Raw genomic sequence first — 72,089 nt, 5'->3', positions numbered from 1 at the left:
GACAAAATGCTATTCAAGGGCTTTTCATAAACGGAGTATGGGTGCATAACCCTAGAAGTGTAAAATCTGCAGCTCTTCATTACTTCAAACAATTTCCCATAACAAATCCAGCACTATATCCCCACAATGCAAATAGTACAAGAGCAAGCAATCAATATACTTTAGCATCTCACACCCATACTCCATTTCAAGCATTATATTTTATTCATATTTAGACATAACTTGCCTTAGGTTCTAGGCCAATATTGGACTTTATTTTAAACCAGCTTATTGGACTTTAAGAATACATCCCGCAACATCAAATGACTCAAATCCATTACAACAGAATACAAATACCCAAAGGAACTACAACACAACATATTTTAATTATTAGCAACAACCATATTCTCATGTTGATAAGAAGCACAAATACAGATGCATATACTCACAGATTTTCAATTGTCGTCAGTGGTGGAGATCATTTCCTAATCAGAACTGATCACTTAGCAGCACACAGAACACAAGCAACAACGAACCTTGACAGCAACTAAAGAAGACGAACAAATCACCAGAGCAGCAAAGTAGACATCATATATACAAAGTTAAGCAATTGCTTTCGAAACATGACAACAGAGACATACCTTCAATGGCTTCCCTGGGAGTCTTAAAGCCAACAACAATGGACTTCCAAAATCGCTTCCCACCCTAATGTTAAAACGAAAGGACGAACCTCAGTCGATAAGTGGCAGACACGAACTCCACAAAGACCAACTCCACAATGTGGTTGCAGTCACGGAAACGCAACCCAGTTTGCGACAAAGACGAACTTAGGGCAGAAGGAGAAAGAAGAAGAACGCCCTGGGAGTCTTAAGGCAAACCACAATGCACTTCCAAAATCGATTCCCACCCTTTCCGGGACTTTTTCCTTTCCTAGATTTCTTCGACCTGCGAAAGCGAGCAAATGTTAAAACGAGGAACGCATAATGTTAAAACGAAAGGACGTACCTCAATCGATAAGTGGCAGAGATGAACTCCACAAACACGAACTCCACAATGTGGTTGCAGTGATGGAAGTGCAGGCCAATTTGCGACAAAGACGAACTCAGGCAAAAGGAGAAAGAAGAAGAACGATAGGGTTCGAGTGTGCGGGTTGTGCAATTTCAGATTTTTAATATATAATGACAACATCGGTTTTTTAAAAATAACCGATGTTAACATCAACTAGGTAACATCGTTTTTCTTAAAACCGATGTTAAAATCAACTCCATAACATCGGTTTTTCCCAAACCGATGTTAACAACGACACACCAACATCGGTTTTTCCAAAACCGATGTTAACTACTCGATATTAACATCGGTTAAAAACAACACACCAACATCGGTTTTTTCGAAACCAATGTTAACTATGTCTACTTATTTACAAAAATGCCACCGCGCTTTTGTTAGCATCGGTTTTGTGAATAACCGATGTTAACCGTGCGATGTTAAATCTAAAAATTGTAGTAGTGAGTTATCAACCCCTTAGTAGGGGCAAAAACCAATTACAATGGGACCAATAGAAACTCCCATTTTCCTTTAGTTTTTGTGGCCCATTTTCTCTTATATAGATGACAGAAAAAAACTTAATTAACATGCTTGAATGAGGTGCCACGTTTATATACCTTTTAGCCACCAACATGTTCTTTTGCACCTAAATTTGGGGTAGCATGATAAGTTGCATACTAGTTCATTTACTAATGTTTGTTTTGTCGTATGTTATTTTTGTCACCTAGAAGAATATGGGACTCATTTTACTCATTTCTCTCTTCACAAATGGTGGGTAGATGAGGGGGTTCCTCAATGTTAAGAAGAAAGATTCTTTTTTATCCCTACTTTCTTCTTTATTTCATGAGAGAGAAATACTCAAAGAGACCTTCAACATCCATACAAACATACATAATTTTATTTAATTACATATTCTTCTTCTTACCATTTACATAATCAATTATATTATTTCAATTGTTAGTATATATACATACACACACACACACACATTGGTTTTTTAATTACATATTCTTCTTTTTCTTCTTCTTCTTCTTTTTCTTCTTCTTAAGTTACTATAAAACAAGTTTAGTTCAACTATAAAGATTAAGCCAAGAATTAAACTAAAGCAAGAAATAAACCAATGCAAGAAGGAAGATAGCATAAGAAATCTTGAACATCAAAAGGCTTGATGGAAACATCAAAAGATTTGATTCAAACTTCAATAGAATACCACTTTATTATAGCAACAACATTTTTACAAAAGGAAAGAAAATAATTCAGCTTACACTCACGAGAGAACACTCCTAGAGAAAACACACTTTTAAGAGAAAAACTAAAATTTAAATCTAACGTACTAATCTCTACATAAGACCCCTTATTTATAAAACTCTTTTACAAATAAACACTACTAGAAAATAGGTTTTAACATCGATTATTAAGGATTTTCAACATCGATTATTAACCGATGTTGAAAGTACCGACATTGAAAGTAATACCGTTAACATCAATTTTCCAAAACCGATGTTAACATAAAAATGACAACATTGGTTTTTATAAAAAACCGATGTTATATAGTAAGAAATATAAAAAAGTCATATATCTTCATATTAACATCGGTTTTTTCAAAAATCGATGTTGGCAGTCAGCCAACAACATCGGTTTTTAAAGAAAACTAATATTGTTTTGTGATAACTGATATTGTATGTTCAACAACAACATCGATTTTATAAAAATCGATGTTGTGAGTGAAGCTTAATAAAAACCGATGCTAATATATACATACAACATCGGTTTTTACTAAGAACCGATGTTGTATTTTGGATTTTTTTTAATGTGCTGTCTGTTTTTTTGATAACCCCAAATTAACCTATAAATTTAAAAGCAGAACCACAACAAAGATAATTTTCAGTCTGTTTTCAGACAAAGTTTTGCAGAAATTCCATAAAAAAATTAAATATTTACTATGAATTAAAATAATATTTAATGTGCATATAACACGAATTAAATTGTAAAAATGTAAGTTAGTTAAACTACAATTCCAAAATTACTTAAACAGTACTAATTATTTCATTTTTAACTTTCAAATAATAGGTTGCCCACTGGATATGAAGCGTCTTCAATCTCTCTAGTTCCAATGGACTAGCATCATTGAAATACTGCATGATATAATAAAACATAAGTTAATAATATATAATACCAATCATAGCAAAATGAAATATATTTGAATTAAATAATTACTGTTTGCTAATTATTCTTGAAAATTCCTAAGATTATAGTTGACATCGAGTCCACACTCAGTGCTTCCTTTTTGTCTATTACACTTTACATTATGAAATTTTGATATTCAATGTTAAGTACAAATTAGTCTACATAGTATTAAAATATAACTAGAAGCATAGTTTAAATGACTTACTTTAACAACAATCCACCTAGCAGCAGCCTTGGACTTACTTTGTGGAGTATTGTCAAGTCCTTTCAAAGCACTGTTCAATACAAACATGGATGCGTAATGTGCAATTAAAATATTGATGTTCCCGACTAATGCTAATGCAAATGTATTGAAAAATAGAACTGACCTGTTAATTATTCCTTTGAGGTAGTTGTCTAGCCTATTATGCAACAAACAAAACCAGATGACAACATTTTCCTTTGGCAAAATGACGACCATTTGCCAATGTAAACTGCAATGGAGAACAATATAAGTTATTATACTATTATACATTATTTAAATTCATTTGTTCAGTTTAACTTACCCATTCAAGTCGGCTCCTATGTACACATCCCTCTTTGAATTTTGCATTCAGTTCTTAATATAACTTTCTGATTCAAATTGTGATTGTCCAGATCTCTGTATGGACTGTGGCTTGAGGAATCCATACACATCGGCATTCCCCGCTCGCATATTTGTCTTAGTCATATGCCTATTGTTGTTAAAATAAAGTAAATTATGTATGAATTTAAAACAATAAGTTAGGTAATAAACAATAATGTAAACTGACTTACAGAATCCACAACTGTATAACAGAGATGCTGAGACATTGACCACCATGTGCAATTTCAGATAGATCTTCATGCTTTATGTACAAGGGGAAGTTGTCATTAAACACCCCAAACACGGTAGCATCCAACATAACCAGCAACGACTTCAGAAAAAGCTGTGGGATGGTCAATGTCATCAGATATAGGGGATCATCGACATCATGATATGGCCTATCTGCAGGTTTCATCCCTGTTTATTCAACACAGTTAATTAAAATAATTTAATTACAGTGAACACTTGAATGGAAAAAAAAGCATTTAATGATAGTGAAATACCTATTCTGATAAATGCTTGACAAGATGTGTCAGCCATGCAATGAAGGTGTTAAGTGCCTGCCCCACTAACTGAACCTCTTTAGTGGGTAAAGGAATGTGAGCATCTGCATCTCTAAATTCCTCAACACCAACCTTGACTTGATCATAGCTCAAAGGGATGTTGTGAACGGTTGTCGACCCCTCATAAAGTCTTCCTAGGGCAACCAGGTGGGGAGGATTTTCTTCGATGTACAACCCATATTTCTCTGAGTCACCTGTGTCTGGATCATTCGCTAAGGATCAACACAACTCTCCTTTGTGTTGATATGAGCAGCTGAAGGATCAACCTCAGGCTCAAGAGGAAATGCAAGTCCCTGTGATTGCATCTGCGATTGAAACTAGGACTATATCTGGCTGAAGGACATCATTAGTTATTGAGACACTTTTCTGTGATCGACTCCTCCAGTTTGTCCCTGATCTTTTGCGTTAGCTGCTCCAGGTCTTCGGGAGCCATGGATGAAGACGTGCAGGAGGTCCTTGGAGCCGATCCAAAGTATCGTTTGATCGTGACACTGACTCCAGCAGCACGCATACGACTAGGGTGTTCTAGTCGCCCAATGGCAGTAGTCAGTACATCCTGACGTCCATGGGCGAAAAAGGAACCTTGTGTGGCTTGCTCCTCCAAGAATCCTATAATGAACACTTTTATTCGTTTACTCAATCAAACAATAAACATAAATAATTGCAATTCGAAATTGAAAGTGACTTACAATCTTGTCAGCAATTTCCTTAGCTTCCTCAGAAGTCATTTGCCTAGTTTTCTTAGTGCAGACCATCTTCCACTTCATGTGTCGTCTGATGGGAGATGGAGGATCAATGATAGTGTCAGTGTTTCCAGATTTAGTAGTTTCCTCCAATGTTTCTTTTTCTTCTCCTCCATCAACTTATTTTCTAGAAATTCATAACCCCTACAAGACAACACGTGAGGGGCACTATTTTGTTTCTGGATGACCTATGCCTTTTTTCGCACATCCTGTAAAAATTAAAGATTATCTAAAGTTATCATTACTGACAATAATAAGTAAATTTAAAGTTTAAAACAATGAAAATCACAAAGTTACCTCCCACGAAGGGTCTCTGCGGCTCTGACAAAATTGGGCCCACTTCTCCTTACTAATGTCGTACTTTTCACATACAGTGTCATCAACACTATTCTTGTCGGCTGCAAGTGCCCATTTTGACATCAAATCAGACTTAAACTGTCTCCACCACTCCCCCACAGTATGAAGTATTTTCTTTTTTGTCCTCAGATCAAATGCTTCAGGGATATCAAATTTAGCCCGACAAATGAAAAATTACATTTTATTGTCACTAAATTACAATTTTATTGTTAATCAACAAAATGCAACATTTAACTAAATAAACTAAATATCCTCCCATATTAAATCCTTTGGAGCAGGAGGAACTTGTTTCCATTTCTCCTATGTAACATCCACCTTATCACCAGTAGCGATCGCCAAATATGTTCTTAACCTCTTTCTGTGAGGACCATCGGCTTTCCCGGTCGCAGGATCCACATAGACCAATGGTCTCTTTGCCCCAACTGGTCTAGTCACCAATGATCTTAAGCGTGTGGCTTTTCTTGTCTGCTTCAAGGTAGACGATGAATGTGATGCTACACCAGTAAGAAGAGGAGGAGGAGGAGGAGAGCTGGGTGGTGTAGCCATTTGCATGTAAAGAAAAAAACATTAATTTTCAACATTATCACAAAACTCAATAACTTATGTAGTTGAATGGACTGAAATGAAGTACATAATAAAAAAAATATATTGGAGGATGTTAATTAATTCTCCTTCATCATGATCATTACGATTAGCATGAACGTCGTCAGCTTCTTCTTCTTCGATGATGTTTGGTGACATTTATGTGGACAAAGGACTAACATAAGTATCAATGTATGAATCATCATCTTCAACATTAACACCAATTGTTTTCCCGTGTAGAACCACTAACCACCTTTCATCACAAGGGTATTGAACATAAAATACATGTTTAGCTTGTTCTGCCATGATGAAAAGGTCATTCTAGTAAGTGAATTTCTTTAGATCTACTAATGTAAATACTACATCATCGGTTCGTACACCGGTATTGTTGTCAACCCACTTACATTTGAAAAAATAGACAGTAAATTTGACATAGTTAAGCTCCCAAATCTCTTCAATGAAACCAAAGTAAGGGATGGAAGCTACACGGGGATTGTCATCATGTACACTAGCGAAGTGTTGAGATTTAGCCTTTAGGGTATACCCACTATTTTGCATTGTACTTTTCTCGTCTTGTGCTTTTGTGTAAAAGGAATACTTTTTTATATCGTATCCTTCCCAAGTCATAACATTTCTTTTAGGCCTATCTACTAGCTTTCTTAACATTTCAGAAGCATTATCATCAACAAAGATTGTATCTTTAAACCAATCTAGGAAAGTATTGTTATGCTCTTTCAAGACCCTATTCTTTGACATTTTTGGATTACTTTCCTTCACTAAACCTTCGTGGCGAAGTATGTATGGCTAAACTTCATTACTGTTATTCAATACATACAAATGAGCTTGTTGCAAATCTTCTACACTTCACATGTAGTTCTCTTGAACCCTTACCTCCCACTACTTCCTCATGCCAAGACTCGGGAAGCCAAACAGGTTTTGCTTTTTCAATGTACTATGAACAAAATTTAATGGCTTCTTTTGCAATGTACCTTTCCACAATAGATGCTTCCGGACGGTGTAGATTCTTGGTATACCCTTTTAAGATCTTCATGTACCGCTCAACCAGGTACATCCACCGCAAATAAACAGGACAACAACATTTGATTTCTTTGACCAAATGAACAATTAAGTGAACCATGATGTCGAAGAAAGCAGAAGGAAAATGCATCTCTAACTAACACAATATAATAGCAACCTCATTTTCCAGCTCATCTAACTTGACAGGATCAAGGACTTTGCTACATATGACATTGAAGAATAAACACAACCGAGTTATAGCAAGCTTGACTTTGTTAGGCAAAATGTCTCGTATGGCCACGACTAACAATTGTTGCATCAAGACGTTGCATTCGTGAGACTTTAAGCCTACCAACTTAAGATCTTTCAACTGCACAAGACTCTTAATATTTGAAGAGTATCCTTGTGGGACTTTGACACGGCCCAGACACTAAAAAAAACTTATCTTTTCCTTTCTGGACAAAGTATGACAAGCTAGAGGCAAGTATATTTTTTACCATCAAACTTTGGATGTAATTGTGCTCGTATACCTATCTCAGCTAAATCTTGACGAGTATTCAAACCATTTTTCATCTTGCCTTGAATGTTAAGGAGCGTCCCAATGACACTATCATATACATTTTTCTCTACATGCATAACATCAATACAATGTCTAACATCTAAATCAGACCAGTACGGAAGATCAAACAAAATCGACCTTTTCTTCCATATGCATGTCTTACTTTTTTCCTTCTTTTAGATCTTTCCAAATATATTATTCAGGTGTTGAACCCGCTGAAAGACCTGGTCACCAGTTAACGGTATCAGCGCACTTTCATGCTCTTAACTTCCATTAAATGCTTTTTTCAATCGCTGGTAAGGGTGATGAGGTTTCAGAAACCGTCGATGCCTAGTATATACTATTTTTCTACCATGTCTCAGTTGCATGTAGCTTGTGTCTTCTTCACAGATAAGGCATGCATGATGGCCCTTAACACTGTACCTGCTCAAATTCCCATATGTCAGAAAGTCATTAATGGTACAAAAAAGCATTGCACGCAAATGAAAAGTTTCATTTCGAAACCCATTAAACACTTGTCCCACAACTTTGTCAAGTCTTCAATCAAGGGACAAAGATAAACATCAATGTCATTTCCTGGCTGTCTTGGGCCTGATATCATCATAAACAACATCATGTATTTTCATTTCATTCACAACCAAGGAGGCAAATTGTAAATTACTAGCAAAACTGGCTACGAATTGTGTTGAGTGCTTAAACTGCCATATGGATTCATTCCATCAGTGGCTAGTCCAAGCCTAAGATTTCTTGCCTTTTTGCCTAAACCGGATACAAACAATCAATCTTCTTCCACTGGGTGGAATCAGCCGAATGATGAAGCATTCCATCGTAGTTTCACCCATTTGCATGCCATGTAAGGTTTTTTCCGTTAATCTCCATTAGCAAATAGATGCTTAAACCTTGGAATGATGGGAAGATGCCACAATACCTTCGTTGGGGGTCCCTTCTTTGAGTTTTCGTCACTACTACACTCGTCATCATCCTTCACTTTGTACCGTGATACCCCTCACCTAGGGCATTTGTGCATTTCTTGAAACTCATGTATGTACAATATGCAATCATTAGGGCAAACATGAATCTTCTAATACTCCATACCCATTGGACACAATATCTTCTTGGTGTGATAATAACTTTTTGGCAACGTGTTTTCCTCTGGAAGCAAATCGTGCACTACTTGAAGTAGTGAACTAAAGCTTTTGTCACTCGACCTATATCTGGCCTTCATATTAACTAGACTTAACACCGCTGACAACATCGTCAAGAAATTTTTGCACCCCAGATACAAAAGCTTCTTTGAATTAGTTTGCAAGAAATCTCCCATTTCTACATCAAATGGTTCAAACTGGGACCCACTCTACATGTCTGTCAATTCACCATTCCATATCCATGTTGTATAATTCTTCTTAATCCCATCACACAACAAATGCTCCGGTATGTCGTCCAGTATTTTTCGTCTCCCGTTCAATCAATTTATACAAAGACAAAAAAAATTTCCGTCCCCATCTAGTCGACTTCTTTCGAAAGCAAATTGCAAGAACTCTTCCACACCTTCCTCATATGCAGGGCTCTTGCGAATTTTGTTCATCCAACTTCGATCCATCTAAATAATAACTCTGTGATACTCACAAAGTTATTTGATGCATGAAAATCTCACGTTTTCATTATAGGTGTGGCCCTATCCCGTTCAGGAAGACATTTTTTTTATGGTAGCTTCATACGTCAAGGTTAAGTCTATTTTATTAAATTTGACAAAATTTCGGCAGCATTTCGCATTGATCTCCAAGTACATGAGATGAAAGAGGTGGCATTAATTCCCCGACAATCAAGTATGCACTCAGAGAATAACTAGAAATGCATTGTACCGAAATTTCATCAAATTCAACAAAATAATCTTAACCTTAATGCATGAATCTACCTTAAAAATATGAGTCTCCCCAAACTATCCAAACGAACAATTCAAGATTCAATACAATGATTAATGCAAATTGTCCACAAGAATCATTGTATTCAATCTCAAACGAGAATCTAAGGTTCAATCATGATGAACATAATTTGTATAACATATACCAATTCTCATTAATGGCAGTGAACAAGTAATAAAAACATTGGTAACAAACAACAACATCAAAAGTTTACAGAAAACATTTGTACCTGTGATGATGAGTAGCACAATCCAAAAACAAAGCAACAATCCAATAAAGAACTCAATCACCACCTACATCAATCATCATTCCCAAAAACATTAGATATAAAATTTCCCCACCAACATCAATTATCAACCATATTCCTAACATGTGACATACAAAAGTTGATTGACAAATTTACCAACAATTCAAGCAACAAACTAGTGTGAAGCTGGGTTTGAGTGGGAGCAAGGAAGTCAAGGCTCAACAGAAAACTAAGCAAGTCAAGACACCCCAAATATGCTAGAAACAGTGAAATCAACAACTTTGATTAGAAACTTAGAATTAACAATTAAAAGAACTAACAAATAGATAGTAATATCTAACGATTTCAACCATCCAAGGATTATTATTACGTTAAATTTAATTGGTATGCATGTGAAACACAACACAAATTTAAAAAATGAAATGAAAGTATGAGTCTTTATGTTTCAAAATGACTTGTAATTCAGTTGAAAATATATATTGAATTTGTGGGAGAGAATTTGAGTTTGATTATTATAAAATATACTTTTGAAAAGAGAAGATGAACTTTAAGTTATAAGCAATTCTCATAAGCACATTGTTTATATTGGCATAATCAAAATTTAAAGGTCAAGATTGAGGAAAGAAGTTGGTAGTAACCAATCCCTGGTTCAGGATCAAACAAATAATAATGTTTGTATTAAACTTTTTCTAAAGTATTTTAATGAGTTCAATAGGCTTGTGCAGCCAATGTAAAAGTTTTTAAATTGGGGGTCACGTCCTAGTGATAAATTATCATATATGATAAGTTTGTCGAATTTCTCAATTACTAAGTAATACATATCATTGAATCATATAAATATGTTAGACTTTTGCAATAAATATTAAAAGAGATACCTGGTTTTTGATTGATGGGTAGTGTAGAAATTGTTAATTGTCGTGCATGGAATTAAAGCCTTATATTATCCTGAAGTTGTACTTATAGGCACTATGGTTGTTAGAATTCTTACGATGTTACCCTATTATCCCTTTTTGCATCTTGTTTCATGTCTAATTAATGATTTTGGCATAGCTTTCATCAAGTGCAGACATGCATCAGTATGTAGAGGAGCCTGGTTTTGGGAGTGGTGCACTAGGTGCCATGAATTTAAGATCTCCTTCAAAAACGACTTAGCACATCAGCATTAGCCAGTTAGTTTTTACCTATGAAAAGGTTGCAGAGATCACAAACAAGTTGGCTAGTGAAAACATAATAGGGGAGAGGGGATTTGGGTATGTTTACAAGGCTATTATGCCTGATGGTAGAGTTGGAGCACTTAAGTTATTGAAGGCTGGAAGTGGGCAGGGAGAAAGGAAGTTTAGGGCAGAGGTGGACATCATCAGCCGAATCCATCATCACCATTTGGTGTCATTAATTGGTTATTGCATATCTGAACAACAAAGAGTGCTTATCTATGAATCCGTTCCTAATGGGAATCTCAGTCAACACTTGCATGGTAACGTGAGTTTCTTTTATTTTTAAGATATGAGTTTGTGTTTTTTTAAATGTATGAGGTGATTCTAATGTGTTTATTGTTTGTGTGTGTTCTGCTCACAGGAAGTGAATGACCAATTTTGGATTGGCAAAAGAGGATGAAGATACCAATTAGCTCTGCAAGGGGCCTGGCATATCTCCAAGATGGCTGTAAGTATATCTTGCATTTGTGCTATGACATTATCTATTCTTACATATCATACATTAAAGCAAATGATATGTGCCTTTTCACTAGAACAATTGATAGGGAAATGTTTTTTGCATATAGTGTAAAGAAAAATTTATTAAAGTTGAGAAATTAGACTTTTGCGTTATCCTTTACAAGTCGAGTTATCCTTGTAGAATTCATTTATGCAATCATACCTAGTTATGTTATGCAAACTTCCTTAATCCATTTTGAGTATGTGTGATGCCCCAGTAGGATTTTTGTATGGGGACATGAGAGTGATAGTCAGAAAATTCATATGGTGTCATGGATTACCATTTACAACCTAAACCATACGATAGTTTTGGTATTCGTAGAGCACAAGGTATGAATAGACATTTTTAGACTGTGCAAAACCATGTTGAAGCAAGGTGGATGGAAATTTGCAAAACTGGCTTGAGGTTTGCCTAAGATCATACATAGAGTTATTGAGTTTGCTAACTAGACCCTTAGTATTGGTTTTATAACCTTGAGGTAAATCCATGTAAACTTCTTCAAACAACTCTCCATTTAGGAATGCATTATTAATGTCTAACTACTGTAAACACCAATTTTTAGCAGCAGCTACAGTCAATAGGACTCTTACAAGTGTAAGTTTGGCTACTGGTGAGAAAGTATCTGAGAAGTCAATCCCAGCTTCTTGTGTGTAGCCTTTGGCTACTAGTCGAGCCTTGTATATATCCACTGAACCATATGCCTTGTATTTCAGTTTGAACACCCATCTGCAACCTATGCAGTGCTTGCCATCAGGCAAAGGAACTAAAGACCAAGTGTTACTATCCTCTAATCGACTAAATATAGTGTTTCAGGTATGCAGCTTCCAAACTTGATGGATGTTGGATTTTTCCAGTTTAAGCTTTACTTATGCTAACTAATAATTGATGGACACCCATCACCAACTATTAATCCTATCATTGGAACAAATATCGATGAATTTCTAGCCACTGCTTGTTACCATCATACCACTCAACTAAGGCTAGAATTGATTGAGGGGACAATAAAGAGTTGTGAAAAATCAAATCATTCTAAAAAGTTCACATTTATCTATGCTTAAAATGATGTGAGTGCAGATTTCAAGTACTAGTGGTAATCAAAATACATCATGCTATATAGTTGCAACATTTTAGATGCATGAAGATAGAGGAAACACACGATACAATGGAACCATGAACATAGAGGAAACACGAAAATAGCAAAACAACCCAACAACAAAAAGTGAGAACAAAGAGGAACCATGAAGACATGAAGCTTACCTTGACACCAACAGCGACAGTGGCAGCGAGACGGGCCACGAGTGGGAGTGAGAACAATGAGTCGCGACTTAGAGAGTTAGTGACGGAGAGGAACACGTACGCGGAGGCGCGACAGTCGGAGTTGCGATGAAGACGATGACACAAGTGACACCAGAGTTGCGGCAGAGACGTGAGTGAATTAGGGTGTGGAGCCAATAATATTTTAAAAAACTGAGTTCATTAACATCAATTTTCTAAAAAAAATTAATGTAAATGAAGTGATGTTAATGTTAACATTGGTGTTTTTTTTAAAGAAACTGATGTTAACTTATCATTTACTAGCTTCGGTTTGTTTAAAAAACCGATGTTAAGGAAGTAATTTTAATGTTAACATCATTTTTTTTAAAACTGATGTTAACTTATCATTTTCCAACATCGGATTTTCAAAAAATGGACGTTATCTAAGTGATGTTAGCATCAATTTTTTAAAAACCAATGTTAACCTACTGTGTTAACATCGGTTATTTGAAAAACCGATGTTAAGAAAGTCACATTATTTACCATTATGCCATCGCATTTTTGTTAACATCGGTTTTTATCAAAAATTGATGTTAACTTAGCGATGTTAAATCTACATTTTGTAGTAGAGAAAATAAACACTCATGTTGCACACTATGTAATATTTTATTTGAATAGTAACATTTTGAAATGTTTCTTGAAACTTGAAGGTAGTAGTTGCTTCCATAATGGCTTCTTGAAACTTGAAATGTTGTCATTAGGACTGCATGTGCATGATGAAGGGATAGAGAATCTTGGTTGTATGTCGACAACAAAATCTTGTGCATGGGAGATAAGCTTTTGGCCTTATGCAAGGTTGAATGCTCGTGGTGTTTAGATTTTGAAATCTGAAAATGTGTATCCTTACATGGTACCATTTTGGGTCTTCTGGTGCCACATAATTTTTTCTTAGGTGTACATTTTGTAACAATCATCTTCGTTATCTTGCGAAACATTTTTAGGGCTTGATGAGGCCTCGTCCTCAAGGTCCATTGATGGTGTTGAACTCACCTCTTCGAATCTTTCTTGCCATTCTTCTTCAGAGGTTGTGGAGGCCAAGGCTGCCATTATCTTTCATTTTTCTTGCTAAAAATGTTGATTCTTGGTTTAGAATTTTATCTCAAACCTTTGTTGGGACATTTTTACCCATTCATCAATTTTTTATTTTCTTACCAATGAGATATGAAATTTGTTCCACCATTTAATTTGTATTAATCTAGCCAGATATTGAGTGTTTGTCTTATCAAAGAGTTTTATCGAGTCTTGAATCATATCATAATCCCAGGACATAATCCATGTTATGCCTTGGTTGGCTACAAATGATATAAACCTATATCCTTGAACAAAGGTGGTTCTTTCATTAAAATATTGACAACTGTCTTTAACTTGTTGTGGGAATAAATTAACATTGGGTCCAATATCGTTGAACCACGTGACGATCCATTTTGGAAACTTTAGTGAAATTCCCTTTTTGAACCAGAAGAACCGTGAATGTTGAAAAGGCTGAAGGCAAAAAGTATTGTACCAAGCATCAATATAATCATAATAATTATATGATTACGGAGAAAATTGTCTTGAAAAGGCCTTGAATTTATAGAGTTTTTGATTCCAGTCTTGAATTGAGAGTACTTTAAGGATCTTCGCTTTTCAAAACATGATACCTTGACCCATTGGGTCGTCATGATGATGTATTCCTATTGAATCTGTATCAATTAGGATAAACTCATAAAATTTTCTTGTTTTTTCTCATTCATGAGGGATGTAATGATATTAAGGGGGAAGTTCCCTTTGAGTTACTTCTCTAGGGTGAAACTTGGACCATTCCTTTTCAATTATTATTATTGGCATAATCTTTGGTTATTTTTGTAATTTTGATCCAAATAAGATGAAGAGAGTTGGCTTCTAGTGAGGTTAGAAGGCTTAACTAAACAGTTATGGTATGAGAGATGGGTAAATTTGTTGTAATATGGGATTAAGGAATTTTGTGAGCATCTATTTTAACAGGAGGTTTTTGAAAAACTTGAGCCACAGCAGGTGACTTTTGGGAAACAAGTGTTGAGCTTGGAGAAGGAATCCGTGTTGAAGGTCTTACTAGTCGTAATGATATTGGGAGGCTACCACTTAGTGGAGGGCTATATTGATCTCTTGACATTGCTTTACTACTCATTTTGATCCATGCAAAAACTCCCTTGTTAGAAAATCTGGCAATTTTTTTTATCCCTTTTAACATGAATAATATAAAAATCAAAACATGAGAGTATAGATTGTCATTTGGCAAAAATATGTTTAGAAACCAAATTTTTTAATCATTCTTTAAAACACTCAGTGTTGCTTTACAATCAGTCCTTCCTAGAAAATGCTTGCTAAATATATCATCTTGAAATTTGGTAATGGATAAAACAATGGATAAAATTTCTTTTTAACCGTAGAGTACTTTTATTGAACTGGGTGCCAAATGCTCGAATAATATCTAACTATTTGTTCTTTAGAAGAATTTTTGGAACCTTGCTTTAGGATTCCTCCATACAATCAGTTTCTACAATCAAGGAGGCTTCTGGATCTCGAATTCCTAAACAAGGCACATGCTTTATAATTTGCAAAATTTTAATAATCACTTGGGTCATGTTAGCATTCCATAGGGATGGATTTTTCCTTAATCTTTTGTATAATGGGGCACAAATGGTTCTAATATTTGGAATTAAATCTGCTACATAATTTAAGCATCCTAAAAATCTTTGTAACTGCTTTTTTATCTTTAATTTCATTTGGAAATTTTTTGGCAAACTCTAAAGATCTTTGGATTGGGGTAATTGTTCCTTGGTATATTTCATATCCTTGAAACCTAGTCTTTGTTTGGAGTATTTTTGTCTTTTTTACTAAGACCACCAACTCATTTTTCTTTGATTATTTCTATAAATTTATTTAAATGCGAGATATATTGATTTATTCCTTTTGAAAAACTTAGTACATCGTCTAATTATACTACTGAAAATTCCATATATTGGTAGAAAATATCATTCATAATATTTTGAAATTCACTTGATGCATTTAAGCCTTGGGGCATTATAGTCCATTCCATTCATAATGTCCAAAAGGGACTACAAAAGCAGTTTTGTATTTGTCCTCCTCTACCACTAAATTTGATAATAGCTTGACTTCATGTCAAATTTAGAGAATATAGTTGCATCATGCAACCTTTTTATTAGATCAGATTTGCTAGGTAGTGGGTATCTTATCCATTTTAGTGCTTTGTTTAGAAGCTTGTAATTTATTACTAACCTTGGAGCCCCTCTTTCTTGTTCTGAAGCATTCATTACATGAAATCCGGAACAACTCCAAGGAGACTTAGACAGTCTAGTTAATCCTTTATCTAAATAATCTTGGATTTCTTTTTTACAATATTCTAAGTATTGTTGATTCATTTCTAATTGGTCTTGCTTTTGTTGGGATATCCTTCTCATTAAATTCTTCTTCATAAGGTAATGAAACTTCATATTTTTTCCAACTCCAAAAGGCTATGGGATTTGTTTCACAAATTTCTTTTTCTATTTTTTCTTCAAATTCTTTTACTATTTTTTGAATATTAGAAGTGTTTCGTTGTTCTTCTATTCTATTATATTGTATTTATTTATTTAGAATATTTATGTGTTTTTGTTTCCTTTGGATTAAATTTACTTTAGTTATAGAAGCTTCTTGTAACATATTTACTATCTAATACAAATTCTTTCTCATTTACTAAGTACAAATTATCCCACCATCCTTTTAATTGTCCAGTAAAACCTTGAATTATAGCTATTGCGACGTCTCTATCTGTATAACTTCTAGTTTTGTATGATGTAGCAGCCATTGACATTTGACAAGTTAAATCCAATATACCACATTTGCTTAGACCGTCTAAATTCCATTCACAAATGTCTGTAAAGAAAATTTAAACAAGTTCTCCTCTTTCTTCGGTTTGGATATCACGAGAAGTATGTCTAGGATAATAATTTCATAATTTGTGATAACTTCTATTTTGAAACTTTATTTTATTAACTTTTAAATTAGTTTTTCTCCAAAGTGTTAATTGACGGCTTTCCTAGACTTAATTTTTCTAAGTTTTATTTTATATCTTATATATCTACTACCATATCACTCTTAAATCTAATGGCTTCTAGATCCTTTTGAGGTACAATATTTAATTTATGAATAGGTTGGATTGAAGATTTTATTGGTCCATTAAATTTTGAGGAACTTGGCATATCCATACAATTTTTATTTTCTACTCTGGTTAAATGTTTTGACATTGTTTCTAACACGGTATTCGAGTAATTTCATTGTTGATGCTGTTTTTTTATGTCCTTCTTATATACTATTTTGTCTTCAGCAGTAACATCCTTGAAAGGAGCAATCCCTATTTCTAGGTCCCTCGTTTGGAGTTTTATTTCTTCTAAGGGAGGATACTCATATTCTATTATTTTTTTGCCTAAATTTTTCCAGGGCATTGATATCTTTGATAAAGGGTTTAGTTCTTTCTCCCTATTAAATGTGTAATTTAAATTAATTTTTTTACAATATTTTGAAAACCAATCAAAGAAATATATGTTGATTTCATTTTCTTTCATGAATTGATAAAAAAAGTTCTCTAAATTGATATGTTTTTTCTTTTGTAAAAGTTGAGGAAAACCAATCTCTTAAATTTTTATTATATGGGGCTTCAAAGTCATCTCTTATCCATTGCTTATCAATTTGAAAGGATGGCTCTCTTGTAAGGGTGTTAAGTATTTGAGATGTTGTTGGAGAATAGGTAGGTGACTCAAACCTTATTCTTTCTTCATATACATGGCTAGAAATTTTTGGTACTATCGCAATCTACCCTTCGGCGGGAGGGTGATGCGAGACTCACGGGTGCGTCTTCCAAAAAAGTAAACGCATGGGAGTCGCCACCAATGTTTATTCGAGAAAAAAACATTAGAAAAACCAAAAAGAGGTCCATGAATTTAAAGGATAAAAGGTTCGGGAGTTGTTTACGTGCGAGGAAGGTATTAGCACCCCACGCATCCGCCTCAAGGGATGACAACCTTTAATCAAATGTGCAAAATCATGACTTCAATATTTGTTTTATTTTTCCCTTTTTTATGTTTTTTTTATCTTTTTGCGGTCGACAAGAGCGTGGCTCTTGCTCCTATGTATCCTCAATTGTGATGAGGAACTCAGACCTACGTAGTTCTTTTAAGCAAGAAAGTTACATGTAGGGCTGATTTTTGACTTTTGAAAGGTTCATTTTCAACCAACAAAAGTAAAAGAGACCATTAAGGCGTTGGACCTTGAACGGTTTCATGCGATTTTCATGGATAAAAAGCTTGATTTATGTGTTGATTTTAGCTTTGGTTTCACTTGGTTACTTTCAAACTCATTAAAAGAGAACTTGCAAAGTAAATGACCAATTAAAACTTATTTTTTCAATGATTAACCGAGGTTACAACATAAATGATTGGTTGAATCTCTATTTTACGGTGATTAAGTGAGATTATGACACAATTAATCGGTGGAAACTCTCTTTACAATGATAAAAATGAGATTATGGCACAATTAATCAATCGAAACTCGCTTTACAAGGAAGATGCGAAAAGCAAGAGTGGATCCCTAAGGGTGCATAGAATGAATTCACAACTTCAAGTAAAAGCTAACCGGTCGACAAATGAAGAACGATGAAGAATGATCACGAAAATGTTACGGAAGCGCCTTGACCTTGTTTTTTCTTCTTCTTTCTCCTTCTCACTAATTTCGGTGAAAACCTCTCAATTTTAGGTGCTGGACCCTTCTCCTCAATCCTCTCACGCCTATTTATAGGAAATCAGGGGTGGAGGTTGCACAGCAGCTCACCCAGGCGAGTTGGTTACTTCAAGCCTAAGCTTCCTAGTGGGCCCAGGGGTTGAAAAATGCCCCAAAAGTGACCCTTTTGCCCTTCTTTTGAATATTTTGCAAATTTCCTTTTGAAACATCATAAAACCCTATGGATTGCATGACAATTAGTGTTAAGCAGCTCAATTTGGCTGGCAAGAATCCAAATGTTGGCAAACGATCGTCCCCAAACGAAATTAGGGTATGAAAGCTGCCCTTCTTTACTTATCTTTTATTGGAGATAAAAGGGAAGTAAAGATAAAGAAACTAATTTTGTTCAAGCGATCTCACCATCCAACCGGCCACTAGCAAAAGTCCAATCAATGAAACCTGTCTAAAGAAAGAGCATAAGAGGCATCAGGTATATCAACAAAAGACCTGGAAATCTTGCAAAGTAAGGGAGACATCGAAGTCTCAACGAAAGACTCTGATAGTCTTTTAAAAGATAAAGAGCAAAAGACATTGATAGTCTCCACAAGACAAAAGACTTTGATAGTCTTGAAAACAATGAAAGCAGATGACCATGATTATCTTCGCATGCCAACGGACTTGATTGTCTCTGGAAGGAAAAGAAGACTGTAATAGCCTTGAAAATAATGAAAGCAGATGACCATGATTGTCTCCACATGCCAACGGACTTGATTGTCTCTGGAAGGCAAAGAAGACTGTAATAGTCTTGAAAACAATGAAAGCGGATGACCATGATTGTCTCTGCATGCCAATGGACTTGATTGTCTCTGGAAGGCAATAAAGACTGTAATAGTCTTGAAAGCATCGAAAGTGGATGACCATGATTGCCTCTGTATGCCAACGGACTTGATTGTCTCTAGAAGGCAAAGAGATTGTAACACTCTTGGTCGAAAGACATTGAAGTCTTCAAAAAGAGGCAGATGACCATGATTGTCTCTGCAAAACAACATAGTATGATAGTCTTGGAAAGTCTTTCACTAAAATACGAACACACTTATAAAAGAAACAAACTTCCAGACTGATCAGAACAACATATATTTTTGAAGAAAAATAATGTGACTACTGGGGAATGAAGGCATGTTGATAGAATTTCTTATAACCACAAAATGAGATTTGGGACATTCGTATTTCATTTCTAAAAGAGCATTAGAAGAAAGCACTGGGTCCAATTGAATAGAGGAAACCGCTCAAAGTGTATAAAACCTCACACAGGCAAGTGTTTCATCCTAATTCCAAACCACAGATATGTCATGATTTGACTTTGAAAATCATTTCCCATCAAATCAAAGATAACATGCACAATCATGGATCAATAGGACTTTTAGGAAGTTGGATTTTTGGTGGGAAATTTGGGCTTTTGGGTGTTTTGACCTTTCCCTTCTCTATTTCCCTTTTTCTCTTTGGGTTTGGTGCGGAACAACAGAAGATACAAAGATTCGGTTTGTAACTAAGCAAGTGATTGCTTCGCATATCCCTCAGGTTTTAAACCAGGCTACTGTTACCATTCTTTTCTCTTTTTTGCTTTTTGACAATTCTGCACATTGTTCAGACATTGTCTGGTCCAAAGAACCTCTCTTTTTTCTTTTCTTTCTTTCTTTTCTATTTTCTTTTCTTCAATCTTTGATTGATTGATTCTTTTCTTTTTTTTTTCTTTCTCTTTTCTTTTCTCTTAACACACATTTGTAACCCAAGGTAAAGGAAGCTTTTCTTGAAAGATCCTTCGGTTCTCCCTTCCAAGGATAAGGTTGGAAATTTCCATCCTAGGTCAAGGCTTTGGCCAAAAAAATGAGCGTTTGGCTCAAAAGGCCAGCAAATGGCGAGACATGACGTATGTCGGGATGTTTGTTTAGCAGGTGGCTCGGGAATAAAGGGAATGCCCCAAATCATTTCCATGACACGCATATGACGATGATGATTAGAAATTTATGCAAAACTAATCATAGCACACATCCATGTGGACACTCAAACATAAATCTTTGTGGCCAAGTAAACACTAAGGCTTAGGGTTTGTTTTCCCCCATTCAATCAACCCAATGTTTTCAAAATTTGCTCTTTTATCAAGTCACATACACATCCGAGTCCATTTAATCATTTCGGGAAAATCTTTCAGTGCGTTCACCTTTTAGGCGCACATTCATTCTTTTTCAAAAACCTTTTTATATCCTGATCCGTTAATTTTCTAAAGAAAACTGGTGGTCATTCTCTTTCAAAAGTGTGTTGGCTTTTTAGTTTTCCCTTTTTAGTTAGTTATTTTTTTTTTAGAAAAAATTTGTAACCTAGGAAAAATTGTTACCCAAGGCTACACTTTACCAAAGAAACAAAAGGCATGTGAATGAAAAGAAACAAATACACAAAACCTCCTATTTTTTGTTTCAGAAAAACCATCGCGAAGCAAATACGGCAATATGCTAGAGGCAGTAAAGTTAATCACAATGAGATAACAAATAACTGAAAGCAATAAAATAGAGTACAATTTTATAAAAATAAGATAAAAATAAAAATTGAAAGCAATAATATGGAGTACAATTTTATCAAAATGAGATAACAGATAAAAAACTGAAAGCAATAACAAAATAATGACAAAACCACAATTTTTGGGCGATCTCAGCCATGCAACGCTGCCTCGTCAAGTGAAGAAATCCAACACATCAGCCATGTCGTCATCCTCCTGAGCTCCATCTTCGTCCCCAGGGGCCCCTGCAGGCCTTGCCCCTATCTCAAAATCGGGCTCATCTCCTGGCCAGACAATTATAGCCTCGAATTGCTCGAGGGTAGGCCAAGGGAAAGGACTAGGGTCCTGGCTTTGCTGGTGCATAGTTGTTAGTCGATGAATACGACTAACTTTTGTGTATAAAACCTATGTAATTTGTATCAAACTTCCCCAATTTATGGCTATTTTGTAGTGTTATAAGTACTTTCTGTTAAGTATAGGTAATAAATACTTAGTGCTTCCATTTTGTGTGTTTAATAATCATTTTCTCTCAATTTTAGGTTAATTAGGCGACTCTAAAAAGTGTTGTTTTTCACCTTCTTGCTAAGCTAATCTGTTGGCTTAGCGAGCATTCACTAAGCACAACACTCATTGGCTAAGCGCGAGGAAGAATTTGGAAGAAGATGAGCTGTACAGGTTCACTGAGCGCATCTCTTCATCTCACTAAGCGCACTGCTTTAGTCCATCCGCTGAGCGAGAAAAGCACGCGCTAAGCCGAAATTCACTAATATGCGCTAAGCAGTTCAGAATTGCGCTAAGCGCACGAGCATGAACAAGGCCACCTATTTAAGCCTAAAATCAGATTTTGTGAAGGGAGTTTGGGCTGAGAGCTGAAGCTTTGCATGTCTAGTGATTCTAGAGAGAGAAAGGTCCAAGTTCCAGAGAGTTTTCAGAGATTTTGTTGTGTGAAGATCTGCAGATACCAGAGCTTGAAGCGGAAGCCGTTCTGAGAGTTTGAGATGAGTTTTTGAGTGGTTGTGAGATCCTAGAGGTGAAGGAGACATCCTCACCACTTGTATTTTTGCAATCTTTCATCTTATTCTTCTCTTTGTTGTAAAGGAGGCTTCCTGGTTATGGAAAGCTAAAATCCTCTGTTGGATCTTCCTTGTAGGTACTTGATGTAAATATCTTTCTATCTATTTAATGATGTTTGGTGTGTTCTCTGTGCTATTAGCTTTTCATTCTAGTATGCCTTTACCTTGATCACGTAGATGCATGCTTTGTTAGGGTCATTCAAGAATGGAAACTGGTCTAATTTTGATGACCTTGATAGGATGTTAGTCGGTGAGAACGACTAACTTATATGTATAAAACTTGTATAAATTGTATCAAACTCTCCCAATTTATGGTTATTTTGTAAGGTTATAAGTATTTTCTATTAAGTATAGGTAATAAATACTTAGTATTTTCATTTTGTGTGTTTAATAATCATTTTCTCTCAATTTTAGGTTAATTAGACAAGCTTTGGAAAAGGCTGTTTTAACCTTCTCGCTAAGCCAATCTGCTGGCTTAGCAAGCATCCGCTAAGCGCAACATTCCTGGGCTAAGCGCGAGGAAGAATCCAGAAGAAGATGAGCTGTACAGGTTTGCTAAGCGCACCGGTTCATCTCTCTAAGCACACCACTTCAGTTCATCCGCTAAGCGAGAAAGGCGCGCTAAGCCAAAAATCACTAACGTGCGCTAAGCGGTCCATATATGCACTAAGCGCACGAGCACGAACAAGGCCACCTATTTAAGCCTGAAATCAGATTTTATGAAGAGAGTTTAGACTAGGATTCAGAGCTTTGCATGTTTAGGGTTTCTAGAGAGAGAAAGGTCCAAGTTCCAGAGAGTTTTGAGAGATTTTGCTATATAAAGATCTGTAGAGACCAGAGCTCGAAGCAAGAGCCGGTTTAAGAGCTTGAGATGAGTTTGTGAGTGATTGTGAGATCCTAGAGGTGAAGGAGACATCCTCACCACTTGTATTTTTGCAATCTTTCATCTTGTTCTTCTCTTTGTTGTTAAGAAGGCTTCCTGGTATGGAAAGCTAAATCCTCTGTTGGATCTTCCCTGTAGGTACCTGATGTAAATATATGTTTATCTATTTAATGATGTTTTGTGTGTTCTCTGTGCTATCTGCTTTTCATTCTAGTATGCCTTTACCTTGATCACGTAGATGCATGTTTTGTTAGGGTCATTCAACAATGGACACTGGTCTGACTCTAAAGTCCTTGATAGTGCAGGGCTGAGTTGTCGAGCTTTCACAAGGAATCGGGGTGCGATAAGTTAGTTGAGTATGTGTGTCTTAATACAGTCCTAGTTGAGTTAAGTCTTACAAGAGGAATCTGCGGACGATGCTTGATCAGGATTAGGCTAAGCTTTCATGAGGAATCAAGGTTTAGTATTTCAGGAGACACCATAAGAACACATGAGCATTGTTAGATAGAGAATATCTTTTTAGCATCAGGCACCTATTAGGAAGACTAACGTGTTCTCTACTTGTTTTTACACATCATTTCTCTCGTGTGATTTTCTTTCTTTTTGCATACTTTATACACTTATTCATTTTCACACTTATTTTTACACAATAAACGCCTATTTGCTGAAATAGCTTACCAAATAACACAAGTTCCCCTAGTGTTCGATACTCGGTTCTTATTGTTTTATACTACTTGTGCGATCTGGTGTACTTTCCAGAAGCCGAACAAGTTCTTGGCGCCATTGCCGGGGAACTTCTTTTTATTTGGGAAGTTAGCTCATTTTTAGGTGTATATTCTTTATTTGTTATTCTTTGATTGTTTTTGTGAATATTCATTCATAAATTCTATTTGTTTGTTCCTGTTTAACTGGATAGACCTATCATCACATGACACAATATTGGCACAGAACAAGTTGCTTTCTAAGCAACTGGAAATTTTAACAGAAACACTTGGTAAGCTGCCAACTAAGTTGTCTATGGGTCAACCTACACACTCTTCTGTTTTGCAGGTTACAGGTTGTACCATTTGTGGTGAGGCTGATGAAACAGGCCAATGTACTCCCACTGAAGAAAACACCCAAGGAATTCATTATATGGGAAATCAACAGAGACGAGGGTATACTTAAGGAGGATTTTCAGGCTTCCAGCAGGGTCCATATAATCAACAAGGATAGTGGAGGGCACACCCTGACAATCAGTTCAACAAAGACCAGAGTGGGCCTTCAAACAGGCCAATCCAACAAGGACCTAACATATTCCAAAGAACTACTAAGCTGGAGGAGACCTTGACTCAGCTAATGCAGGTAACAATGTCAAATCATAAAAGCATCGAGTCAGCACTGAAGAACCTTGAGGTCCAAGTGGGACAACTAGCCAAGCAGATAGCTGACAAGTCATCCAACAGTTTTGTGGCAAATACAAAATAGAATCCCAAGGAGGAATGCAAAACTGTGATGACAAGGAGTAAAAGGTTTGTGGAGGTTAAGGATGAGGATAGTGTTGTGCATAAGAAGAAAACTACTGACAAGAAAAGTACTGATGGAAAGAAAAAATGAGGTGAAAGGTGAAAGTAATCACGAAAATGAGGAACAAATAATGGTCAAGAATAAAGAATTGAAGGACCAAGAAAAAGAAATAGAAAATGAAAAAAATGAAAAAGAAGAAAAAATAATATGACTGCAAAGAAGAGTAGGAGTGGAAAAGTTGTGGATGAAGGTGGGGAAGTACCGTATCCTGTGGTACCTTCCAAGAAAGAAAAGGATCGTCATCTGGCAAGATTTTTAGATATTTTCAGGAAACTGGAAATAACCATGCCCTTTAGAGAAGCGTTGCAGCAGATGTCACTCTACTCTAAATTTTTGAAAGATATGTTAACAAGGAAGCACACATATATTCATCAGAAAAACATCATAGTGGAAGGAAATTGCAGTGCTGTGATCCAGAAGATCCTTCCACCCAAGCATAAAGATCATGGGAGTGTAATGATTCCTTGTTCAATTGGAGAAGTCAATGTGGGAAAAGCTCTTATTGACTTGGGAGCCAGTATCAATTTGATGCCACTCTCCATGTGCAGAAGATTGGGGGAGTTGGAAATAATGCCCACTCAAATGACTTTACAATTAGTTTACCGCTCCATTACCAGGCCATATGGAGTAATTGAAGATGTTTTGGTCAGAGTAAAACATTTTATCTTCCCAGCAAACTTTATGGTAATGGATATCTCTGAAGATATTGGGAAGGCCATTCATGTTGACCGCAAGCTGCATAGTTGATATGGGGAAGAGGAAGTCGGAGCTAGGTTTTGAAGATCAGAAAATTGATTTTGATTTGTTTGTTGAAGATAAGCCTGCTCTAGAACACAATGTTTGCTTACAGGTAATGGAAGGAGGTAAATAGGTTTTGAAAGTAGGAACCAAACCATAAGATCACCCAATGAGGTAAAAGCTTCAAGCTAATGACGTTAAAGAAGCGCTTCCTGGGAGTCAACCCAGTTTTAATTTCTGTTATCTTTGTTTTTCATGCAATTAAATCATTTGGAACTTGCTATATAGTCAGTACATAGTAGTATATCAGCCAATCTTTGCATGCTTAACATAAGGGTTTCAATTTCAAGAAAAAAGGAATGAAAAATAAATTAGAAAACTTTTTTTTTTCTGAAAAATAGTCCTTTTGCTAAGCGCATCTCTGTTCATGCGCTAAGCCGCGAGTCTCTAGCGCTTAGCGCCCAACCCTTGCATCTGAGGCTGATTTGGTCCGCTAAGCTGGCCAAGGTTGAGCTAAGCTAACTTCAATTCGATTTGAATTCAGCTAAGCTTCAGCTTGATCGCTAAGCGATAGCTTATTTGTGGCTAAGCGTGACCTATTGTCACCAAGCGCAATTCCTTACGGCCATAATTGAGGTCCATGACGCTAAGCGCCAGTCATGGCAGCTAAGTGATATTCATTGCGGCAATATGAGCGCTAAGCGAGTCCCTCTTAGCTAAGCGCATGCTCATTTGTACTTAAGATGCATCATTTTAGCTAAGCTGGCTTAGCAAAAGTTGCAGCTTTTCTAATCTGCAGACCTCGCTAAGCGAACGTACCCTCGCGCTAAGCCGAGTTTCTGTGTTAAAAAAAAATTGATTTTTGAATTTGAAACGTCGGCTAAGAGCACGTGTTCGCTAAGCGAGCCTGGTTGAGAAACCAAACGTCTCTCTTGCTCGCTTAGCGCAGCCGTCCGCTAAGCGAAAGTATCAAAATATGCTTAAGTGAGTGTAACAGCAGTTACACTCACATTAGCCAGATTCCGGAAACTTCGTCTCTACATTCTCTCTCTCCAAAAATTTTCACATTTTGCGTCTGTGCTTTCATTGTACATTTTCGACTTTGAAGCATCAATCATACACCATCCAAGTAAGTTCCTTGATTCTTTTTCTCCTTTTCATGTCTTAACTTTAGGGTAGAAGACTTCAACTATAGCTTTAGATTTTTAGGGTTTTTATGTTTTGTTAGATTTAGTTTAAGATTAGGGCTATGTACGCTTGTATACTTAATTGAGTATGGCGCACACATTGCATGTCTGATATGCCTTTTAGAGGCTTGAAAAGTGCAAGAAAACGAGCTGCGTTTTCTGGAAAATGCGATGAACTCGCTAAGTGATCATGTTGCGCTAAGCGAGTTCATCAATACTCATTGTATGTAAGCATTATTTGAAGAACTTGCTAAGCGCACTTACCGCGCTAAGCGAGTTCATCTTTTGAGGATGAACACTTATCTTCTTCCTGAACTACCTGTGGCTAAGCGAGGCTGAATCGCTAAGCCCAGGTAACTTAATCAATTCTTTTTGTTGATAGTCGCGCGCTAAGCTGAGCTTCCCTGAGCCAAGCGCGATTGGTTGCGACATCCTTTGAGCTAAGCGAGCTTCGCTCGCTAAGCTGCCAACACTTAGTGAAATTTTTGAAGAGTTGGTGCCGCTAAGCGCAGCCTTTAAGGAGCTTAGCGCAAATCCTTGCGGCACATGTTCGGATTTGACTTTAGATAGAGCTAGGTTAAATTTTGGCCTAGTCTCTTAGCTGGACATGAATGTAGGAGCTCTCATCTCTGGCCAGATCACATCTATGGCCCAGTCTAACTCCTCTAGACTTGGGTTCCCTGCTCTTATCACAGCTCTATGTAAGTCCAAAAGGGTTGCTTCTGACAGCCTAGTCTTCGAACACTTGAGCCCGGTCATTAACTTGGCCTATATCAGGAAGAATAGTTGGAACCCTGTTGATTAGACAGTTACTATTAGAGGGGCTAGGAGAGCGAGGGCAAGGCCAGCTGAGGCTCCTTCCACATCTGCAGCTCCTCCTCCAGCACGTACCTTAGCAGCTCCTTCTACCCATCTTCTGCAGACTTTCAACGTCTTGAAGCCATGTTTCAAAGCATACATCAGGGGCAGATTGTTCTATTACGAAGTTTACAGCTGGTAGCACCTCCAGACTCTATCCCTTTTGCTGAACAGTTTAAGCCAGGCCCGGGACTCAGCCCCCCTTTCACAGGGAGGACGAAGGTCTCACCGCTCAGGTACCACAACAGAGGAAGGATGAGTCATCCGAGACTTCCACTTCAAAGACCCTGATCAAAAGAAAGAGGGTAGTTGAAACACAAGAAGCTGCAGCCACTTCGGAGAAATCTCTTGAGGCTACTTCTGAGCCTTTAGAACCAGTGGTATATAGCTTCATTTCAGCAAGAAGCAGACCCCTCCACTCCTAAGGATCAGACTACACCAGTCCTATCTTCGAACACCTCTCCTCTAGCTACCCCTGTGCTTCACTTAACAGATGAGGAGGATGTTCAGACACAGGATACCCAGGACAAATCACATGATTTTTAAATTCCTGAGGACATTTTTGTGCCATTTAGTTTATTATTATTTTAATTATAGTCTTATTACAGTAAGTCTTTTTTGTTAAGTTATGTTTATAAATAGTTAGTTGCTTAGCCCGAAGCATCATGAACAGTTTAACTTAATTTTAAATGACATGGCAGTGAAACACTTATATCTTTTTTGTGAAAAATGGTTGTATGCTTTTATTGTGGATTGAGTGCATGATTGTGATGGAATTTGTGTTTCTTATCATGAGTTTGAGCAAGTCTGTATGTTAGAAAAAGAAAGAACAAGAATGTGAACTTGCAATTAGAATTATTAGTCAGTAGACAGATTGATTGTGAAAGAAAAGTTTGGACCAAAACCAGCGAGAGTGTGACCTTAAACAGTGAGTGAACGACTAGCTGTGAGTGATAATCTTTGCATGAATCTCTGAATTTTAGAATGAAATGTATAAATGAGGACATGATGAAGGCCATGATTGTACATACACAAGCTTTTTTACCAAACAACTTACCTTGAATGATAATTGCATCCTTTGCTCCCTTTTTGAGCTGAATGATATTGTCAAAAATTTGAACCCTGAACTTAAATAATTATCTCCTGATACCTTGTTTAGATTTTAGAAGAGCATATGGTTCAAGGCAAATTTACTCTGAATTTGGGGGAGGAAAGTCAATTAGAATGAAAAGAAAAAGGTTAAGCATCAGCACACACAACAAATAAGTTGTAAGGTAAATTGTGTTGTTACAATAAGGTCAAAAGCAACATAAGAGGAAAAGATAGTGAGAAAGCTACTTGTATAATACAAGACCATTGGGATAAGTCAAGGACTTGTGCTTTCTTAGAATCTAAGCCTTTGAATCCTAGAAAAGCCAATGAATTTTTGTAGCCAAGCCTCACTACAAGCCTGGGAAAGTCCTTCTGATTCTGTTTATACATTTCTGACTTTATGGCATGAGATGAAATTCAAATATTTGATCTCTTGTTAGTTGTTATTAATGAATAGCTTAAACACTTGTGCTTGAGTGAAACAGTAGTCGTGAGACTGTGGTTTAAGCTACTTTCCTTAATATCTGTCTTACGATTAACTTCATCTAATGGTACAACTTACATTGTATTATTCTCTTTGAATAGCTACATATTTTGTGAAAGACAAGTGATGAATACATAATGCTTCATTTTTCTTATCATGCAATTAGTAATTTTTGCTGCATACACCTTTGTACATGATCATCGCATGTTATTGTCACTTGAGGACAAGTGAGTTGTTCTCTTTTTGCTTGAGGACAAGCAAAACTGTAAATTTGGGGGAGTTGTTAGTCGATGAATACGACTAACTTTTGTGTGTAAAACTTGTGTAAATTGTATCAAACTTCCCCAAATTATGGTTATTTTATAGTGTTATAAGTACTTTCTATTAAGTATAGGTAATAAATACTTAGTACTTCCATTTTGTGTGTTTAATAATCATTTTCTCTGAATTTCAGGTTAATTAGGCGACTCTGAAAAGTGTTGTTTTTTACCTTCTCGCTAAGCCAATCTGCTGGCTTAGGCGCAACACTCATTAGCTAAGCGCGAGGAAGAATCTGGAAGAAGATGAGCTGTATAGGTTCGCTGAGGGCACCGCTTCATCTCACTAAGCGCACCGCTTCAGTTTATCCGCTGAGCGAGAAAAGCACGTGCTAAGCCGAAATTCACTAATGTGCGCTAAGCAGCTCAGAATTGCGCTAAGTGCACGAGCACGAACAAGGCCACCTATTTAAGCCTAAAATCATATTTTGTGAAGGGAGTTTGGGCTGAGAGCTGAAGCTTTGCATGTCTAGTGATTCTAGAGAGAGAAAGGTCCAAGTTCCAGAGAGTTTTGAGAGATTTTGTTGTGTGAAGATTTGCAGATACCAGAGCTTGAGATGAGTTTGTGAGTGGTTGTGAGATCCTAGAGGTGAAGGAGACATCCTCACCACTTGTATTTTTGCAATCTTTCATCTTGTTCTTCTCTTTGTTGTAAAGGACGCTTCCTGGTTATGGAAAGCTAAAATCCTCTGTTGGATCTTCCTTATAGGTACTTGATGTAAATATCTTTCTATCTATTTAATGATGTTTTGTGTTTTCTCTGTGCTATCAGCTTTTCATTCTAGTATACCTTTACCTTGATCAAGTAGATGCATGCTTTGTTAGGGTCATTCAATAGTGGAAACTGGTCTGATTCTGATGACCTTGATAGGACAGGGCTAAGTTGTCATACTATCACGAGGAATCGGGGTGCGATAATTTAGTTGTAGTATGTTTGTCTTAATGCGGTCCTAGTTGAGTTTAGTCCAACAAGAGGAATCTGAGGACGATGCTTGATCAGGATTAGGCTAAACTATCATGAGGAATCGGGGTTTAGCATCTCAGGAGACACCATAGGAACACATGAGCATTGTTAGATAGAAAATATCATTTTAGCATCAGGCACCTATTAGGAAGACCAACACGTTTTCTACTTGTTTTTACACATCGTTTTGTTGGATCAAGTGGCCTCGGAATAATTAAGAAAGGGGGAGGGGTTGAATTAATTATGAACATGTCTTGACTAATTAAAAATCTATCCTTCTTAATGTTACTAGATTCAAATAGGCTTTTACTACTAAGTTAAGAAAGTAAAGAACAGAAATAGAAACTTAACCAAAAGTAAAAGCGATAATTAAAAGTACACAGCGGAAATTAAAGAGTGTAGGGAAGAAGACAAACACAAGATTTATACTGGTTTGGCCACAAACCGTGCCTACATCCAGTCCCCAAGCAACCTGCGGTTCTTGAGATTTATTTCAACCTTGTAAAATCCTTTACAAGCCAAAGATCCACAAGGGATGTACCCTCCCTTGTTCTCTTTGATAAACCAAGTGGATGTACCCTCCACTTGAACTGATCCACAAGAGATGTACCCTCCACTTGAACTGATCCACAAGAGATGTACCCTCTCTTGTTCTCAGTATAACAATCCCCAAGTAGATGTACCCTCTACTTGTACCACAAAGGATGTACCCTCCAATGTGTTGGGACAAAGAATTCTCAGGTGGTTAGTCCTTTGAATCTTTGTAAGGGGAAACAAAAGGTATCTCAGGCGGTTAGTCCTTTGAAATCTTTTGCTTAAGGGAAAGGGAAGAATCAAAAGAATTCTCATGCGGTTAGTCCTTTGAATCTTTTGTAAGAGAGAAGGGAGACACAAAAGAATTTAGGCGGTTAGTCCTTCGTTCTTTTGGAAAAGGGAGAAGTGAATGAAAAAGATGAATAGCACAAGTTTTTGAACAAAGAACTTTTCTTGGAAGAGAAAGTGTTGATCAAAAACTTTTAGAAAGATGAAGAGAAATGAATAAGAAAATTCTCTAGAAAGATATTAAAAGATTGATTGAAAGATGTTGAGAGATGATGTTGAAAAAAGATTGAAAGATAAATGATTCAAAGATGATTGATGATTTTTGAAACTCATGCCATGGTCACATATTTATAATCTCTTGATGACTCAAGTCAAAGTTTGTGACTCTTGGAAATTTCTTTAAAACTATTCACTTAAAAAGTTGTGACTTTTAAAAAAATCTTCAGAAACAAGTCACTTGAAGAATTGTGACTTTTGGAAATGTATTTTTCGAAATCAGTCACTGGTAATCGATTACACTATTTTAAAATGATTTGAAACTGTTAAACACAAGTTGTAACTCTTGAAATTTGAAATCTTAACATTTTAAAACATTGGTAATCGATTACTACCTTCTGGTAATCGATTACCAAAGAGTAAAACTCTTTGGTAATGATTTTGTGAAAACTTCTTGTGCTACTCAATGTTTTGGAAAACTTTTTTAGTACTTATCTTGATTGAGTCTTCCCTTGTTTCTTGAATCTTGATCTTGATTATTCTTGAATCTTGATTCTTGAAACTTGATTCTTGAATCTTGAATCTTGATTCTTGCAACTTGATTCTTGAATCTTTAGATTTTGCTTGACTCTTGATTCTTTGGCATCATCAAAATAACCTTGGAAGACATTGCTTCCACAATCTCCCCCTTTTTGATGATGACAATCCTAAAATCAAGAGAATGCATACAATTTTGTTTCTAGCATTCACTCATCCCTTTCCCCCCCTTTCTTTTTGAATTTATGCTTAATTTTAAAGTTTTGAAAAAATATAATATATTGATTTTTTAAAATAACCATTTTTCTTTCCCCCTTTGGAAACATCAAAAAGGTCAAAGTGCGTAAATCATACAAAATTTAAAACATATACACAAAGCATATTTTGTAAAATAATCATAAAAGATTCTAAACCATTCATGAAGCAAGACATAAACCAAATTATAATGCAAACCACATTTTAAAACATATACACAAAGCATATTTTGTAAAATAATCATAAAAGATTCTAAACCATTCATGAAGCAAGACATAAACCAAATTATAATGCAAACCACATTTTAAAACATATACACAAAGCATATTTTGTAAAATAATCATAAAAGATTCTAAACCATTCATGAAGCAAGACATAAACCAAATTATAATGCAAACCACATAGTCATATATCACAATCCATAAATATTCAGTCATACTAAGCAAATATTAAAAATACTAAGTGTTCAAATGTCATAAGCATATAGCCAAATACAAGGCTTTAGAAACAAAACATAATAATAATAATAAAGTCTAAACTGATGGTGGTGGAGGTAAATCAAGACAGTCGCGAATGATGGTGACATCTTCTTCAACCTTTGTGATCCTTGAGTCCATTGCATCAAATTGCATGTACACTTGTTGTTCCAAAGCATCAAACCTCTCACCAACATAGGTTTGGAGTCCATCAAACCTGTCCAAAATACTTTGAAGGAGAGAAGAGTCTCCTTCAACCGGTAGGACGCAACCACAGCAGCACCGATCAAGAAAGATCTCTTGATTGGAACTTAAGGTTCAGAATCAAGAGGGATGTTAAAATGTTGAAGGAAAAGAGTGACTAAATGTGGATATGGTAAATGAGCATTTAATCGCAATGCCTTATGCATGAGATACCGGAATAAATGTGCCCAATCAATTTGTCGGTCGATATGAAAGGCCCACATGACTATAAGATCTTCTTCAGAAACCTGTGCAAGGTTTGAAGATATTGGGAGTAAAATACGAGCAATAAGATAGTGGAGGATGCAGCTTTCAAGAGCCAATGAACCGGCAAGAAGCCTTCTGGTCATATCCGCTTGGTTGGTGCAAACCAACCGGCGGGCATCATGCATAGAAAAATCAAACTTCCAATCATCGTCTAGTGCACCTTCAAATGGTACACCGTCACTAGACAATTGGGTCAAATCATAGAAGAAGAGGGATTGGTCAATGACCATCTTTATCCCATAAACTTCTGAAATCAAGGTACTTTCTTGAATTTCAAGATTAGAATAAAAAGCTTTTACCAATTCAGAATACACAGGCAATTTTAGAGACATAAAGGGAATGAGATTTGAGTTTTGAAATGCTTGAATGCATTCGAAACTCTTATCAGAAAAGAAATCCATATCTATGAACTTAGGGTCTATGATAGAATGAGAGGAGAAAAGGTTTCTGTACCGTATACGTTGTTCTTCGGATGAGAACAATGAGGAGGAGGAAATGGAGGAAGGAATTGGAGTATTCTGAGCCTCGGAATGTCGTTGGCTTCTACTCGAAGAACCTTTGCGCTTCTTTTATGGTTCTGCCATTTGAGAGACTTTTTCAAAATTTCATTCGGTTGAAATGAAAGATAATGAAAAAAGATGAATTTTGGGCTTTGTGGGGAGTGATTTGGATAAGAAATGAGTGAGTTATGGCAAAAAGAAGAATTGGGAACGAGGGTTTCACGAGAGCAATAGAGGTTTCTTATTTCTGATTTCGAAATCTGAATATATAGGAGCAGGGACGCGTTGTAATCGATTACAATATTTGGTAATCGATTACAGTATTGTAGTAATCGATTACCAGAGAGCTTTTTAGGAAAACTAAGTGCTGAATGAATTCTTAGAGTGAAAGGATTTGAAAAGGGATCAAAATATTTTATATCTAAAAACTCTTATATGAAAATAAATATATATAACAATAAATTTTTTTAAAAAAAATTATGAATGACTTTTAAGCAAGTAATTCACATATCAAACAAAAAATCATGCAAGAATCATATGTACTATCAACTATTTGTTTTAATAACAAACTTCATGCTTCAAGAAAGAAAATAACTCAATCAAACATATAAGCACATAGCAATCAATCAAGACAAAAAAATTGTTAGTCAAAGTTTGTGACTCTTGGCAATTTCTTTAAAACTAGTTACTTAAAAAAGTTGTGACTTTTGAAAAAATCTTCAGAAACAAGTCACTTGAAGAATTGTGACTTTTGGAAATTTATTTTTCAAAATCAGTCACTGGTAATCGATTACCATTGAGGTGTAATCGATTACACATCAACAAATGTGACTCTTCATTTTGAATTTTGAAAATTAAAATGTTTAGAGGCTCTGATAATCGATTGCAGGTATTGTGTAATCGATTACACAAGTTTAAAATGATTTAAAACTGTTTAAACATAAGTTGTAACTCTTGAAATTTGAAATGTTAATGTTTTAAAACACTGGTAATCAATTACTACCTTTTGGTAATCGATTACCAAAGAGTAAAATCTCTTTGGTAATTATTTTGTGAAAACTTCTTGTGCTACTCAATGTTTTTGAAAATCTTTTTTAGTACTTATCTTGATTGAGTCTTCTCTTAATTCTTGAATCTTGATCTTGATTATCCTTGAATCTTGATTCTTGAAACTTGATTCTTGAGAACTTGATTCTTGAATCTTTGGAATTTGCTTAACTCTTGATTCTTTGGCATCATCAAAATAACCTTGGAAGATATTGCTTCCACAGGAGAGAGTGAGAGCTAGGGCCTGACCCATCGGAGGGAACCACTCATTTGGAGCACCTCATCTTCATTTATCTCCATTTTCCTCCATTTTCTTCCATTCCTTTTTCCTTTTTTTATATTTGTAAGCCTCTCATGACAATGAGAGGTTAAACCACCCATTGTTGGGAACTCGGCAGCCAAACACTCTTGATGTAATGATTCTAACTATCTATTTAATGTTATTTCGATATTATTGTCTCTATTTTGTGCTTATTATCATGTTTAGGTTTGATCGTCCATGTTCCTGTAATGTTATAGGGTTTAGGCATTAGAGATTTTTTATTTACTGAGAACTTGAAAAGACAATCTAGGTAATCCATCTCTATGGATAGAATGTTATTATTTAGCCTAAATTATGCATCTCTGCTCGCAATGCAAGTTATTTGACATAGCTCTTAAGGGATTAGAAGTGAAATTAGGTAATTTAGTCTCTCTCATGTGAGGAATCATGGCTAGAGTAGGGTAGTGGATGTAGGTAATAATTGGAATAACATCAAATAGAGAAAAATCCTTGATATTGCATCAAGAGTGGTTCTGGTAGGCTCAGCCCCCAACAAGTCCGTAATTCTACATCAACCTTCATTTCACTGCTTCGAGTGTTTGTTTTTTGGTCCTTACACACACTTTTCTCTGTAATGTAATTTACATCGATTTTATATTTGTGCATTATCACTTGACAAGTATTCAACTCAATTCATTAATTGCTTAAAATTGGACATATACAAACTCTGAGTATAGTCAAAGTTCCTGTGAACTCAACACTTGGTCTTACCATTTTAAAATACTACTTGGATGAATTGGTGCACTTGTGAAGGAGTTAACATGTTTTTGGTGCCGTTGTTGGGGAACTTTGTCCCTTGTACTTAGTAGTTTGCATATCCTAATTTTAAGCAATCATTCTTTTTTCTTTAATTCTTTATCTTAACTCTATTTTGCATTTAATTCTTTGACCTTGTTAACATATTCTTCAGTTGTTTTCCTTCTTGTATATGAGGTAAAACTTCGGAGGATGACCTTGTTCCATTAAATCCAGACATTAAGGTTACCTGTCGGAGAAACAACGCTTCAAGGAAAAGAAGAAAGCAACAAGAAAGGTAGGCAAATCAAGGGGAAAGATAAGCCTCATGCTCTGCATCATCTTCAACATTTCCTATTGTCTTTGAGGAACCGACAGTGCCTAATCTGCATCCCATCTTTGAGGAGCCTACAATGGCAGGAGATAGACCACCAAGAGTAATTCTAGAGTTCTACTCTAGCTCCTCAACAAAACAGTATTTCACTAGTATTGTGCGGCCGAAAGCTTAAGCGACCAATATCTCATATCCACCCTTCCTCATTCAGTTGATTGAGGGCAACCTCTTCCATGGTCTACCAAATGAAGATCCATACGCTCATCTGGCCACTTACATAGAAATATGTAACACAGTGAAGATCGCGGGGGTTCTGGAAGATGCCATCCGCCTTAATTTGTTCTCTTTTTCCTTGGCCGGTGAAGCAAAAAGATGGCTTCATTCGTTCAAGGGAAACAATTTGAGAACTTGGGATGAGGTAGTTGAGAAGTTCTTGAAGAAGTATTTTCCGGAGTCTAAAACTACTGAGGGGAAGGTAGAGATTTCCTTATTCCACCAGTTCCCTAATGAATCACTAAGTGAAGCTCTAGACCGCTTCCGTGGTCTACTTTGAAGGACTCCCACTTATGGGTTTAGTGAGCCAATTTAGTTAAACATATTTATTGATTGCTTATGACCCCATTCTAAGCAACTCCTTGATGCTTCTGCTGGTGGAAAAATTAAATTGAAGACCCCTAATAAAGCTATAGAGCTTATAGAGAATATGTCAGCTAGTGATCATGTCGTTCTCCGTGATAGAGCATACACATCTGCAGAGAAAAGTCTTCTTGAGCTCACGTCAAGATGCATTTTGGCTCAAAATAAGCTCTTAGCCAAGCAAATTGAGACCCTCATTGAGTCACTGAGGGATGTACCCTGTGTGGTGGAGCTAATGAGTCAGGCATGTGCATGACTCAAGAGGAAGCATCTAAAGAGGTCAACTACATGGCGCCAACCCAAACCGCCAAGGGTATCACCAAGGAGGGAATCCAGGTTATCATCAGGGGGCAATTTCTCTCAGAACCAGGGTCAAGGTTGGAGGTTCCATCCTGGGAACAACTTCAACAAGGATCAAGGAGGTTCCTCCAATCAAGGCCCTAATTTTAATGAGAGAACCGCCATGCTGGAGGACCCCTTGACTCAATTCATGCAAGTCTCTATTTCCAATCATAAGAGCATTGGGTCAGCAATTAAGAATTTGGAGGTGTTGGTGGGCCAAATTGCTAAGCAATTGGCTGAGAAACCCACTGGGAACTTTGTGGCAAACATAGAGAAGAACCCAAAGGAGGAATGCAAGGTGGTCCTTACAAGGTGCAAGAGGAAAGAGAACCTTGAAAACAAAGAGAGAGTTGAGGGAGTGGTGAAAGGTGTTAATGATGAGGAAGTAGAGGATGAGAGGAAAAAGAAAGACGCTAACAATAAAGAGAAAGAATTGAGAGATGAGAAAAATGAAGAAGAAGAAAAATAGTTATAAAGAGGGTGATGGTGAGGTTTTAGTCTCTAAGACCAAGAGTCAACTAGCTAGAGAAGCGAGAAAAGAAGAACCATATGTGCTTATAAAGAATGCCCCATATCCTTTGGTGGCTTCCAAAAAGGAAAAAGAGCGACATTTTTCTTGATTCCTTGATATTTATAAGAAGCTGGAGATCACCATTCCTTTTGGTGAAGCCCTATAGCAGATGTTGATGTACACTAAATTCTTGAAGGACCTTCTCATGAAGAAAGGAAAGTACATCAACAACTAGAGCATTGTGGTAGAAGGGAACTGTAGTGCAATAATTCAGGGAATTTTGCCACAAAAATTCAAGGATGCTAGAAGTGTGACCATTCCATGCTCTATTGGGACTGTATCAGTAGGAAAAGCTCTCATTGATCTGGGGGCGAGCATTAATTTGATACCTCTCTCTATGAGCCAAAGTATTTGGAATTTGAAGATTGTCCCAACCAGGATAACCCTTCAACTGGACTGTGGATATTGATTCATTTTGGTTATGACTTGACTTTAAATAATTTTGTGAGCTTGTTGCTATTGTGGTGTGATGTTGCTCATTTTTTGGTATGCTTTGCATGATTAATAGTGGTGTAGTTGGGTGGTGTTAAATTGTTGGCTATTATGTTTGAAGATTGTCATCATGTGCTTAGCACACTATATCGCCTTAAGCGAGTATGTATTCTTGCGAAAGGCACACTGATCCATTGAGTCGCGCTAAGCCTAAAAACTTCTCTATTTTGGAAAAATTCAAATTAGGATTAGCACGCACTAGCTTGTTAAGTGCATAGTTTGGATTGTCAAGTCTCGCTAAGCCATTGAGTTGCGCTAAGCCTAAAAACCTCTCTCTCTTAGGTCAATTACGAATTGGGCTTATGTTCATTTTCCCATATGTTTCCTTTTTCTCCAATTTTCAACAAATATATTCAAGGGAAATGAAACACTGGAAAGCGCACCGGGTCGTCAAGTATTTAAAATTAAAACAGAGTGATCCGAGTATCGAACTCAGGGAACTTGCTTATTAGACAGAGTTTTATTCAGAAGTAAGGCATTGTTGGGACAACATTGATAATCGATGGTTAAAAATAGAAATAAACTAATTCTATGGTAAAAACAGTAAATGCAAGTAAGTAAAAGTTGACAACAATAGGTAAAATGCATTGGGTCTTTCTAACAAACAAGTTGAGCGTATGAAGATATTTCTCTAATTAATCATGTTCTTGTGTTCTATGCTATAGCCTAAAGTACTAAACCTTGACCCCTCGTAAGTTTAGACTAATTTAACCTAAGCTTCATCCGTAGATCTCTCTTGTAAGACTAGGCTTAACTTAAACAGCATTATCATCACAGCATATTCATAAAACCAAAACCCCACAATCCATCCCTGGTAATGTAGTTATTTAGTCCTGCTTCTATCAAGTTCTAAGGCAACAATATATTTCCCAATGCTAAAGTCACATAATAGTACACACAAATAGGTGATCAGACCAAGAGCATGCAGTAATTAAGCATTGAAAGAAGCATTGAACACACAAAACACAATTAATTAGATATTAAAGATAATTACATCAATTGTTCCTTAGAAATCCCCAACTAGGGTGTTTAGCCAACCATGCAAGGAACCCTAATGCAAATGAGACAAAAAGTACAAAGCAATTATTGTTTACACAAGAAGGGAGATCCCTCCTCCTCTTCTTGGCACCTCAAAATCACTCAAACACTCTTTAATCTCTCAAAGTGATGAACCCTAGCTTCCTTGCTTAGCTTCTGCCTCTCTATTGCCTCTAGAGCACTACCTCGAATTCTGGGCAAAAGTATGCAGCTCTGGTCTCCAAAATTCGTCACCCTAATTCTGACAATTCAGGCTTAAATAGGCTCTAAAATCACGACATCACGCTTAGCGCCACCCTCGTGCTTAGCGCAAGTAAGTGCATTTGGGCTTGGCACTAGTCGTGCACTGAGCCTAGCAAGAGACAAACGACTCGCTTAGCGAGCTGATCTCACGCTTAGGGCGCGGTCTTGATCCTTGTGGTCTTCCAAATTCGCTTGTCATGCTAAGCACGCTGAAGCTGCGCTTAGTGGTGGACGCACGCTAAGCCCACAGGGTCCGCTTAGTGCAACTGCTCCCTTTAGCACTTCAAGATTTTAGCCTCTTTTGACCTGAAATTGTGCAAATTTTATCATTAAGTCACATGGGAGATACTCTAAAGACAACTATTCAAGCAAAACAAGATTTATATACAAATTCCTACAAAATAACTATAAATTGGGGAACTATACAAGTTTTAGAAAATGTTTTCTATACAAAAGTTAGTCGTATAAGGCGACTAACAGCTTAGCACGCAAGTGCAGGCCTAGCGCACACCCACCAACTTGTTGCACGAGCATACGAGTTAAGCCGCACTACACCTCTAGAACTTCAAGGCAATAATTGGCTAAGCATGGCATCACCGGCTAAGCGAGCCAATTATTCTCACTAGTGCACACAGCCCGCTAACCGAAAGTTGCAGGCTAGATTTCACCTGCAACTCTCACTAAGCCGGAGAGGCACGCTAAGCCCAAAACTTTCTCAGGTTTTGCAATTTCATGAATTGGGCTTAGCGCGTAGACTCACGCTAAGCGTGTGTATTTTGATATTAAAAAAATAAAAAAATGGAAATAACGACTGAAAGCAAATGTAGATCAGGAAACTCCCTGTGTGTTGTTAAGTGTGTGGTATGATAATATAGGTTTAGTGGTCAAGTAGATAGGGGATGGGTGAATGCTCTCCTAGAACCTATGTGTTTGAATCCTGAGAAAAACCATGATTTCCTTGTTAGCCCAGCCACGTTACAAGCCTTATAAAAATATAGTCCTTAGTGATCCATTTTGTGTGCACGCTATTGTGTTGAATGAGATTATGTGCAAATTCAAAAATTGTAACTTCAATTGGTTTGAATGAAATACACATAACTGAAACACTTGTGTGCTTGAGAGAAACACTAGCCTTGTGAGGAGTGAAGCACGGTTGATCTTCTTTGATTCCTGTCATACTTGCTAACCTATTTCTATCTCTGAGTGCATCCTTGGCATGATCCCATCATGAAAACATTGACAAGTGTGAACTTGAGGGTTGGATACTGAAATTATATAAAAAATACCCAATTATCTCAGTTATTGTGAATAGTTACATCCTGAACATCACCATTTATCTAACTTAGTGTAGCTTTAGTTTACTTTTGCTTGAAAACAAGCAAAGCTTTAAATTTGGGGGAGTTTGATAACTGTTATGCATAGGTAATTTGTGTATTTAAATCACATAGCAATCATCTAATTTCCTCTCTTTTATTGCTTTTTTTTGTGTTAAAACATTAGGAATATAGCTTCTTCTGATTTTTTGTCCACTTTGGAAGTCAGTTGTCATGTGCAACTGCACTAAGGGTGCACCACATAGCTTAGTGCATGGTCACTTAAGCCAGTTGGACATGTGTGCACAACCCTCAGCGTGCCATCTCGCTTAGTGCATAATCAATGTTGTAAAACATGATTGTGCTGCGTTTTAAAGAAAAAAAGAGAGAGGATTAAACTAGGGCTATTATTGAGCTGTAGAGAGTGAGAGTTAGGGCACGACCCACTGGAGGGAACCACTCATTTGGAGCACCTCATCTCCATTCATCTCCATTTTCCTCCATTTTCTTCCATTCCTTTTGCCCCTTTTAGTATTTGTAAACCCCTCATGACAATGAGAGGCTAAACCACCCATTATTGGGACCTTAACAACCAAACACTCTTGATGTAATGATTCTAACTATCTATTTAATGTTATTTCGATATTATTGTCTCTTTTATGTGCTTATGATCACGTTTATGGTTTGATCGCACATTCTCATGTAATGTTATAGGGTTTAGGCATTAAAGGATGTTTATTTCTTAAGAACATGAAAAGAACATCCAGGTAATCCATCTTTAGGGATAGAATGGTATTATTTAGCCTAAATTATGCATCTCTGCGGTAATGCAAGCTATCTGACATAGCTCTTAAGGGATTGGGAGTAAAATTAGGTAATTTAGTCTCTCACGTGAGTAATCATGGCTAGAGTAGGTTAGTAGATGTAGGTAATAATTGGAATAACATTAAATAGAGAAAAATCCTTAATACTGCATCAAGATTAGTTTTGGTAAGTTGAGCCCCCAACAAGTCCGTAATTCTGCATCAACCATCATTTCACTACTCCAAGTGTTTGTTTTCTCATCCTTGCACATGCTTTGCTCTGTAGTTTAATTTACGTCGACTTTATATTTGTGCATTATCACTCGACAAATATTTAATTCAATTCATTAATTGCTTAAAATTGGACATATACAACCTCTGAGTACAGTCAAAGTTTTTGTGGACTCGACACTTGGTTTTACCATTTTAAAATACTACTTGGACGAATTGGTGCACTTGCCTAGGAGTTAACATTTGCTCAGGTAACATCATAATTAATTTCCACATATATACATACAACTCTTGGAGGAATACCAAAAACACAAGATCAACTAAAACATGGAAGCATAATTACTTTGTTAGGGTATGCAAAAGAATAAAAGAAAGGCATGAAACACAATAAGGTGGTGGAGAGGATGGAAACCATAGAGTGAATATCCACATCTTCAAGATGAATGGCATAGCTCTACTGACAAAAATCCATATATTCAACATACTTCACATTACAACCATAAAATATGGAATGGCATATGCAAGGAAAGTCTTGATGTAAGGGCATGCCAAGTCAGAGCTAGGACTTACTCATTGGAAACTTATCTTAACATAAGTTGGAAGACTTAGAATAAATATTTCCAAAAATAGTGGCAATTTTTTTTCACTTTTAAAAAAGAAAAAGAAACTTGTCTCGTTATAAAAGCGTGAATAGAACTCCTTTTAAAGGAAATACATGTCATGGTAGTGGGACAATAATATATAACCAAAAAGGAAAGAATATAGGCAACTGGAAATCTAAATACCTTATATGAAATTATTTATATAAAATAAATATGCTTAATTCATCAAATAACCAATAGTTCAATGACAACATAAAACAAGGCATAGGCCTTTATGACTCTAAGATACATGATAAACAGTTATAATCAAGTTCCAAAATAAGATATCTTAAGGTTTCAAATATATAGAACCTAACACTACTAAAAAAACTAACTTTTTACGACGCACTTACTAAGGCGGTTCCCAAAAACCGTCTTAATATATAAGGCAGTGACAATTTTGTAAATAACAAAATATATATGATGACAGTTTTATAAAAATCGTCTTAGAAAATCAGTGTTCAAAGACAGTTTTAAGAAAATCGTCTTAAAAATGAAGTATTCAAAGATGGTTTTTTAAAAACTGTCTTAGAAATTGGTGTTATTCTCACATTCGTATATTTAAAAAGACCCCGCATTTTGCACCCCAAGAAACACCCCCTCCCTCTCCTTCTCCTCAAAACCCTAACTTTGTTAATCATCGTCGCTGCCTTCTTTTTCATGCACTTCCCATCCCCTAATCATCAACACCCCCGCTCACTCCCCCCGACGCCGAGTCCGACACTACCTTCACCAAGGAGGAAGCAGAGAGGCTTCTCGAAGAGCGTCTCAACACCAACCCGCGCGACACTGATGTGCTCCACTTGCTAATGGAGGTCATAATCATGGCGCATAAAATGGATAAAGCGTATGGGGTTTTAGACCATTTGATTGAGCTTGAACCGGAGGAGCTACAGTGACCGATCTTGAGCTTCTCCATGTTCCTCGCAGTGCTGGTATATGATCAAAATGCCTCTTTATACACTTGTAAGAATATTTTTTTCATTATCGCTATTACAAAATAATGTTCACATAATGTTGTCAAAGGTGGCAAGCCTTATTCATGATGATGTATTGGATGATGCAGATACCAGACGTGGTATTGGTTTGTTGAATTTTTTAATGGACGATATGGTATATATAAAGTTGTGAATTTTTTTGCCTACATATTACATACCATTTGTTCATTATTTTTTAGGTTACATTTTCTACATACATATTGTCACATGGTGGGTGTAGCTTGCTTAAGTTTTATGTTGTTTTTATGCAGTTGGCAGTATTGGCTAGGGATTTTTTGCTTTCTCGGGTTTGTGTTGCTCTAGCCTCTTTGAAAAATAGAGGTAAGCTAAATGGGTAATATGTTGTGTACACATGAAAAGTTTTAAAGATGTGTCTAGATTCTTTGATGGTAGACAATTATGTTTATGTCATCTACCTAAGATGCATTTTTGTAGGTTGTATCTTCAATTGCAAAAGTTGTAGAGCATCTTGTAACTGGGGAGACCATGTAGATGACTACAACATTTGATCAACAGTGTCGGTATGCATGGGTCTATTTCTATCATTTATGTGCATGTGTGTTTCTGTGCTAGGAAGTTAACCTTTGTTTTATAAAATATGAATCATATTAGTAATTCATGTTTTCTTTATAAAAATTCATTTATTTTCCCTTGCACAAACACATAATTATAGATCACTCTTAATTCTAAAAAATGTGGAGATATATCCTATCTATGGTTAGATTGATTTCTCACAATTGTTTATATTTTCAGCATGGAATATTATATGCAAAAGACCTACTACAAGACTGCACCTTTAATGTCAAATAGTTGCAAGGCAATGCCCATCCTTGCAGGCCCAACAACAGACGTTGCAATGCTTGCTTTTGAGTATGGAAAAAATCTGGTTTGTATATTCAATTAGTCATGGATTTACACTATTAAGTTAAAGTATGATGTTTTCTATTGTAAACAATGTGTTTAATGATTTATAGTTTAATGTTTTGCATAAAGAGAATTAATGAACCTAGTATTACTGTTACGGATGTATCCACCATTTCATTTGGCAATGTTTAGTTGATATCTATCTTCCTATTTGTACATATTATATTCTCTATTTTGTAGGGTTTGGCATTTCAGTTGATAGGTGATGTGCTTGATTTCACAGGCACATCATCTTCCCTTGGAAAGGGTTCTTGTACACATGACTAGAGCCCATTCATGGAGTCAAAGTGATTGTGTATAAATTTTCCAAAATATAATCTGACGCAATAAATAGCGATGGAGAAGTTCCATCAGCTTTATTTAAAATCCTTGCGGTAAGCTCTCTAGAAATTACAAGGGAAAGAGCACATGAAGATACAAACTAGTGGCAAATATACTTACCATTAAACAATAGTTCGCAATAAGAGAAACAATAGTAAGTTAGCAACAACTTGCCATTAACTTTTGGCAAAATCTCCATCACAGTGAAGGGTTTCTCTCGTCAAAAACGGTGGCTCTATGTTGGTGAATGGCTGAATGCAAACCTTGCTTACTTGAGAAATTAAGAATATGATGCACAATCAAATTCTGAGATGGCTGATGCAACCAACAGTGTGGAGATTTGTATATTTTACTTCCTCTGCTTGTTCTTATTGTTTATAGTCATGTGTACAAATACCTTAAAGCCAATGTTGACTCCAAATCTAAAGGCAAGGACCAGCTTCCCTTAAAAACATGAGTCTTGAATGGTGAAATTTGTAAAAAATGATACACTAGTATGTATAGAACCATGATCCCTCATTTCTTTATCTACTTAAGGTTTTGTCCACGTTTACATGATGCATATATGATTTTATATGGACATTGTCTATGGCTAGGGGTTGAATGAAATAACAATCTTTCTTGTAATTTATAAGTTTGTAATTCAGTTATAAAAAATATTTATCAACCTAGAAATTAGTTAAATTCTATTACAAATGAGAATCCTCCAAAAAAAACCTACCAAATGAAAGAAGATTGAAAAAGTTATAAAAGACCAGTATAATACTGCCAGTCCTATGGCATGAAACGTATCATTTAATATATTTAAATAAATGTGTTATTTATTATGCTTCTTTCTTGTTCCTGTTTTTGACATCATTTAGAATATTTTTTTTACGTTGATTAAATTTCTATGCTAACAACCTTTTTTTGGATAGGTTCCATTTAAAAGAAAAAAATTTTAACTATTATTTTATGATTTGTTTTCCCTTTTATTCTTCATGAGATTTGTTGTGTTTTGTTTTATCCACTGTATGATTTGGTTTTGGTCCAACAAATTATTGCAGGGAATTCTTATAGCTCCAATATTGTTTGCGATGGAAGAGTTCCCTCAGTTGTGTGCAATTGTCGATGAGGGCTTTGAAAACCTTGTGAATGTTGATATTGTAAGTTAAATTTTGTTATTTGGTTGCTTTTATTCTACATAATTAGTTTTTACGACACTAAACAAAAGCATGAACTACGTTTAGATCTCTACCTTTGGTGAATCTATCATTTAAGAAGTTGCAATTAGTTTTGGTTTGGTACAATTTCATCCTAAGATTTTATAAGATCATTGATGGCCCCTTTGATGATGTGGTTTAGAATACAATCTTTGTGGTCTCCTATTTCTATATTTCAGTAGGAGGACATAAAGTGAGGTTGATTTTTCCTTATGCTTTTTTGAAGGTTCATTTTTGATAGTAGATTTGAAGGTTTTATTTCACACAAATGTTGCTTTTCATGTTTTACTCCACAAATATGTTGCTTGCTTGAGCAGCTCAACTTCTGATTTAGCAATTAAGTTGCATAACATGAATGCTGCAATTGATTTTATATGTGTTCGCACATAAAGAGATTTATATTTATTTTATTCATATTTTGAAGTCATATATATAGTTTTAGTTCGTACCATAATCACTAAGTCATATATATAGTTTTAGTTCGCACGTAAAGAGATTTATATTTATTTCCCTCTGTCTATGGCCTCCTTGATTTTCTTACTACTTTACCTTGTAGCTTGTATTCAAAACAATTAATAATAAATTTATTAAAATCATCTTGTAAATTGTATGGTTTTCTCATTTTTATCAATTAAACAATGAAAGTGAAAAGATTTTCCAATTTAAGTCTAATCATTTTCTTAGAAAATTTTATGAAATTTCTCTCTTTTTTTGTATTATTTTATTAGACTTGATATAGAAAATTTGTTATTAAACTTTTCTATTATTTTATTAGAAGTTTTCTTTTTATTTTATTTTATTATAATTTAATTTTTTTTTAAAATACATTCTAAGACGGTTGTTGGAAAAATCGTCTAAGAAAGTGTACATTCTAAGGCAGTTATTTAAAAAACCATCTCAGAATCATCATTAAAAAAAAACATGTTTTAAGATGGCTTTCATTAAAACACCGTCTTAGAATAATATCATTCTAAGAGGATTATTTGCTTGAAAACCGTCTTAGAGTGATAGCTTTTTTAAGACATTTTTTAGGAACTGTCGTGGATATTCTTGACTTTACACGGCATAGGCTTCAAAAATGGTTCAAAACCATCTTTGATTGTGTCAAAAAACCGTCGTTAAATGCACTTTTTTCAGTAGTGTAAATAAAGAAGTTAAAGTTGTTGAAAATATTTCATGGCTTCTAACGTCATGAGAGATAAATAGTATATACATAAATCATACTTAAAACAACTAAACCTCCTCTGACAAGCCATCCTTACTTTAGTAATATATACACATAAACCCGAAACAACAAAACACAAATATGGGAGACTCCTAGAGAAAGAATTAGTTGCCTTCGGTCCTAATATCCATTTGCTCCACTAATTTTGCTGCTTCTTGTGCATGTCAACTCTCCCTGTTGTTCATCATAAAGAAGAACCAGGCAGCATAGAGAAAGAAAGGAGTGAGGTTCATGGTAATATGTGAAATAGGAAGGAAAGATAAATACACATCCTAACACTTAGGGGAAATGTACATATAGTTATGCATCTGTTAAATCACAACCATATGTATTAATTTATACGCCTTTGTAGATACTTGCACTCACATTAATCCACAAGCAAATGCAATTGCATATTGAAATAGGAATTTGAAACACTACACAACACGAGTAAGTAAAACACCTAGTATAGTTCATATGCACCTACGTTTAATACTACCAAAGGAAGAAAGCTTGTAAGTGATTTATACATACATGTACTTTCGAATTTCACGACACGATTAGACGGTTCATTATGTAATACACTCATATCAAGCTAAATTATTCTATTAGTCACTACTATTTCAAAAGTATAGTGGGATGTGGTTGCTTGTTTGATGCAATCCTACTCCGTAAGGGCATTGGGTAGAAGACTCCAAGTAGATTGGGCTAGAGATCCAAGGGAAGGCCCTAGGGTTCTCATGAGCCTTAGGGTAGATTTCGAGCCCATGGGCTAAGTATGAGCCCGCTTATCTTTGTAAATATTAGAATAGTTTTTTCCTTCGTTTAGGCCTTGTATTTTTGCCATTCTAGTAGTATAGGGTTTTAGCCTTGTATTTCGGGGCATTTTGAGTAGTCTTTGTAGTAAGGACTTTTTTTTTGTATTTTCATGTTTTTTGTCATGGGGGTGAGCTTAACTATTATAGGGTGTGTATAGCTAAGCTCTAGCTTCTCATCTCAAGGAGGTGAGCTTAGCTATTAGAGAGGTATGTGTAGCTAAGCTCTAGCTTCTCAAGGAAGTTTTCTCAAAGAAGCTTCTCAAGGAAGTTTTCTCAAGAAAGCTTCTTAAGGAAGCTACCTAGTCTATAAATAGAAGCATGTGTAACACTTGTTGTAACTTTGATGAATGAGAGTCTTGTGAGACATACTTCAAAGTTCCACTTCTCTACCTCTTTTATTCCTTCAATTTTGTGCTCCCCCCTCTCTCTTTATCTCCCTCTTTCTTTTCCTCCATTGAAGCATCCTTCCAAGCTTCTTATCCAAGGCTCATCTTGGTGGTGAAGCTCCTTCTTCCATGGCTTATTCCCTAGTGGATGGCGCCTCCTCTCCCCTCTTCTCCTTTGTCTTCCGCTGCATCTCCATGGTGGAAAACCACCATTAAAGGACCTCATTGAAGCTCAAAGATCCAGCCTCCATAGAAGCCTCACAAGCAAGCTTCCATCAAGTGGTAATCAGAGCACAAGAGCTTCAAGTAGGTGCTCCTTAAACCTCCATTAATTTTTTTTCTTTACCTTCTCTTCCATTGTTGTTTCTTCATTTTTCTCCATGTATCTCCTCACATGTCTTGTTCTAAATGTTGTTAACATGATTCTTTAGAGTTTCCACCGATTAAACTTGCTATAGAAGCTAGATTTGATTTTCTATGGTTCAAATTTCTTGTTCTTGTTCTTGAACCATGAATTGTGTTAAGTTTAGGTTCCTTTGAGTTTTGTCTTGTTATTTTTTGTGGCTGAAACCTAAACCATAAATTCTTACAAAAATATTAAAGTAGAATAAAACCTCAAAAATCTAGAGTGACTTGTTCACCTATTGTAGTTTTGTCATAGAAGTCATGTCTAGTCATGAAACTTGTCACATAAGATTTCTTATGTTGTGCTGAATTTTATTTTCTTGTTTCTTTGTCTAACTCATTTGTTCATGAGTGTATGAAATTATTTTAGCCTATTATTTGATTTGAGTCAAATCTTTCATGTTAATTAGTCCTTAACATGTTCATGCAAAATTCTTAGAGAGTCTTTGATTGTGAACCTTTTCTTGAACTTTTAGGTTTCCTTATGATTGTGTCTATTGTGAATTTGAGTTTTGGTGATTGAATTGCTGGCTGAAATGTTGATCCTAAGTGAATATTGAACTCCTAAAACTGTGGTAAACAATCCTAGTGAGTTCAACATACATAGGAAGGTTGAAAGTAAGCCCAAGGCAATCAATATACCATGCTTAAAGAAACAAATCGCTGGTGCTGGCAGCTTGGACATACAAACTTGTAAAAATTACTGAGAATTGGATACTTCGAATTTTGAGCTGAAATTTTTACTGAATTTTCTAGACATCTGGAAAAAAGATATAAAAAAAGAAACAAGCGATTTGGATAAAAATAAAAAATACGAAAAATCACACAAGTTGGCAAGAAAATCAGTATCCAGAAAAAAAAAAGGTGAAAGGAAGTGTGCTTGTTGTTTTGGCTCAAAATTTATTCTATAATTGGTGCCTATGTTATACCAATCTTAGTTCCAAAATTTCAATTGAAAATTAGTGTGAAGACAAGTGCCAAAGCTAGAGGTTTTTTTGAGTCTTTTTTTTTCAGTTTTTTTTTTTACTCTACTCTAGAGCCATTCTAAGTTTCTCTTTGAGTCCTAGCTTGCTTCTATGTCCTTTTCATTGCTTTAATTGTTGAATAATCCTTGAAAAATTGTCTTGTTAAAACTCCATTGGTTTAGCTTTCATTTCATTTTTTTTGGTCTTTGGTTATTGTTTGTCTCTTTGTTTCCTTGTTTGTGGGTTGCCATATAGGGAATTGGAAGGAGGATTGGTGTCATCCCTTGAAGAATTTGAGTCCAAAAGCAAGGGGCCAACCACCTTAAGATCTATTGGACTAAGAAGCACTCCAAATTGAGTGAATCACCAAAGAGAGAACAACCACCAAAATTGAGGACCGTTTTGTAATTTTGTAATTTGCAATTTACTTACCTTCATTGCTTTCAAGTTTTGTAACAAAAAGGCTGGAAGTGTGTTGGGAGCCTCCAATAGGTTACCAAACTTCCATTTGTGTGTAATAATTTTAGGCAATTTTTCCTTAGGATAGTGAGTGTTTTGTTGGGAACCTTGAATGTGGTCATCCAAACACTCTTAGGATCCGCCTAGTTTACATTTCTTGCTTACTTTCATAGCTTATTTCCTTTACCTTCCATTGTCAAACCGCCTAGATAGCTTTCCTTTTACCAATTAGTTTTTTACCTTATCTTTCACACCTCTTTTAGTGTTTATTTGGCTAGTTTCAACCATAGTTTCTTTTACCTTTTGTTTTCAAACCTCCAACAAGAAAGAACCACAACTTAGGAACCAACATGAGTCATCATTCATCTAGTGTTAATGGCAAGGGTACTAGTCATAAAGACCCTTTATCTAGAATCTTAGATGAGTTGAGTTCCCTCAAGTTATGGAAAGAAAAACAAGAGAGAAAAGAAAAAGGAAAAAAAAGAGTGGAAGAAATAAGTCAAGATGAAAGAAAGAAAATAAGAGAGGAAGAAAGAAGAAAAATAATGAAAGAAATGAAAAGAGTAAAACATGCCTCCTATAGTAGTCATAACTCTTGCAAAAGCCTAAGGGAAGAACTTCGTGACTATTACGAAGGAAGGCATAGGTCACATCTTAGACCTCACTCCCATAGAAGAGAAAAGGAAAGAAAGCCTCAAGAGGCTAACATTAAACTCTCATACTTCCATGGGAAGGACAATGTAGAGGCTAACTTAGATTGGGAAATAAGGGTAGAGCAACAACTTAAAAAGAAGCCTACTTCAAAATCTTATGGCTCTCACTCTTATCCAAAGAAAGACCAAGATCAAGGCATCTTAGGGGTGACACCTTCTAAGCCCAAAGATGATAAGGAGAAGACAATAGAAAAGCAAGCCCCTAAGGCTAGTATGCAAGAGAAAACTAGCTCTATAAAGTGCTTTAAATGTCTTGGAAGAGGACACATTACTTCTCAATGCCCCACCACAAAAACCATGATTATGAGGGGCGAAGACATTTATAGTATCCAAGATGATGCTACTACTTCACCTTCCTCTAGTGAAAGTGAAAAGGCAAAAGGGGAAGAATCTAGTGAAGAAATCTACCCGCAAGAAGAAGGACAACCATTAGTGGTTAAAGAGAAGTGTAAGGAGGTAAGTGTCTCCTCCAAGAGTTTAGCTAAGAAGGAAACTCATTTTACAATAAAGACAAACATTAAAGAAACTTTCCCTCTTAGAAAACCTCCACATTTTCTCTTTTGTAAAAAGGCACTTGCTAGCATTGCCACACCTCTTGGGCTTGAGTTTATTCCTCAAGTAAAGAAGTTGTTGGATGAGGGTTTGGTTCGCAAGAGCTTAAATCCTTGTGCTTTGTTGGTGCCCAAAATAGGTATTATTAGGTACCAAGTCCCTAAAATAGGTGGTATGATGAATGTTTTGAGTGGTGCAACCCTCTTTTGTAAAATCACTCGTACACCTAACATCTTCATGGTGTGTGTACATAGGGACCCATTAGGTAGGTTTGTTCTTATTTTTAGTTTCAATACAAACTAAGGTACTCATATGGGACACCTTAGGTTTGTCATACTTTTTGGTAGGAATAATCAATATGAAAATACAGAAAAAGGTATGTTTTATTGCGTTACTTTTCTTAATTTTTCAAATAGTGATCAAGGGGTTCCCATGAACCCTAAGAGAATAAAGGTCATTCCTGAGTGGCCCACTCCACCAAGTATAAGAAAAATTTGGGGCTTCCATGACTTAACAAACTTTTACAAAAGGTTTGTCCCATATTTTTCTATACTTGTAGCACCACTCATTGAGTTGGTGAGAAACCATGTTCCTTCATGGGAAGATGCCCAGGAAATGGGTTTTCAGACCTTACCTTACTTCAACATACCAAACACCACTAATACATATGTTTTTGTTCTTTTTACAGGTGTTGAGGGAAGGAGCCCAGAGTATGAAGAACCTCGGAATTTGAGGTCAAATCCTTTCCAAGGTGGAGGGAATGATGCAATCCTACTCCGTAAGGGCATTGGGTAGAAGACTCCAAGTAGATTGGGCTAGAGATCCAAGGGAAGGCCCTAGGGTTCTCATGAGCCTTAGGGTAGATTTCGAGCCCATGGGCTAAGTATGAGCCCGCTTATCTTTGTAAATATTAGAATAGTTTTTTCCTTCGTTTAGGCCTTGTATTTTTGCCATTCTAGTAGTATAGGGTTTTAGCCTTGTATTTCGGGGCATTTTGAGTAGTCTTTGTAGTAAGGACTTTTTTTTTGTATTTTCATGTTTTTTGTCATGGGGGTGAGCTTAACTATTATAGGGTGTGTATAGCTAAGCTCTAGCTTCTCATCTCAAGGAGGTGAGCTTAGCTATTAGAGAGGTATGTGTAGCTAAGCTCTAGCTTCTCAAGGAAGTTTTCTCAAAGAAGCTTCTCAAGGAAGTTTTCTCAAGAAAGCTTCTTAAGGAAGCTACCTAGTCTATAAATAGAAGCATGTGTAACACTTGTTGTAACTTTGATGAATGAGAGTCTTGTGAGACATACTTCAAAGTTCCACTTCTCTACCTCTTTTATTCCTTCAATTTCGTGCTCCCCCCTCTCTCTTTATCTCCCTCTTTCTTTTTCCTCCATTGAAGCATCCTTCCAAGCTTCTTATCCAAGGCTCATCTTGGTGGTGAAGCTCCTTCTTCCATGGCTTATTCCCTAGTGGATGGCGCCTCCTCTCCCCTCTTCTCCTTTGTCTTCCGCTGCATCTCCATGGTGGAAAACCACCATTAAAGGACCTCATTGAAGCTCAAAGATCCAGCCTCCATAGAAGCCTCACAAGCAAGCTTCCATCATTGTTCATGTCTATTGTAGGACATAAAGGTTTATTCATCTAAAATTTACTTCTCAATGAGTATAACAACCTATCCATAAGGGTTAAGAAAGTTTCTCAAAGGAATAACAACCTATCCAACTGAGTTAACTTGATTCCCAAGGGATATAACAACCTATCCACAAGAGTTAAGAAGTTTTCATAGGGATATAACAACCTAACAACATGAGTTCTCAAGGGATATAACAACTTATCTGCTTGAGTTGATTTAGGACTGAAAGGATATAACAATCTATCCCATGAGTTATTTTGAATCTCAATGGATATAACGACCTATCCATATGAGTTAACTTGGTTCTCATGGGATATAACAACCTAACCACAAGAGATTAGATTGTTTATCCAGGGGATATAACAACCTATCTGCCTGATTTTATTTGAAAGCTAGCATCAAGCTTTAGAGTTGTCATTGAGCCTTAAAGTGGTACTGAGTTGGGTAGTTGGCACTAAGCCTAGTAGTTTTGTTGCATGAAAAATTCATTAAGTTTCATCTTGCATAAATTTGTTATTAAAGAAATTGGAGGCAGTTGAATTCTCCCAAGAAAGCTCTTACAAGATTAAAGTTTCAGGAGAAGCACTACAACATTAAGAACCCATATATTTAAGCACAATAACACTATTATCCATTTATAACTCTCATATCAGACACGCCACATTAATCACTTCATTGAAGGTTACACAAGTGCTCCAATGACATAAAGCCAATAACATCTTAATATAGACATGCAATGGTCTAAGCTCACTATTGGGAAACAATTGAAATTTATAATTTCAAATCTCTAGGATATTGTTTAGATTTAAAAAATGATAGTCTTATTTATAGGATGTTGTTTAGAATTAAAAATGTATATATATATATATATATAAATTAGAGATTTTGTTTCCTCTTTTAAGATTATGATGCTAGGTCTATATATAGAGATTCTTAAGATGATAAAAATTACCCAGCCTGACGAAGGGGTCACCTTCCTAGGTGAAACAAAGGGGGTGGTCATGTTGAGGAAAGGTTTACAAGTTTGTCCAACTTGTCCTAAGAACATGTTATGAAGAGATCATGAATGTATGGATAAGGGTTTAAGTCACGCTAAACAAATTGAGGTTGAGGTTGTGGATGTAGGGGTGAGGGCCCGAACCATATTAAACAAATTTGTAACCTTTTTCTATTTTGTTTATGGTGTTATCTCTTGTTTTTGGTTGTGTGATTTTTGAGTAATAAAGATATGAGTGTTTTTTCCCAACAATCGGTATCAAAGCCTGAATGATCTTGGGGCCTAGTGACCAGAGAGAAGAGTATTGAAGAAGCTTAAGGAGGTTGATGGTGGATCTGTGTGGGGTCCTTGTGTTGAAAGTCTACTTGGTGATGTGATAGTCAAGTGGCATGTTCCACTGGAGGTAGTTGGCGGTACAAGTCTAAAAGTGTCACCATTCGGTACTTGTGGAGCAGATCGAGAACATACCAGATTTTGTGCAAGCAAAGTGGAAGCGGAAGCGTGACAAGCAGCTAAGAAGATTGAAGATGAAATTAAATTTTAATTGAGGAAAGAATTGTTGAGAAATAATTCAAATTTGTAATTTCAAATCTCTAGGATATTGTTTAGATTAAAAAAATGATATTATCTTATTTCTAGGATGCTATTTAGAATTAAAGATATATTTTGTAAATTAGATATTTGTTTCCTCTTTTAAGATTATAATGCTAGATCTATATATAGAGTTTCTTAAGATGAGAAAAATTATCCAGCTTAAAGAGGGGATTACCACCCTAGGTGAAAGTGGGTGGGTGGTCATGTTGAGGGAAGGATTAGAAGTTTATTAAGCTTGTCTTAAAAACTTGTTGTGAGGAGATCGTGGATGTAAGGATGAGGGTCCAAACCATGTTAATCAAATTAAAGTTAAGGTTGAGGTTGTGGATGTAGGGATGATGGCCTGAAATGCATTAAATCAATTTGTAATCTTTTTATCTCATGTTCTTGGTTGTGTGATTTTTGTGTAATAAAGATATGAGTGCATTTTTACCCCTCAACACTCACCAAAAGGGTTTAACTAATTCCAATCAGATCAGCCCAACCAGTATAAGTAAATCACATTATCGATAGCAACTTCACTCATCTTAAGGTCACACCAAGACAAGAGAAACACATAGAATCCACAAAATTTCACATACAATCAAATCTTCATCATCCATAAGCATCTCAGAGTTATAAGAATCATAGTAACACATAGCCATGTCAATTATCTTGCCATACATATCACATCAATAAAAACAAAAACTTGTCCTAGTGTGTACCAACCAATTTGAATTTCTTGCAACTTTACCTTATAACTTAGTTTGAATTTTTTAGTTATTAAATAGTTATTATGTACCCTTTATCACATACAGAAAGTTTTTCAATGTTATATCCCAAGCCATTTTAGATCACAAATATTCACATCGACTTTATTTCACACTCCCGAGTCTTTCTTGAAATTTTGACTGTAATGGGGATTGAAGAGGTTATGGTTGCTTAACCTTTTCTTTAACTTACTAGCACTTATACATAGAATTCGAGTCATATATCTAGAAGCCCCTGAAAGAATCTAAACTAGATAGATCCTAGCTCCACTCTAATGAGTAAGTTTAAGAATACATCTTCTTTTCTATGACACTTCACCTACACTACAAGGATTAGTTTTTCGTATTATCACTAATCTTCATTCAACTATGGTTTGGAACTGAATTAAATTTTACTATCGTATGTCTCTTATGTACCAGGAGTTAGAGGGGTTATTCTCAACTAAGGAAGTGGGATTTAGGTGATTAAGGAAGGATCCAAGTCAAGGCATTCTGTAGAAAATTCTGCAACATCTCTTTTTACTCATAGTTTATGGTTATATTCACCAATTCATCATGTGGTTGCATGGGTTAGCTAGATAACACTAAGGATTACTATATGGTGAAAATGTGAGCTTCGGTTCACCTCAGACTGCTACTATGAGGGTGAGATAGGAGGGCAACCACGGGTTGCAACATGAATAATATTGGTATCTCATGCTACTTAACTCTAGCTTGCTTATATGACATCATTGACTAGTCTATTAACCAAAGTTTGGTGCTCCCATTGCTCATAAGTCTAAGGATGCATTTCTATTCATTAGTTTAAATCACATCTTATATTTAAGCCATAACATTATATATGACAAAATAAATCTGCATAAAAGTCCTTTAACTTCCCTGGCGATAAAATTCAAAAAGCATTATGTACATGATTAAAAATTATGGGTTCAATTGCTTCAAAAAGGAGTCTTCCAGAACTAAAAGGCTCTAAAATATCATAATCAAAACCCTCTAGACCTACATATACGAGTCTATACAAAACAACTCTTTTGTTATCAAATTTTAATAGCAATAAAACCAAATCATCAAACCTCAACTAATTTAAAGTCTCTAGCTACTTGTATATTCTCTACCTGCATCATTCAAATTTAGATCCATTTTATCAAGTTACCATGTTTGAACTGAAGGACCTAGGACTTAAATAACCTTGCATAGGGCATGAATACATAGGACTTAGGACTTAGATTACCTACACTTAAGTTCTATTTTAAAATTCCAAAATTGAGGTAGGGTCTATCATTTACAGAACCAAAGTTAGAATCGCTTGATTTGTACGCAAATCCAGTAAAAACACAAGTTGTCCAACAGATTCTCACATACGACATGTCTGTGATAAAATTTTGATATAAATTGTAGGAAAATGTAGCTGAGGTAAAGTCAATTGAATTTAAAAGATAAGACATCAAGCTATGTAATTATAAAATGGCCAATGTCAATTCAATTTGTCAATTTAGATAATAATGTCAAAAGACGTGATGCCTACACAAGCAAAATTCAATAATTCCATTAGGTATACATATCATAATATAGTATAACTCTTTCATTTTCACCTTTATGATTTCTATTGAGTATTGACACAAGCACGTACTTAACACCATAAAAAACAACTTCAAATCATATTACTTGACATAGAATTCACAAGTTATAGGCTTTGCAATTTAGACCCACCACTCACAATTTAAGCAATTATGTATTCAAACTTGGCACACAAGCACCTTATCACATCCTAAACATCTCCAACTTAATTTAATTGAAATAACAACAACCACACTAGAAGGTGGGTGAATAGTATGTTAATCAAAGATAATAACTTTTTAAAACTTTTAACTCAAAGATAGACAAATATGTATATGTAAGGTAAGTCGTTCACTGAAAAGAAATAGGTTTTAATAAGGCCAAGCTTTATCGTCTAGTGACTAAATAAGATAGAGTCTTTAAAACACTTTTTCAAGCAAATACTTGGTATGAAAAGAAGGACAAAAAGTGCTAAGAGAATGCTCAATAAACCGTCAAGGAGAGAAGTAGAAACACTCAACTTATACTGATTCACTCAATCTGAGCTACATCCAGTTCTCCTTTATAGGGTTCCACTAATAGAGGTCAAATAAAAGAATTGGATTATGGGCGTGTTGGCTTCTAAGTGGAGTGGTAAGGTGCTGGTCTTATGCATAATAAAAAAAATAAGTTGAACTTATTTGTCATAATACAAAGATGTAAACAAAACTAGAAATTTTAGGAGCAATAGAAATAGGATATGTTAGGGAACAAGAATATAATTTTAGAGTTTATTGAGAGAGTGTGTCTAGCATGGACAAGGAAACTAAGTCACGTTTGGTGGAAGAGGATGTTTAAATCGTCAAATATGATGTTTAATATTGAAAGGCTAAAATTTGTGACCAGGAACCTAATCTTTAAATCTCTATTTGTTTCAAATTTTTTAATCTCTAATGTACTTTTATGCAGATGTCCTTTTTCTATGAACAAAAATACCCCTTTTGAATTTATTACATTTCATTTAAATTTAACTGTTAAATAGGGATCTTGATGGATGAGGGTTCCACTATGATTTGGTGCCAAGTCCATTGTGGAAGTGTAGTCGAGGATGGTTTCGTTAGTGGATTTTTGCGCCTTTGGGGAAAGATTTGACGTGTATGGTTGGTGGTGTTGGATGCTGGCATTGATGATATGCAGATTGGTGCAGCCATTTGATAGGGAGGTGCAGCTTTTATGGTTGGTGGCTTTGCTTATTGTTACCGCTATTAAATGGTGAGAACCCATATGTGGTTATCTGTAGTGGTAGTTTTTTTAACATGAGGGTGGTGTTTATTTATATGCATGGTTTGTGTTTTAGGTGTGTTAATTAATTGGGAAAGGAATATGGTATTTGTTGAAATGCTTGAGTAGAGGTCCCAATCAAATGAAATTGAAAAACCGTGCTAAGATTGGTTGATATAGGGTGCAATGCTCATTCCCAATGATTTCACAGAAGCCTTTAAAAAATTATTTAGAGGGGTTTTGTAGTTACATACAATAGAAGAAGACATTTTAGACATCTGAAGTTGTAAGTTGGAGATGAGTATGAGAAGAACAACCATATTGCAAAAGAAAGAGAATAATGTAGAAAATAAGAAGGTTGATCTACATCCTTCATAAAAAGCCCAACAATTATTTATTATAAGGCACAATACAGTAGGTCAATGGTAGATAGAATGCAAATGTAGTATGGCCTTGTTAGTTGCACAAATTAAGATACTGTTTTGAAGAATGACCCTAAAGTAGTACCAGCTTGATGTGAGACAATATTATGGAAGATCCATGAACACTTTGTATAGTAAAAGGATGAATATTATAGCTTATTTGATAATTTTGTTAATGTAATGATAAACCTAATACTTGCAGTAATATAACAAATAATTTGAAAACATCTTTAATAATGTGTGGTGGATAAATATAACTAATGATAATTTTATGGTAAATAAACTATTATAAAAGGTATGTTGAACAGTTAGGGCTTATATAAAATATACAATGATGTTGTAGTACAAGTAATGATTAAAATATAACGAGTTGAAGGTTGAAGGAAATCAGAAAGCAAGTGATTTTAGTTGTTTATATAGTTAACAATACAAAATTAGATTTGACCTAACACATTTGAGTATTGTGTTATGTTGTATTTAGTATAGTGCATGCGTGGGTTTGATCCCACAAGTATAAATAGTGTTGTTATAAGTTTACATGATGCGTTTGATTGAGTAATTAAGTAACCCTAACCTTACCTAATGTTGGCTAAAATATCGAACTAGCTAATTAATTTAACCTAACTTACATATAGTCCTTAAATCCACTACTTGTCTGACCCTAAGCTTTTGTTCCAATATTATTATATATGTTTTATAGGCATGAGGATTTGAGCAATGGTACATCGGGAAATGTTGTAACATATATCTTCTAATGAACACTAGTATGCGTGAATGCACTTGGAAGACATGATGTTGTCCTACAGGTGTTGGTTTTGAACAATAGTGAATGCATTTGATTTGTTAAAGTTAAGATCATCATCATTATGATGTATTGTCAGATGCATCTTCATTATGATATTGGATGTTGTTTTTGTAGTTTGTAATTTGTCTTGTATCTAAGGCATTGTTTGTTGGATCGAGTGGCCTCAGAATAATTAAGAAGGAGGGGTTTAATTAATTATTCCTAAACCTTTACTAATTAAAATTTTACTTTTCTAAGGCTTTTACTAAATTGTTAAGAGAATGAGGAGTAGAAGAGAAACTTAACAGAAAGTAAAAGCAGAAATTAAATGCACAGTGGAAAGTAAAAGAGTAGGGAAGAAAGAAAAAAACACATAAGAGTTTTTATACTGGTTCGGCAACAACCCGTGCCTACATCCAGTCCCTAAGCGACCTGCGGTCCTTGAGATTTCTTTCAACCTTGTAAAAATCCTTTTACAAGCAAAAATCCACAAGGGATGTACCCTCCCTTGTTCTCTTTGAACCTAGTGGATGTACCCTCCACTAGAACTGATCCACAAGAGATGTACCCTCTCTTGTTCTCATTCAAACCCAAGTAGATGTACCCTCTACTTGTACCACAAAAGATGTACCCTCCAATGTGTTAAGACAAAGATCTTAGGTGGTTAAACCTTTGATACTTAGTGAATGGGGATACAAAAGAATTCTTAGGCGATTAGTCCTTTGAACACTTTTGTATTAGGGAAAGGGAAGAATCAAAAGAATTTTCAGACTGTGTCGTTTTGAATTCTTTGACAAGGGAGAAGGGAGACACAAAAGAATTCAGGCAGTTAGTCCTTCGTTCTTTTGGAAAAGGGAGAAGAGAAACACAAAAAGAATTCAAGCGGTTAGTCCTTAGCGAATTCTTTTTGGCAAAGGGAGAAGAGAATGAAAAGATGAATAGCACAAGTTTTCAAGGTTTAGAAAACTAGAAAACTTTAGAAAGCTTTTGGCACAAAGAAGAAGAAGAAGTTCAAAGAGATTCAAGGCTTGTAAAAGATTGATTGAATAAGTGTAAAAGTGTATTGAAAAGCAAATCAAAGTCTTGCATTTATAGACTCTTCATGTCTGGCCAAGAGGACCATTTAAAAGAGTTATAACTTTTAGAAAAACTTAAAACCAATTTGAAAAAGTCAAAAACCTTTTAAAGAGTTACATCTTTTGATTTACTTAGAAACAATCACTAGTAATCGATTACCAAATAAGTGTAATCGATTACACAAAGCTTTTATGTGAAAGGATGTGACTCTTCACATTTGAATTTGAATTTCAACGTTCAAAGGCATTGGTAACTCTTTTGAATTTCAACGTTCAAAGACATTGTAATCGATTACAGCTTTTTGAAATTAATTGGAACGTTGTAAATTCAATTTGAAAACTTTTTCAAAACAATTTTGCTACTAGTAATCGATTACAACAATCTGGTAATCGATTACCAGAGAGTAAAAACTCTTTGGTAAACATGTTTTGAGAAAAATCATGTGCTACTCAATTTTTGAGAAAAATTTTCATACTTATCTTGATTAAGCCTTCTCTTGATTCTTGAATCTTGAGTCTTGAATATTGATCTTGATTCTTGAGATCTTGAACCTTGAATCTTGATTCTTGACTCTAAACTTTCTTCTTGAGTCTTGAATTCTTCTTGATTCTTATCTTGAACTCTTGAATTATTCTTGATTCACTTGAGTTGTTCTTTGATTGATCTTTGAGCTTTTTGTCATCACCTTTGTCGTCATCTTTTGTTATCATCATTGTTATCATCAAAACACCTTTGAATCACCTTTGATTCACCATGAAGCTTTGCTTCTACATTGTTGTGTTGTACTTTGTGAAGGTTAAGAACTCAAAGGGAAGTCTTCTTCTCCTACTTTTATGTTCAAACAACACACGCTTATTAATGCAACGAAAAATCATAGTTCGATTATAATCATGAAACAAACAACAATAACAACTAAAATAATAGCATGGGTACACACATTAACAGAAGATGAAAAACAGGCAAAATAGGTTTGATCAACTAAATACATGACTGGATGGATCTATCGTCATTATTAAAGGTATTTTTCATCATTGACCCATGCATCAAATCATTGATCTCTTCGGCAAATCTTGGTTTCCTTGGTTTATGCATCACTACAAGGATTTCTTTTGAAGATCGGTCAACCATTGCATACAAGTGTATTGATCCTTTAGAACTGAACTCCAAAAAAATGAAAACATCTTCTCCACATTGTTGTCGTCTTTAAGCTTCATACAATCATACTCCACATAGCCATTACTTACGTATACATGCTTATGGTAAAAAAAACCTCAAACAAGCTTCTTCCACCTTCAATGACATCTATAACTACTTTCCTCAAAGAAATGAGAGACATTTCCTCACTAATTTTAATGTATTTAGCATTTTTAGGATATTCAAACAATACCCCGTCACAAGTTGATACCATATCATCATCATAATACACAACAACAACTCCCTCCATTTTGATTCCAATATGGTGAATATGAGTTAGCTTAGACCATCACTTGTATTTATTATCATCTTGTATTGTTATATTGTGAGTTATGACAAACGACCAAGATTTCACAGACAAAATACACAATTTAGATTGCATCGAACTCTACAAGGGTACGACTAGCATGGCATGCTATCATAAATGTGGTTAGTTAAAAATTGAAATTTTGGTAATAAAAAATAAAACACTGTTTATAAATAAAAAATTTACACAAAAAAAATATAGTTTCCACGTATAATTTCTTTTAAAAAAAGACATTTTTAAAATATTATTAGAAAACATCCAGGTGGGTAGTTCCATTAGCAATAAGGGTATGTCAATATCTACTCCATAAAATATGAGTGAGTCTATATAGATTACGGGTAAGGAAACAAATGTTTAGATATTCGCAAAAGATATGAAATAACACTTTCTAGGTGGATGATTTAACTTAAAGTCTAAAATTAGGGTTGACAGTCTGCTAGCAATTTTGACTTGTTACATCACAAGTACAAGGCCCGGTAGACTCAAGGTACGGGTGACGCTAACGCATGCATTGAAGAAACCAATGAAAGACTGATTCCTGGCCAAATATTTTGGCATGTATAACATACACAAGAACTAACTCTATTAAAAGCAAACTAAACTAATCAGCTCCTTTCAAATGTAATGGTAGTAAGCACTTATTTTTATGGTTGAAATAGCACGTGTTGTTATTTTGGTCTTTAAAAAACAACTGAATTACCATACAGAACATTAATTATTGGTCATCTACTCAACCATGTGTCCAACAACTTTTTTAATTGATAGTAAGTGCCTCTACCTTGATATATAGTTTGGTCCTCTACTTACCCACCCTTATCACAGATAACTCCATCTACGTGATATGAATCCGTCTAAGAAGCAAAAGTATTTTGTTGTCTTTGTTGAAAGGAAGCCCGACATATATTACTCAAGGTGCGTATGAGTGCAAGGCACAAATTGATGAGTATCCGAACAACCACCTCCACTCCTTTAAGTCATGAGAAAGCTTAATTTCACTGGCTAGACCTTTGCAGGAAATATGGAATTAAGGCTAGTCAAGCGAATGTAAAGCCACACAACATGCAAGAGTGCATCCTCTAAACTCCTTTTCTCCAAGTGAAGGTACGTATAAAATGGTGTTCATTTTCAGAATTTTTCATAGCGAGGAAGTGTAATATTTGAAGACTTGCACATTAGCTTCATATGAGGCCATCACAAGTAGCAACACCATCACCTTTGCTGAGAAGGCCACATCACCCGCTTTTGTGTTGAATCATTGCATGCAAAAATGGCTAGGGCAATTGTGTATAGCTCTTTCTCTCCCTACCCTTACCTACACATTACTGGAGGTTATGTTCTTTGATGGAAAGGAATTTTGAAGGTATTCAGGGATTGTAATGACTGGCAAAATTGGAAACCATCTTTGTCTTGTGGGAAGATTCAAACTAACTGACTATGATGCTCAAGAAGACGTTGTTGTGTCCTTGATTCAAAACCTTATTTTGAGAAATGGAAGGTGTATTTATGATTACAAATATTATAGTATGAAAAGCCTTGAATAGAAGATGCTAACAATGACACAAGAGATGCAAACCATGAAGGATGACAAATTGCAGTTGCAAATGCAGCTGAGCATAGTGTCAGACCAAGTGCGAGAGTTGAATGCACAACTTGGAGAGGGGCGGTGATTAAGGTTGGAAGGATACTAGGTTAGGCTTGTCGGGTTTCGTATTAGATGTTTAAGGTTCCATTCTAGTAGTCTTTTTTTCACCAGTTTTTTTATGTCTAGTTGTTCAGATTCATTACCATGCAGCCATACTGCCATAGCATTAGATGTAATAGTAGATGTTGTCGGGGTGTGCATATCGAAAGAGTTTAAGAAGTAAAATTATCATGGATCAAAAGTTGGATTTAGAATGGTTTGACTTTATCTATGGAATGTTCTTTAATATATTATTATTATTATTATTATTATTATTATTATTATTATTGTTATTACAAAACTAACCACATAACTGAGAAAAAGGAATTTGATAAATTAAAAACCAACTTTTTCATTTGATTGAAACTATAAAAGTCCATAGGACTACAACAAGGTTACATTAAAAGCAATGCATGTGTCTTTGTTGGAGATCGACAACTTTTTGGATGAGCTAATGGAGAAGGTTCCACAACTTTTGGCCCCATAATTTGAAAAATATTTACATTAAGTCATCATTAAAAATAATTTAAACCAATTATTATAAATAAAATATGATTTAAAAAATAAAATGAAGACCAGTATTGCAATATTTACATTAAGTAATCATTAAAAAAATCGTAGAACCATAATCCTGCAATAATTTCTCCTAGAAATGTATATTAGTTATGTATCTAAAAAAATAAATATTTAAGGTTAAGAAAAGAGTAATCTCTCTAGTCTGTAAATGAAATAAATCGCACCAAACTTTTCATTTGGAGTTGTTTTATTGAACCATTTCGAATGGTTTTCTGTCAACCTAATCCATCAAGGGCTTTCCCAACATTAAATGTGATTGCACATGTGAGTTCAGTGACTTCCTGACTGTACTTTTCAATCTCGTGTAAGATTTCCCATTTTACATGACACCTTACACGCTCACATACGACGTTTACTTGTAGAAACTTTCTCTAGTATCTGGTAATTCGCAAAGGTTCATCGATCTCCAACTCTTAGTTGCTTCTCTTGCTTTGAAAGTTCTCTTTTATAAGACATGAAGTTGCAAATAAAACATTTTCTTAAACTGCCACTATAAGATACTAAATTTTCTATTTGTTTATTCCATGTATTTCAGTGTATAGCACAAGTATTTTAAAAGTTATGGACATTGATCCATCTCGTGGTGGTGTAAGTTTTCTCCCATTACTGAAAGTTTTTTCTCATAAGGGAAACCAATCTAAATAAATCTATAATGATGGACAGGAGAGTCAACGTCGTTGTATTTCTACGAATATGGAAGTGGACTTGCCCGAAGCCAGAGTGAGTTTACCTTGCGTTCCCTAACTTTCACAGTTGAGGTGTGTGTGACAAGTCTAGTCACAAAATCACCATCACGTATATACTATGACCTAAGTTAAATAAATATTTAACAAGTGCATCGTTTATTTTTTTAGGGGCTGAGAGCTGCTATGGACAAGCTGACATGTAAGATTCAAAGCTACATGAGATCCATAGTGCCTTGCTCAGGTGTGTAACACGATACATCATGGAAAACTTGTCCAAGGGTCAAAAGAGGCGCTAGGAAGAAGCTGCAAATGCAACAGGAAGAACCGTCTAAGATCAATGAACCCTTTGGTGATGATGACATCATGGTAGTGAACACCAAAAGTGTTAGATCCGTTAGTGTCCTAAACAATTTAGAGACCATTCAATTGGATGACTTTGATGTTAATATTCCTCAAGGACAGTCACGTGAAGGCCTCAGCGCACCATTTACTAGAAGCATGGCCAAAATGAGTGCCAAAGGGAAAAAGATGGGGAAATCAGTGGTCGACAAAGGTCAAGGTGATAGCAATGCAACCTCTAAAAATATAGTGGATTGAACTTTGTCTGAAGTCAATGAAGTCCAACATACTGGGAAGGTATTCTTTTTCCACGTAACATGTTAGATATTAATTAGAAAAATAATAATAACAAGTTTTATGAGCCTTAAATTGTGGAAGATGAAAGTTGTAAGGTTGTGAGTTACAAAGTCTTGAATAAGCAATTATGTGAGCATTTAGTATTCTTGAATAAGCAAATTATGTGAGTGATCACTCTATTTTAATATAAATAGGGGATCATACTCTTGTATTTTGTGTGCCAAATGAAATAAAATCTTCTTCTTCTTCCAACAAAGTGGTATCAGAGCTTGAGTTCTAGAGTGTTGAGAGAGAAACACTTTGTGAGTTGAGAGATGGCAAGCAATGGCTTGAGTATGTTTCAATTCCCTCGTCTTACCAAAGAGAATTATGATAATTGGTATCGTCGCATGAAAGCCTTGTTAGGTTCTCAAGATGCATGGGAGATTGTAGAGAAAGGTTATACCCAACCTCAAAATGAGGCTATTTTGTTACCAAATGAGAAAGAGACTTTGTTGAAGTCGAAGAAGAAGGATCAACAAGCACTTACTTTCATTCATCAAGGTTTGGATGAAGCTATGTTCGAGTTGGTGTCAAATGCAACCACATCCAAAGAAGCATGGGAGATTTTGAAAACCTCCCTTGAAGGTGTTGATAAGGTAAAAAAGGTGCGCCTACAAACTCTACGTAGAGAGTTTGAATCATTGCATATGAAGGAATCTGAATCTATCTCAGATTTTGGCAACAAGGTGTTGGCTATTGTGAACCAAATGAAGCATTATGGAGAAAATATGGAAGATGTTCGTGTGGTGGAAAAGATCCTTCGCTCCTTAATCGCTAAATTTGATTATGTGGTTTGTGCTATTGAAGAGTCTAAGGATTTAGACTCAATGACCGTAGACCAATTGATGGGTTCTCTTCAAGCCTATGAAGAAAGGTTCAATAGAAGACATGATGAGCCATTGGAGCAAGTCCTCAAAGCCAAAGCTTCTTTGAAAGAAAATGGAGGAGAAAGTAGTCAAAAAGCACGTGGACGTGGAAGAGGACATGGTCGTGGACGTGGTCATGGCCAAGGAAGAGGAGGAAGAGGAGATCGTGATAATTTTGACAATAATGAATGGAGGAGCCATCAATCCACTAGAAGTCGTGGAAGAGGAAGAGGAAGAGGTAGAAACAATTATGAAAAAGCATATGAAAGGAGGTATGATAAATCTAATGTTGAATGTTTTAATTGTCATAAATATGGCCATTACTCTTGGGAGTGTAAAACAAATGTTGAAGAGAAGGTCAATCTTGTTGATGATAAAGAAGAAGTTGAAGAGTCAACACTACTACTATCACTTAATAATGGTGAGAAGGAAGACAAATTCTTATGGTATCTTGACAATGGAGCAAGCAATCACATGTGTGGATGCAAAGAGAAATTTGTGGAACTTGATGAGAAGGTGAAAGGAAATGTTTCTTTTGTATATTCTTCCAAGGTGCAAATCCAAGGAAAAGGTACCATTTTAATTTCTTTAAAAGATGGTGCTCACAAATTAATCACGGATGTTTACTATGTTCCTAAACTAAAAAGCAATATTTTGAGTTTGGGACAACTTGTTGAAAAGGGGTATGAAATTCATATGAAAGATTGTTGTTTATGGCTTCGAGATAAAAATTCTAATTTGATTGCCAAGGTGTTTATGTCAAGAAATAGAATGTTCACTTTGAACATTAAAACCAATGAAGCAAAATGTTTGAAGGCTAGCATAAAAGATGAATCATGGTGTTGGCATATGAGATTTGGGCACTTGAATTTTGGAGCACTAAAATCCTTAGGAGAGGAGAAGATGGTGAAAGGGATGCCTCAAATCAACCATCCTAATCAATTGTGTGATACATGTCTCCTTGGAAAGCATGCAAGAAGGAGTTTTCCAAAAGAAGCTAATTCAAGAGCAAAGGAGCCTCTCCAACTTGTTTACACCGATGTGTGTGGCCCAATCAATCCTCCTTCATGTGGTAACAATAAATATTTCTTGCTTTTTATTGATGATTATAGTAGAAAAACTTGGGTTTATTTTCTAAAGCAAAAATCTGAGGCATTTGTAGCTTTTAAAAATTTTAAAGCTCTTGTGGAAAAAGGAGAGTGGTTATGTAATCAAAGCTCTAAGATCCGATAGAGGTGGCGAATTCACATCAAAAGAATTTAATGAATTTTGTGAAAAATATGGGATTCGTCGCCCTCTAACGGTTCCTAGATCTCCACAACAAAATGGGGTAGCGGAGAGAAAAAATAGAACTATTCTTAATATGACTAGATGTATGTTGAAGGCTAAAAATATGCCAAAGGAATTTTGGGCCGAAGCTGTTGCATGTGCCGTTTATTTGTCCAATCGCTCCCCAACAAAGAATGTCAAAGATCAAACACCACAAGAAGCATGGAGTGGAGTGAAGCCAAGAGTTGATCACTTGAGAGTATTTGGGAGCATTGCATATGCTCATGTACCCGACCAAGGAAGATTCAAGCTTGATGATCAGAGTGAGAAACATGTGTTCATTGGCTATGATGCAAGCTCAAAAGGCTACAAATTGTACAATCCAAACAATGGAAAGACAATTGTGAGCCAAGATGTCGAGTTCTATGAAGAAGGCACATGGAATTGGGAGGAGAAAGAAGACACTTATGATTTTTTCCTGTACTTTGAAGAAATAGATGAAGAAGCCTTGACTCCAAATGATTCAACTCCAGCACTTTCACCAACTCCTTCAACCAATGAAGCCTCATCATCTTCCGAAGGGAGTTCAAGTGAAAGGCCAAGAAGAATGAGAAATATTCAAGAATTATATGATGAAACTGAAGTTATAAATGATTTGTTTTGTCTTTTTGTTGACAGTGAACCCTTAAACTTTGATGAAGCAATGAAAGACAAAAGGTGGAGACAAGCCATGGAAGAAGAAATCAAAGCCATTGAGAAGAACAACACTTGGGAGTTATCAAGCCTTCCCAAAGGTCATGAAGCAATTGGAGTCAAATGGGTGTTCAAAATCAAGAAGAATGCAAAAGGAGAGGTTGAGAGACACAAAGCAAGACTTGTAGCTAAAGGTTATAAGCAACAATATGGAGTTGATTATGATGAAGTGTTTGCACCGGTTGCCCGCATGGAAACCATTCGTCTTCTTATTTCCTTGGCAGCTCAAATGAAGTGGAGAATTTTTCAGCTTGATGTAAAATTGGCATTTCTAAATGGCTATCTTGAAGAAGATGTCTATGTTGAACAACCAATGGGTTTTGTCATCGAAGGTCAAGAAGGAAAAGTCTTGAAATTGAACAAGGCGTTGTATGGTCTAAAGCAAGCACCGAGGGCATGGAATACTCGCATTGACAAGTACTTCCAAGACAATGGGTTTGTTCGTTGTCAAAATGAGTATGCTCTTTATGTTAAAACTTTTAATAATGGTGATGTCTTATTTATTTGTCTTTATGTGGATGACCTTATCTTTACCGGCAATAACCCAAATTTGTTTGAAGACTTCAAGGAGTCCATGTCTCGTGAATTTGATATGACAGATATGGGACTCATGTCATATTACTTGGGAATGGAAGTGAAGCAAACGGAGAATGGTATCTTTGTCTCACAAGAAAGGTACACAAAAGAAGTGTTGAAGAAATTTAATATGCTTGATTGCAATCCCGTGAACACACCTATGGAAGGTGGCTTGAAGTTATCAAAGTTTGATGAAGGAGAGAAGGTAGACTCCACGATCTTCAAGAGTCTTGTGGGGAGTTTAAGGTATCTAACCAATACAAGGCCCGATATTCTATATGCGGTGGGAGTTGTGTGTCGCTTTATGGAGGCTCCTACCTCTCCTCATCTAAAAGCCGCAAAAAGAATTCTTCGTTACTTGAAAGGTACAATTGATTTTGGATTGTTTTATTCTCCCTCCAATAACTATAAGCTTGTGGGATTTTGTGATAGTGATTTTGTCGGAGATGTTGATGATAGAAAAAGTACTACCAGATTTGTATTTTTTATGGGTGATTGTGTTTTTACATGGAGTTCTAAGAAGCAAGGCATTGTGACACTTTCTACTTGTGAAGCCGAGTATGTAGCTGCAACTTCTTGCACATGTCATGCCATTTGGCTAAGAAGATTGTTGGAGGAACTTCAGTTGTTGCAAAAGGAAAGCACAAAGATATATGTTGATAATAGATCTGCACAAGAGCTTGCCAAGAATCCGGTGTTCCATGAACGAAGTAAGCATATAGATACAAGGTATCATTTCATTAGAGAGTGCATTACCAAGAAAGAAATAGAATTGACTCATGTGAAAACTCAAGATCAAGTTGCTGATATTTTCACCAAGCCTCTCAAATTTGAAGATTTTCGAAGATTGCGAGCAAGACTTGGTGTGCAGAAGAATTTTCCAATTAAGGGAGGATGTTAGATATTAATTAAAAAAATAATAATAACAAGTTTTATGAGCCTTAAATTGTGGAAGATGAAAGTTGTAAGGTTGTGAGTTACAAAGTCTTGAATAAGCAATTATGTGAGCATTTAGTATTCTTGAATAAACAAATTATGTGAGTGATCACTCTATTTTAATATAAATAGGGGATCATACTCTTGTATTTTGTGTGTCAAATGAAATAAAATCTTCTTCTTCTTCCAACATAACATGCCTAAAATAGTTGAACACAAGACCAAAGAATCCACAACGGTCAACTATTTACAGATTTTTGTTTTTTCTAAACCATTGCAACTTGTTTGTTTGGTTATGACAATGTGTAGACACATGCTCAAGGCACTGCAAATGATGAAACTACTTCACACTTGAGATAGAAACTATCATTTAATGACTTATCACCTAGGAGTACTGCAAAAAATGCAAATGCCAAAGGATCTTCTAATCCACAGGAAAATGCAAATTACAAAAGTAGTACACCAACAAATACACCCCCCGCTGGCAAAACGAAACCAACTACTCCTACCAGCGCATCAAGAAGTGGTCAAGAAAAAGGTCTTCCCCTGAATTAGGGCTTTAACGAAAAACACCATCAAGAAGGAAGTCACCAGCAACTGATACATATAAGGGAAAACGGAAGGAATCCACCGTGGCAATTTCATCTTATGAGGAGCCTCAAGATATTCCTTGCGTATGGTTCATTATGTCTATTTAAAATAAACTTATCTCCTTAAGGCTAAAAATTTAATAGTAACGTAAGCATTTTTTTTGCACGTGCAGTGTGCAATGTGTATCTTTAACCCAACATTAGACATGAGACTTACCTTGGACCAGGTTCAAGTGTGTGCTTACATTTTCAATGTCCTTAAACCACCAGAGTAGGTCATGCATACCCTAAGTTAAACTGCTCAACAACCTTGTTACATAATTATGAAGGTTCAATTTTATTGTTTGTTTATCAGCAGGGAAAACTGATAGTGGGGAAAAATATTGCCACAAGGGAAGAGTTGAACCTCCTCGTGCCAAATAGGATTATTGATGCAACATTTTGTTTTCCATATTATTCTGTTATTTTTTATTTTATGTTGGTCATTAAGAAATTTTATTTTCCTTGTACTGATAGTATTTGCTTGAATATATTATCCATATGATGGCTCTCAAGATTAGTTGGTCACAATCAATGAAAAGTGTAAAAACCATATGGTGCTTGACTCCATATTTTGCAGTACGTTCAACTTGAATTCACATTGCATATAATTAATTTTAATAATTTTATTTTTTAATCATTTCTCTGATGGTATTTTTATTTAGTGGGATTTGTTGCATGGAAGGAGTTTCAGTATCTATATGAGACATAAGCTAAACAGTGGATGCCTGTGTATCACCAATTCACCATCTAACTCATGTAGGTTCATAACAACAATCTTATAATTCAGTGGCAATTATTTGTTTCATAGTCTGTGTATAATATTACATCAAATTATGCAGGTCTATGTTCCAATGCAAGATACAGGCAATCACTTTTTCTTGATGGTCTTATGTATGCAAACAAAAAAAGTGTACCACTTGAATTCGTTTTTAACTGAGGATGTATCTGTATCAAGAAGGGAAAGCATGACGAAAGTTGTAAGCCAAAACACACCAATTTCCTATCACAATTTCATATTAACATTACTATTTGGATCCTACTTTTAAAGACATTCATCCTTTTTGGCTTGCAGTGTGAGGCGTTGGACTCCATGATGGTCCATATATTCCTGCTTGAAGTGACTCCAAAATTTTGTCTACCAATAGGAATGTGGGACACCAAAGAACCCCGTAGTATTCCTAATTGTGGAAATAGGTACATCATAAGACTATGGAGATCATGCTATTTAGTTATTTTTCAACACATAGTGTACTAATTCTTGGTATGTGACAGTGATATTCTAGATTGTGGGTTCTTAACTGGATGAATATGAAACACGCGTTTGTAACAAACCTGATTGGCATGGTGAGTATTCAGCTAGAAAAATTTTCTTTAACAGATAAAAAATTAAATAGATATATTAAGTGTTAAAGGTATGTGTTGCTTACAAAATTTAACATGTACACATGCATATTATGGAATGAAGTTGAATCATCGACTTGTTCGCATGAACATAGCAATACAGATCTTAATGGGAGGGCATAATGAGAACAAGGTGTCACTTCTGGCCAAAACCCAAGCACGTTGGAGTGCAATGACCACTACCGG

At 35.7% G+C, this 72,089-nt stretch overlaps 1 pseudogene; it reads left to right on the top strand.

The window, feature by feature from the left end:
- The first annotated feature begins 43,355 nt into the window (after positions 1 to 43,355).
- Positions 43,356 to 45,738, top strand: LOC100781824 (solanesyl-diphosphate synthase 1, mitochondrial-like; annotated as a pseudogene).
- The last annotated feature ends 26,351 nt before the right edge of the window (positions 45,739 to 72,089 follow it).

The sequence above is a fragment of the Glycine max genome, chromosome 2 (assembly GCF_000004515.6).
Source record: "Glycine max cultivar Williams 82 chromosome 2, Glycine_max_v4.0, whole genome shotgun sequence".
NCBI lineage: Eukaryota > Viridiplantae > Streptophyta > Magnoliopsida > Fabales > Fabaceae > Glycine > Glycine max.
This window is presented reverse-complemented; position numbering and strand designations above follow the sequence as displayed.